The sequence below is a fragment of the Gordionus sp. m RMFG-2023 genome, chromosome 1 (genome assembly GCF_954871325.1).
Source record: "Gordionus sp. m RMFG-2023 chromosome 1, tfGorSpeb1-WG-v2, whole genome shotgun sequence".
Classification (NCBI taxonomy): Eukaryota; Metazoa; Nematomorpha; class Gordioida; order Chordodea; family Parachordodidae; genus Gordionus; species Gordionus sp. m RMFG-2023.
Window position 1 is genome coordinate 78310229 of NC_088775.1, and position 72089 is coordinate 78382317.

Consider the following 72089-nt stretch of genomic DNA (forward strand, 5'->3'; position numbering starts at 1 on the left):
TTCGATGCACAGTCGAATGCGTGATGAGTAAATAGTTAAAACTAGACTAAGAAATACAGGGTTTAATTTAAAAGTTGGTAGAGGGGAAGTCTCCTTATCAATAGATCAGGAGGACACTGGTAGAATTTTCTAATTTTAAAAAGAATTGGTACAATTAAAATCACGTTTAAATGAAATATTTTTATAACAAAATAATGGCAAAAACAATATATTTTATTGGGTAAGGATTTTAAAAATAAAATAGCCAAAAGAAAAAATTCCGTGCAGGGTTGAAATTTAAAACAAATTTAAATTACATGAACTTGTTGGAAAATTGCAGAATGGAACATTTATCATTTGCTTCTCATATTTTTAATTTTGATACACTTTACAAAATACTGCTTATAATTACTTCTATTCAAAATGACAATGTTCAAAATTCCCATTTTATAGCTAAATTCTATTAAATAAAATAGAAGAAAGAAAAAAGATTTGTGTATAAAAAAAATAATATTGTTTGGTACCGCGAGTTTATAAAAACAAATAGTTTGTATACATACAATTTTTGTTTAAATAATAAATAAATTAACAAAAGCTATTCGCTTTTTATTTTTATATCTATAATATTTTATTGAACTGTTATCGCCTTAATATTATTGAAAAAAAAATCCTACTTTTTATTTCATTTCGGCTATGTTTTTCTTGGAATACGAAACACCAAAGATAATAAAAATAAGAAATTGGCAACTTGCTTTAATCAATAAAACGATTCAGATTAGCATTCTGATTTATGTTATCGGATATGTTCTCTTATATAAGAAAGGTTATCAATCATTTGACCAATTACCCATGTGCGCCAATAGTATTAAAATTAAGGGAATAGGCTCATTAAGCTCTGCATATACAAAAACAAACGACTCCGAATCCATAGTTGACATGGTGGATTATCAATTTACTCCTCCAGTTGATAACAATGCCTTTTATATCCCAACTAGATTGATTATAACCGAAAATCAGATACAAAGTCAGTGTCCAGAGGATCCTAATATTCCCAGTGTTTTCTGTATTTTACATTCAAGGAATAATAGTATAATTTATTTTATTTTTTTTAACGATTATATTTATCAATCAGGTTGTCAAAATGGTCAGATAATAGAGGGAGGTAATGGAATTCAAACTGGCAGATGTGTAAAATTTATTTCCAAAGGTCAATATAGTAACATTAGTCTTATAATTAATATATTTATATCAATAAACGTGGCAATAAGTAAAATAGTATTTTTAAATGGCACGTTTATATTATATTCAAATTAGGTGGCATTTTTTAAAATTTATAAGATATTTTAATTTAAACCTTAGACTTAGAGAGAGATACGAATTACTCCGTCATTTCTTTCAGAAAAAAGAAGCAATTATATTCTAAAAGATCATTGTAATTTATTTTTAAAACATGTAAAAATTTTTGATAAAAAATACGATATTGAATGAAATCTTAAGATATATTTAAGTTAACATCATCTAACTACTATAATATTTATTAAAATATCGGTGTAGAGTAGTTTTAAATAGGGATGCAAATCCGAACCCTCATGTTTTTGCTGAACCGGAACCTGAATCCCTTTTAAAAGTGGAGGGTTTTAGGTATCAAAAAAAAAATTATATAAAAAAAATTCATAAAATATTTTCTTCGCATTTTAAAAATATCAGTTTTATTATGCATCTATTTTATAGGTAGAATTTGGTTATAAATGAAAATTTAATATGCTAATCCCCAACCCTTTTAAATATTTAACAGTAGCATCACTAGGGTGGTGGAGCACAGAGGGGCTTGAGCCCCCTGAAATGAGCAAAATTTTTTTTTACACCACTAAAAAAAAGAAGGTAATTTTGGATTATGTTAACTATAAAATAAAAAAAGATAATTTTGAAAATAATTAAAAAAATATTTTTTTGAGACTCATGTCATGAGATTGTAAATATAGTGAGCCCCTGATTTTTAAATCTGAATCCGGACCTTATTTTTTTGTCGAGGGGTTCACATCCTTGGGTGTAAATTCTTTAAGGAAGGAATAACTAACACCAGTTCCAATGGCAAAGGATTAATATCTTTCAAAGAAAAAATGGTCTGGAAGATAAATATTATAACATTCGGTTTCCACTAAAATGTCTCTTTCTAGGCCTATTTTTTAATTGGCCATTTCCAAAATATTTTTATAACCACTTAAATTTATTATCCTATTCCTAAGACTAAATTCAAGGTTGACTTTTCTCTTAAATGATGAATTAAGATCTGTCCAAAAAAAAAACTAAAGATAGTTTTAGTTGCATCTTAATATTGCGCACAAATTGAGCTTTTCAAACGCTGAGTTTAGAAGCTTATAATGCATTTCAGATGGTATCGTTTTAACTAGTTTTATTTATCAATATTTTTTTTATTCATTCATTTTGCACCTTGGTCTATGGCCATTTCTTTAAAAACTCGGTTTTTTTGCAAGAAAGTCGACATTTTTTTTACCCAGATAAAAATAATGAAGAGGTGGGGAGTACTAATGAGAATAAAAGGAAGGGATGGAGGCACTAAAAATACCTTCCTTGTTTTTTAATCATATGTAATTTATAATATGTAATAAAATAAATTGTCTTTTAAAATGGAATATTTAGAAATTAATAGCATTTATACGATACTAATACAAAGACAACCTCAATTTATTTACGGACTATAATGCATTATTTCTTACGAAACGTAAATAGACGCAGAGTTAAAAAAATAATGAATTTCTTTAAATTCAAATAAGTAAGCTTGAATGAGAAGTTGATTAATAACTCCGTTCTAGCCGATGTTCGCTAGCTTTTATTTTGAAAAATTTATTAGTCATCCAAGCTATAAGTTTTTTTAAAAATTACTTTTTATTCATAACTAAAAATGATCTCGGTTTTCCTATCAGTGTTGCGGGAGCTATCCAACAATTTATTTAATAAAACCTTTTATCTAGCCTCAAAAACTTTGAGGAACTCTCCCTTTTGACTTTTAAGGCTTATTTCTAAATTAAAAAACTTCTTCAATATCCATTCTCTATAAGATCCACTGCCATCTTCAAATTCACCGGAGAACTCAAAATATATGAGTTAAAAATAGAAGAAATAATAGGAAAGATTATCAATTTTTGTTTTAATTACTTCATTTCAACTACACTACCTACTTTCAATGAAAGAACCGAAATTTGGTCCCCTTCATCTCATTTAGGCTTGTGTTGGTACCCTAGCTGCTCATTTCTCTTTTCCAGACCATTTGATAGATGTGACTTTCTCTTTATGGCTCAACACAAGTAGATCTGGCAATTATCTTTTCACTTCAACCAAGCTGAAAGACTTGAATGGTATCATGAATTTAGGTGATATTGGTCACCTATACACCAATCTGTCGATCATTCTTCCTTTGCTCTTTGAACAGGGGTTTAAGACATTAATCTTTAGAGGCAATCCTATCTATGACTTGAAACTCAGACCAAGAATGTTTTAGCAGTGGCTATACTTTATGAACTAACTCAATTATGTCACATAAATGTGCAAATGTGACAAATAAACTGTTTCCATCTCGCTTATAAAGTGAGCTTAAACTCTGCTGAAATACCTTCAACAACGGAACCCACAAGAATATTCTCAGGTAATAGAAGACCTGGGAAGATGACAAGTTCCTGTCATGGAATTTATGCATCGATCTATTGGCTTCATCAAACTTAAATAAAGATCTAGCATAAAATTAAAATATGAAATATACATTGACATACGAGAACAGTATCCTTTCTCTATCCTGTCATTATGACCACTCACAATCTTTGGACGTCAAGCCAAAGACCTAATAAAATAATTGGATAGATTAATCTTGGTCAAACAGAGAACTTGAGGCTTCTGCTTTAGTCAAAGGCCAGCAATCAAGGTCTTCAAATCAAATTTTAATTAAATTGATAACTCACTCTCTGATTGGCTCACCCTTATTCTGATCTCTCCTCCCACTTTTACCTTCAAACTAAACATTTCACTTTTTTGTATAAATTTTTTTTCTTCTTTTAATATTTTTCTTTTTTTGAAAGTTATTTAAAATTCAGTTTTAGGTAGCAATAGGAAAATAATACATTAAATCATAACACACCTTCCTTATATATATTATATATAAATTTGTTTAATAAATATAAATACCGATTTTTTTTTTATAAATTTTTTTTTTTTAATATATATTTTTAATTATAATTTGTAAAAAAAATAATTAACGATTTATAAGTACAAAATACAAACAAAGATAACAATATATCAATATAAAATAAAATAAAACATTATTTTATAAAAACGGAGGTAGGACTACAAGTTCCCAAAAAACATGAATAGTTATATTTTAAAATAGTTATTTGTAGGTTTTGTTTTAAAAAATAGTATTCTTTTGGTTCTGATGTAAGGGCTCTTATTTTATCGCCTATATTTTTTAAGAATTTTTAAGTTCCGCTTGGCATATGTCCAAGGGAAGAGATAACGATTGGTGTAAAAATATAATTAGTGAATTTGGAATATTTCATTGTTTTTTTTTCTCGGCTATATCAACCGGATTAGAATTTAAATTTTTTGGGAAAGAAGATACGCATGTGAAGTCCCAAATTAAGGATTTCCCTAAAGACCAAGGCACGAAAGTTAGGCCATCTGATCTTAAGCCATCATCTAATGATAAATTTGTAGGCTTCAGGATGCGGCTAATAGTTAAATTAATTGCTGCATGCCTTGCATGCCTGCTTTGACTATATATACAATTTAGACCATGTCTCCCTTTGGAGTCAACTAATATTTTACATTTGATGTATGTATGTGGTTGAACAATGTTACATACTAGTCGATGGCCTATGGCAACTCTTAGTTGTTCATCTGATAAGAGGTTACCTAGGTTACGACTTGGTAATGCTTCCAACCATTCATAACCACTAGTACATCAGCACTCTGTAATAGTTGAATAGGGGTTTGATGAGATTATTTAAAAAATTTTTAATTAAAGGTTCGAAAATAGATTGGTGTGTTAAGATTGTGGGTAAAACAGCTTCAGGTGAAGCTAAAGATACCCAGGCTGTCAAGGCTGTGTTTAAAAGATCTTTAGGAGAGATAAAAGAAGATATCATGGCGTTATTCATCAAACGCGATGCCAAAAATGAGGAAAGAGATATAAGATTTAAAGGTTATAAATCTAAACCACCCATTTTCGAGGGTAATTGTGAGAAACCCCAATTAAAATCTTCCAATTTAATATTTAAAATATTTTCTAATAAGCTTCTAAAAAATTCCTGAGCACGATTAATAATTTCAATATTTAAAAAAAGGAAGAAGATCTAAAAATATGTAAAATCTTTGGTAAAAATAAATATTTTTTTAAAAGAAAAAAGCTCTGGTGTGTAGGAATTTCTTCTAAAATAGTTTCAAGTCCTAATAAGCCTTCGAAAAATTTTTTAAACCCTTGGACTTCGAGAGTATTTGAATTTAAAAAGCATATTTCAGATTTAGCTTTATTTAGAGTAAGGCCTATGTTTAGAGAATTCTTCTCTATATATTCTATCGCTTGGTAAATCAATACCATTTTAAATGTGCATACATTTTTATATTCTTAAGTAATTTTTTTTAAAAAAGGAATTAAATTGTATATACAAAAGAATATGAAAAGGTATAATTAAAAAACAATAACGAATTATTCGGGTATTTTTTGTTATAAGAAACGAGCAATATTACTAATTGTTTTGAGCGGTATTTAAAATTAATTGGGCAGTTTAAAAATAATTTGGTAGATATTTAAAATTTTTGACAAGTTATCAATTAAATTTTCTGACTTGGGTAGTAAGCAATCAAAATAGATGGACAGTTTAAAAAATATTTGGTAAGTTTTTAAAATTTTTGGCAAAATTATTAATTTTTTCAAGTTTTTATATTCACTTTTGAGAAGCTGTAAATTTTTTGATAGGTAAAGGCAGACCTGTATTTGCTTTAGGTTGCGCCGTCCCGCTAGAAAAATTTTTGTCCGCGGGACAAACGAAACTATATATTTAGTATATCTAATGTTTAAAAACTTAAAACCCCGCCATAAATTCCACAAAAATCCTAAAATTTTATAAGATGTCAATTTTAAGAAGTTTTAAATTTATTTTTATATATCATAAGATTAGCTGGAAATTTTATTTGCATTTTATTAAATCTCCGTTATTTTATTTTCCGCTATTTTTTCAAAGTAAAAAAATTTACTCTGTGAACTAAATATATTCCAAATATTCTATTTAATCCCAATCGGAGTAATGAATATTGCTGGCTAATGTGATAATACCATTATTAATTTTTGTAAAATTTAACACATAAAGACGGAATCTAAATAAATTGTCGAATTATTTCCTCCAACAGGCTGTGACTGCAGCTATAAAGTTTATAGAGTACATTTCTGTCAGCAGGCTGTAACTACATCTAAGAAGTACATAGAAATAACTATGAAACACTACAAATATATTCAACAGATTAAAGTATAGAGTAAAGAAATTGAATTATTTTTATTAAAGATATGTATGTTGTCGAATGGACAAATCGTGTAAAGAGCGTTATGAAATGGTTATCATTTGTTCCTGTAAATTTTCTAGTCTTTGAATACTTTTTCTATTATATTATCTGCCAATTTTAAAAATATAATAGGGAATAATAAGAGTGTGTAAATATATAGTTAATTTTACTGAAGGAAAATAAGAGAATTGGCTGCCTTATGGTTTTAAATTCTTACTTTGAATAGATATTTACACAGTGATAATTGTAGTGTTATAAAACAGCTCGGCTCGATTTTTAAAAACGGTTAACCCAATATTTCAGCCAAAAATATTACGTAAGCCTTGAGATTTCGCTCATAGATGGCAGAAAATCTCCAGGCCTGCATAACATTTTTTGGCTAAAATATTGGGTTTTAGCCGTTTAACAACACTAGATAATTGCATATTATGTATTGAATATATAAGTGGTAGTTATATTTTGATTATCTTATAGAGTAACTGCATAATTCTATTTGGTATTTAAAATAATTTAAATAGGTGAATTTTTTTGTACGCCAATGTGAATACGGATAATAAAAATTTTCCACTTCTCTGTGAGAGAAGTAAAATAGTTTTTGAATTTAATGTAATAATAAAGTAAAAGTTGGAGCAAATGTAAAGTTCGCTTTTAAATTAATTATGGACATGTGTGTAAAATGTAGAAATCTTATTATGTTGTTTCTTGGTTTGAATTTTATTAAAAAATGAGGAATAAAAAATTAAGTATATTAAAATAGAGAGAAGAATAAATGAGTATTTATATTATGTATATTTTATATTTTGATAATAGATTTTAAAACGTAAATTAAATATTTGATCTGAAAAACAAAAACCATTTTTGATTTAATAATTATCTAGAGTTGAAAATAATATAATTCAGGAATTAAGTTGGAGAATAAAATAGTATAATAATTGACAAATAAATATTCTAGAGAAAATTGAGAATTAAAATAATCAACAACTCAAATTAAGTAAAATTTAAATTGAAAAAAAAATACTAGATCCATTATAGGCATTTTACAAATATTATTCCTTGAATAAATAGTATATCTTATATATATTTTATATGCGAACCGAATTATAATTACAATATAAAAATAATATTAGATATAAATCTGAATGGCAAAGAAACCAATGGTGTTTGCGAGATAAAAGCTTGGTGCCCTGTACAATTAACTGGCTTACACGGTATTATTCATATTTATTTACATAATAATTTGAAAGTGATCCCTTCATCAAAGGAAAAGAGTATTGAAATAGCAGAAGGACTCTTTTTTATACCATAAGGATATAAAATCCATAATATTTTTATTTTAATATTTATCGAAATTATTTTAAACAAAAAATGTTATCTACGTTTTTCAAATTACAAGTTTGCCTTTGTTTTCGAATAGAAGCTCTTACTATGAGAGCACAAAATATGTAGAAATTTGCAAAAAATAAATTTTATATTAAACTTATAATTTATTCATTAAAAGTCAGCGGAATTATCTATAAAATTATTTTAAAAAATTCTAAATAAATTTATTTGCTTAAATAATTTTGTTCATCAATGGTTATTGATTGCATTAAAAAACATATAAAATAATCAAAAATATAATTTATAGAATAATTAATATTTAATACATTTTATCGTTGTTATAATGGTTGGAAGTAATGGCTAAGCAAGATTTATATATTCCTTCAATTTAATTGTTATTTTTCTTTTCTTATCACTCATTTAAAAAATTTTTTTTATAAAAAGTAAGTATTCAATAAAATATCTTCCTCAAGTTCCAACTAATCACACGTGATTTACATTTTTTAATTAATATTTTTATATCAATACAAATTTCCTTTTAGTTTTTTTTAAGATGACACATCTTTTTATAAAAAAAAATTACTTAATGCCATTCCTATAAACCGCCTTCATTAAATTCTTTTCAAATAATAATTTGTTTGAAAAAGCGGTAAAAATAGGCGACATGTTTTTATTATTTTTTATGATGTTCGAATTTAGTGTTGTTAAACAGTTCGTTTTTGCCGATAGCCAAAATAATATTAAGCAAGCCTCAGGATTTCATTAATAGATTCCCAAACTATTATGTCATCTATGAGCAAATCTAGGCTTGCTAAATATTTTATGGCTATAATATTGGGTTAGCCGTTTTGAAAAATCGAGCCCTTTACTTTAACAACACTATTCGAATTGAATGAGAACAAAATATAAAAACGTATTTTGTGCTCTCATAATAAGGGTCTCTGTTCGAAAACACGGCAAATCCTGTAAATATGCGATCAATAAAATAGGGTAAGTTATGTCTGAGAAATCTTTTTAAACTAAAAAAAATGGTCACAGTCGCTTGTTAATTGGAAAAATTCACTACATAACCAAAGGCCGGCAATAGGTTATCTTAAATATTTCAAAAATAATTTATAGGGGAACTATATATATTAGGCTGCATTCATAATGGGATTCGATTCATGCACGATCTCTGATACATTTTGAAAATTTGTTTATGAGATCAATTTTTTTTAAATATTAATTTTATCTTTAATTTCATTCATTCAACTCGGTGAAGATTTAAAGTTGAAGAAACATTAAATCCTTGTTCCAAAGAAAGGACCTAATATTATAAATTAATTGCGAGGAGAGAATTATACACTAAAAAAACTTGTGCAAATGTTTAGCATAGCCCGCCTTGAAAAGAATTATTTTCTGGTTGTTAGGTAAATTGATGTCCTTTTCCTTCATAAAAAACTACTCGATGGGCTAAAAAAAACCATTTCAAAAATCTTTAGTGGCCAGTTGCCAATTTCTAATATGTAGCACTTGATATAAAAGTAGATTACTGCTCTGACCTGTTAAAACAAAAATCATTTTAAAAAAAACTATACTAGATAAATAATAATCTCAATGTTTTTTATTTGCCCATAGGCTTTATAAATTATTCAGTTGTTCTTGATTTATAATTAATTCATTTTCTAAAATTTTATTAAAATAAAATAAAAGTATTTATTAAATCTTCACAACGATTAGAAAAACATACCTTAAATTTTTGGACAAAAAAAATCCTACCAGAGATTATTAACCAATCATAAGCGTTTTTAAAGGAAATAGTTTTTGTTAAAGCATTTTAATTGGTTTGAGATAAAGTTTTAAAATGTATAGACGATAACTTAAGCGGTTATAATATCATTAAATCCATTAGCTGTTTCGAGAAGTTTGTATAATTCCCCTTGAGGAATATATTCGAATATAATAAATAGTTTTCTTTCATCATGAAAATATCCAAAGTACTGAATAATATTTGGAGGACTAACAGTAACAAAAAATGATTATCAAATAATCTCATAATTTTATTTCAAGGCTCTCTTATAATCTGATGTCCGGTGCTATCTAAACCTTATTTTTTAAAGATCATCTATATATTAAAAAAAATGATATAAAACATATTTTATGTCTTTTATGGAATTTCATGTTTACTTTAAGACAGACTACTAATTTGATTTTTCGTTCTTTAACGAGAAATCCATTCCCACATTTCCCTCTACCAAGGGATCGCCCAATTTCTGATTTAGAAAAAAAATATATAATGGTATTTTAAAATTCGTGATTTCAGCGCTAAGCCCTCTAGTGTTGAAAAGCAACAGCTACGCTAAGTTTTTGCTCAAATCTATCAAACTGGATATTTGATCTATGGGAGGGGGAATGAGGAGCCCTTCACATATTTGTGTGCAAGCCACAAGTACTTGTACGTGTAACCCCTCATTCATAGTTATTACGAATTCGTAAGAAGTATACAAAATATCCTATTTGTATTTATGTATACTTCACTGCATATGTATTTATTTACCTTAAAAGTAAGAGAAGGGCCGATTTTATTTTAATTTTATATTACTATATATATCTATGTTAAATGATTAGATTCCGTTGGTTCCATGTTGATGAAGAATAAATCGAAAGTAATGAATGTAGAAGGTATCTAGAAAATACATATATTTGTATAATTTATAATCTTTGTTGAATCTTCCAAAATTCAAAATTTACTTTTTAGTTTCCAGTTCATTCATGGTAACTAAAATTATAATAAATGTCAATGCCATCTATGATAGATTCTTTTCTAGTTGTATATGTCATGGTTAGTCGCTATAAAATATCCATATATTTCATAATTTTCTATGAAAAACGTGATATAAATTTATTTTATTAGATAGTTTTTTATATGTATATAAAATGTAATTCTTTTTTATTTTTATTAATAAAATATGAAAAATTTGTCTACCTTTAAACAACGCGGGAGGGATTTTTAGTGCCCCTCCCCCCGCCTACTTATTATTAGAGCCATTTTTTGTTTATTAAAATGGTTTCTGCCAAAGGGTAATTTGACTGATACCATTTGAAATCTATTAATTTTTGCAACCCTTGAAAAGTTTAATTTGTGCGCGCTATAATAACAGACAAATAAATAAATTTTTTTTATTTTCAGACATTTAATTTTTTTTAATTACATTAAAAAATGTATAATAGCATCATAATAATTTAATTTCTACCTTATCTTTTATAAGTTATATAAAGTTTAACTTTTGTTAACTATCTATATAAATTATTCAGAAAATAAAAGTGGTGATTCTGAAAGCAGATTAATTATCGGAGCCGAAAATTTTACGATATTCATTAAAAACTCGATAACTTTTTCAAAATTCGGTGTTAAAAGGCGTAACATTATGGATAACTTTTCCTGGGAACCTGATAGACCCATTCCTCCTCCCAATCCACTTAAATATTTAAGAACATGCAAGTGTTTTCCCTTAATTGAAATTATTATTTATATAGTATTCTAAGTAGAAATTTATAAATTTTCTAAAAAAATTTAAATGGGTAGTTAGAAAAAATAAAATATATATACTTTTTTTAAATAATTAAATTACAAATATTAAATAAGACAACACAATCGTTAGCTTGCGATTGGCGAAAGACCAGATGTTAAAAATTGTAAAGAAATGCGTTTTTTATATATTTAAATCAGGGTTAGATATTTGGCCGGTCAAATTTAATTATTCGTTTTTATGTAAATGTACAAAATTTGTTTATAAACAAATGCATTTTGAAATAAATCGTTTGCTTTGGTGAGTCTCCCTATAGGATTTAACTAAGTTATTATTATTTTTTTTATGAACTCTTAAGTTATAACTAAGTAGCATATTAATAATTTTTTTAAACAAGTTTTTAATGTTTCTGCTTTTGGTGGAGAAGATATTGGAACAAATATAGATCTTATTTCTTGGGTCAAAGTACATTCTTTATTATTAACAATGAAACAATAAACGGATGAAATATTTTTATAAACTTAAATTTGTTTTATTCAACATTTAACATCCAAGATATTATCACTTATCTCTCCCGGGCATATATCACAGACAGTTTATTCAACCATAGATGCTTGCTTTTAGAGCTCTTTTGCAAATTTATAGGCGACAGGTTATAGATGAAGCTTATCTTGAGATCATAGTTAATAAGAAAATATACCTAAACCTCGAGATTTCGCATATGCATGGAAAAAAGATTTGGTTCTTCTTTTGACCAAATCGCAAGACTAAATAATATTTTTTGGACTAATATTATAATTTTTAGGCAACATTTTTCATAAAAATAACATTTTAAAGTATTTGGCCGGTCAAATATACGTTGTGTGAATTGACCGTGTTTGACTAATCAATTATTCGACTTGCACACCATGATTTAAATAGCTACTAAAGAGTTAGGATTAAGGAATTGTTTAAAGATTTATAAGGTTTTAAATACAATATAGAAAAACAAATCAATTTTCTCTAATTTTTAACATTATGACTTTTTAAATAAAAAAACCTAGTTAATTTATTGATTATTTTTCACAATCTTCTTAAATATGACTAAACTTGCCAAGAAAACTATAATTATATATATTTTAATAACAACCTTTTTTTGTTTATTAAATATAGTCAGCTTAGCCTATATTAAAATGTTTTTAACAAAAAAATATATTTGTAAAATTATAAGATATTCCCCGGAATCGCAAAATTGGTTTTGCCCAGTTTTTACATTGAACGATTTATTAAATTACTCAAATTCAACCTATCAACAAGTATATAGTCAAGGCGCAATAATCGCGGTTAAAATTGATTGGAAATGTAATTTGGACAGGGACTTAAATAAATGCATTCCTTCATATAGTTTCTCAAGAATCGATGATCCAAAGGTTAATTACTCCCCCGGGTGGAATTTCAAATATGCACAATATTTCAAAGTTATAAAGTATATTTCAATCATCAATTTTAACTCTCCACGATATATTTTTGTTATTAACTTAAGCATTTTGTGATTAGAATTTAATTTGGTCCAAAAGAATATTGTATATTAAAAAAGGATCTAAAAATTATTAGAGATTTGATCTCTCTTTTTTTACTGGTTTTGGTATTGGATCTTAATTTTTTTTAATTTGACTGATTATGATTATCCATACATTACATTTTATATGTTTTTATATATTCGATGCTTATCTTTAGAATTAAAACAGATATCTCTTATGTCCTGTGCCACTCTATATACATGTATTTTTTGAAATAGTTTGTATCGGGAATTAAGCACATAATAATTATATTCTTATTGGTAGAAAATAGTTTGCTTTATTACTTATTATTATACCACATCAAATATATATTATATTTATCAAGGAAAATACAACCATGAAAAGAACCTTAATCAAAGTATTTGGTATACGATTTATGATATTTTCTACTGGAAGTGCAGGAAAATTTAACTTTATACCATTAATGATCAATATGGGATCAGGCCTAGCTTTAATGGGTTTTACATCTGTTATTTGTGATATTTTAAGTATATCATTTTATTACACCTTATAATTTTATTATCTTTTTTAGTACTATACTTGATGAAAAATAAAGATATTTACAAGGCTAAAAAATATGAACAATTGGAAACACATTTGTCCGACTCCGAACTTATATCATGAACCTATTTAGATTATAGTCTTAAAATGTATTATGCACACATAGATTATTGTAAATATTATTATATAATAGATACTACATAATACAAAGTACAAATTTACAATAAAATTTTTATAAAAAGTTATAAAATACGTATAATGTAGTTGTTTTGAAATCTTAAAGAGAAGAAAAAGAATTTTTATTTTTAAAGTTGTTTAGCCTTTGTCAAGTTCAATAAAATTAAATTAGTAGCGAGCAAGCGACACAAGATGATTTCTTTTTCTATAATAAGAATCATATGATCGTATAATTTATTAACTTACACTTTACAATATAAGTACATACTTATCCTTATTTCTATTTATTGATTATATTTCTGATAGATTTTTTTTGAGGTTCGGTCTATCCGGTAGAAAAATTTCAAGTGATAAAATTATATTTTAATCATATTTATTTACAGATTCTATGAACATTATATCTCAATATTGATAGTAGATTCCTTCACATGGATTTACAAAAAGCAAAGTTGAGTTAGTAAACAAATTCAATATAGACCATAAACTTAAAATTTACCAATACCCCTCCCTATAATATACATCTTACTTAATCGGGTACGGGCTTTTCTCTCTCTTCTTATCTCCCGTAGGCGTTTAAGCAAGTGGTTTCGCCTCTTGCGCGCACAGGTAACTGCAGCCTGCCCAAAAATTGTGGATGGGCTCATCTCATAGGTTACCCCCAAATTTCTTAACCCAATTAGATGGGATGATATAGTCCAAGCGTAGCTCTGCTGTTTCATATAGCGATAAAGGGCAATTGCGCTTATTATGACGTATATTTCTGATAGCAATACTACTGGTAAAAATTTAATATAACTTATATAAACTAACGCTGTTTGTTGTATTATGGTTTTTAAATAGCTAGAAAATCTTCCTTTCGATCAAATGAGCTATCTACCATAATATTTATAGATTTATATTAAATATTAAACTATGATGACAAAAAATGAATATAAGAGATATGATTAATACTATCAGAAGAATAATTCACTCAAATCGGGGGAATTCATTTTAAACGTTGATTATGGCTCGTGTCTTTAATATATTTTTTAAAATATAAATAAGCAATATTACAAAATCCATCCAATCTTAAGGTGCACTTAATAATTCTAGGTTCAACCATTTTTTTGAAAAGTCTAGAGTCTGAGGTTCATTTGGTAAAATTGTTTCATTTGTTTATGGGAGTCGGTTATAACCGGTATGAGACTATTTAACAAATAAATTAATTGTATATTTCAAATTTATAAAGTCATAAAGGATAGTCATTCACTAGAAAAAAATTTAAATATGTATTTGCAGAAGGATAATTTATTCAAAGTGGACCAAAATAAACCTTTTAAAGATATGCCTTTAATTTTTTTATTTATAAATATAGCTTTCTATAATCTCTTAACCAATGAACAACTAAGAGTGTCTAAAGGATATAGACTCGGATGCGACCTAGTTCAATATCATAATTGCATGAACTGCAATCTTCTAGTAAATGCCAAGGGAAGGCATGACTTCAACCTCATTAAAAGGACATCACCAACGTTTCATCAATCAAATTATTAAGCCTCCTATTAAAAAAGGTTCGTATACCGAATATTCTAGAACACTGTCTCTCAACAGATGACGGCTTAAGACCTGACAGTCTGACCACTATCTCATGGACCATGGGCAAACCCCTTGAGATTATACATGTTTCTCATCCTTCCCCACTAATATTAATAGAAACCTGCTTACTCAATCATAGAATAAAACAATTAACAAATGCAAAAGCTTTAGGTATTTTATATTCTCACCAATAGCTGCCTCTACCAAAGGACAGTTCACTCCTTTGACTTTTAGCTTTAAAAAAAATTTAGCTTACGAAATCAAATTGCAAACATCTGAACCAAGGGAATTCCTATTCCTCAAAAAGAACATACATCAATATTTTCAAATTTAACTATTGTTCCTTTTTAGAAACTTAATTTTGTTTTTCTTAAAATTATATTATTTTTACATTATTATAGATATTATATATAATAGTTTTAATAAATAATTTCAAAATTAAAAAATAATTAATAAGAGTCAAAATTAGTGTTATAAATCCGGTTCAATAATTATACGCTGAAAAAACCTTAAATTCAGTTATTCTTTAGAAAGGTCAAGAGGCTAAGGTGGTTTTGGATAAAAACTTGTTTTATTCGTTTTTCGGAATCAGTTTATAACCGGCTTAAATGAACCAATTTTACATCACTAATTAAAATGTAATTTATTTAAATTATTTTATATAGCCACGAAGCGCGGTTATCATACGCTATGAAAATTTAAAATATTTTTCCTTTAAATCAAGGATACTCTCACGTTTATCATATAAATGGAGACAGTTTTTTAGCATTCAGTATTTCATTATAACATGCCATATTAAAAGTTAACTTGAGAAAAAAGTAACCCTACATTAACAATTATCGCGAAGTTGGGCGAAATATACAAAATATAATATAAATTAGAGATCTGCAAAGTTAGGCCCGGCCCGAAGCCCCTATTTAAAATAATCGGGTTCTGGCCGGGCCTAATATTTTAAAAAAAATTCGGATTGGGTCAGACTTTGGAAATTTTTTTAAAATATATCTAAATTTAAATTTTATATTGAATTTTTTATGTAAAATAAAAATATTTTATTTTATTTATTGAAACTAAACGACATATAACATGTCTTTTATTTTGAGTAATTATAAAAATTAATTTCTATATTTAAATAAATTCGGGCCGGGTCGGTAAATTCTTTTAAAAAAATATCGGGTTCGGGCCAGGCCGGCAAAACTTTTTTAAAAAAAATTTCGGGCCGGGCAGGGCTTGAAAAATTAGGCCCGATGCAGATCAATAATATAAATATAATAATTTTACATTAATTTTTGTATATTAAGCTGTGATACGTGCTAGGTAATGCTGATTGGTAATTATACGCCGTTTTCAAATAACAATTGTAGGATGAGTTAGCTAACGAGGAAAATATGACTCCCTTGAATTTAAACAATAACTTATTAATTTGTTACTACAAATGGAGAATTTTTTTTTTTACATTTTGTGGATTGAAATCTTTTTTAATTTTGAGCTATATACGAATATAAATATTTTGAAGTTTATTATTAAATATTTTATGATATGTAAATAAACTTATACAAAGTGAGTCTCTATTATTTTTTTCCCTGATATAACTTGAGATTGGGATTCTTTTGAACAAGCGGATCGTTATATATACAAAATAATTTTTTAAAAAAGAGGCTATTATAATAAAATTCTAATAAGAAAGGCGTAAATTTAGTCATTTGAACGTTTTCATATTTTTTTTAATTCTATGTTCTTTTGCGACACTGGCGAGGAAGGAAACGAGGAATCACAGTGTTTTAGGTCATTTCTATAAGGTAAATAGCAGATATCATCCGGAAGATTTTTCTGGGTTTCCTTGACCCTTTTATAACAAATATAGGTTATGGCCGATATCAAGCTGGACAATAAAATGGTTACAAATATTAGACTCGTGACTATTGTCATTTTGGTCATACAAAGATTACGAACAATTGGATAGGATTCAAAAGCATTTTCCTCCGAAATTTGTTTTTGTGATTTAACTACTGAATAGACTAAAAATAAATGTTATCTCTAAAAAAAATAATTATATACTTTTCTTCGTTTTGTTGATATTTTCGTCTACTTCTGGAATCTCAACTATGATTGTTTGAAATAAATTGTAAGTATTATTGTTTTTGTAAGTGAGGGTTGAAATATCTCCATTATTATATTGAGATCTTTTGCTTCTTTTTCTCCTGTTAACACCACCGTCACCAGTATATACTCCATATATACCACACTGAGGCTAATAAAAAAAATTTTTTTTAAATGGCATGATTAAAAAATATGACTATTCATAAATATCAATGCCTATTATAATTCTTATATATATTTTTTAAATTCATTATAAAAATCAATTAATCTCATTCATAAAAAAATCTTTAAATTAGTGATATTATAATATTTTCTTATCAAAAATATAATTCCAATAAATATAAATAGTCATCACTTGCTGACATCTATGGAAACAAAATTTAATGTTGCATTCGAAATACACATTTTCAACATCCGGAAACTTGAAGACCTTGAAGTGCGCATATATTAACATATCATGCCCGAATATTTCTCTCGTTTGAGGTCCAATAATTTTACTATGAACTGGACAGCCTTGACCATCTAAAAGTTCAATCTTTCCTATGTTCATACCGTCATGTGCAACACAATTAAGGATTGTTAGATCAAATATCCCTTCATTTTATTTTAAAATGAAAAAATAAAATAATATATATATATGCCATATGTTAATTTATCTTCTTATTATAAATTGAGTTTGGCACCAGGAGAAGCCCTCTAAACCACCAATGTAAGAAGTTAGAATCTACTTTTTAAGATTTTAGGAATCAAAACCGAAACACCTGTTTTAAAATATTCCGAACCAGAAAACCCTTTTAGTTTCAGGCTCCATAAAAAATATAATTATTTATTTAAAAATATATTTACCGACATTATCCTGAATGGTTATAACAATCGTTCCTATTTCTCCTAATCGTAATAGACTTGCTCGAGGAGCTGTGGGCACTTTTCCGGACACGATTTTCATAAATGCAGGAGGCATATTCATAGTTGTAGGGGCAACCTTAGATGTATCCAACATCCTATGGTAAATATATACAAGTTATTGCATATAAAGTTGTTTAAATTACGGGACAGTTATTTGAGATGATATCTTTGGCCCATTGTTTCCTCCCATAGCGCAAGATGCTTTATAAGCGCTATCCCAGGCGGACATTATTCCAAGGTCGTTGTCGAACATGATTATTATTTTATTTTGAAAAGACGTGATTCCGTTTGTTAGATCCCAAGACTTTTTTAATATAAAAAAAATTAGGATATGCATAATATTAAATATTAATTTTTACATCGCTGATCGTAGTACTACCGCAACCATCTAATGGTAATACCAAAGAAATGCTTAGTGATCCTTTACCAACTGTACGACAGTTTTCTATTTTGTAATACCCTTTGGCATATATAATTCCATTGAATTGTTTATTGAAATGAGTAGTAAATATCATCTGATTTTGTGGTAAATTGCAGACAACTTGTACGTCTAAAATATATTTTTTTGAATGAATTTACAATCATAAATTAAACGATAACTTGAGAATAATTTTAATAATCGTTTATATTGGTTTTCGTAGTTTCTCCTCTTTAACTCAATAAATTGATAAATATATTTAATTTGATGTATATTATTATATCATATGAAAGTTCTATGATTATATATAACTTTTAAAAACACTAAATTAATTGTATAAATTTTGAAAAGTATAGGCGGGGAGTGGGAAGAAAAGGTCGACTGCTAAATATTTTTTATAGGACATCTGTAGTTAAAATATGAATCAATATCAGACCCGTAGCCAGAATATTTTTTGGAAACTTTAAAAATTTATTAGAACTATTATCATATTTTTAAAATTTCTTAACATAAATAATAAAATATTGGATAATTCAAAATATTAATAGGAGCGAATATAAATTAAAAATATATTATTATATAAACCGCTAAGTTAATCATAATAAAATATAGAATTAAATATTATGATTGAAATAATCTTCTTTACGTTTAAGCCAATTTTCAATAAGTTGATTTGTAGAAGATCAAACTCTATTCAATCGATTTTTTGGTGATGTACTTCTGTGATTAGTTTTTTTTCTCCTTAATGATGAAAACGTTCTCTCATTTGTTCTTTGATTATTAGTATTGTTGTCAAAATATATAGTAATTTTAATAAAATATATTTTAACGTTTCCATGGTGTTTCTTGAAAGGTTATCTATTAGAATTAATATTTCATATTAAGATATAGATTCTGGAATCAGTTGGCCATCAGATACTTTAGAATCCTGTAAATAAATGAACTAGATATTCAAATTTTTTAATATCAAGAATCAATATATCTTCAGACGGATTGAAAGATAATAATATATATAAATTGGATATTGCTCATTGATTTCGGTTAATAATATATTTAAAAGTTATAAGGATATTCCAAATAATTTTCGATCGAAGCAAAGCTAATATTTGAAACGATGTGTTTGCCTCGTTGCAAATTGAGGCCTGAGCAACTTAAACATATTAGTTTGATTTCGTCTCAACAATCATATATATCTATTGAAATTCTTGGTCAATATTATTTTTTACATTTCAAAGTTGATTACAATAAACCAGCAATTTCTGTTATAATTTAAGATAGGATTTAATGTTTTTGAAACAGGAATACTTTTTCAATTCGTTTATATTTTTTTCAAGGCATTTAAGGGGGGGGGGATTATCACTATGTTGCTAACTGTTTACGCTCTAACCCAAATTTTTTTAGAATCATTATTTATGACAGAACAATGGGTGCTTTAGCACTATCTAAGCTTGTTTAATTTTGAGCAGCTCTAAGTTTATTTAAATTTTTTTATGAATTTAAAGTCTCTAAAACATTTTTATTGGCACTTATTAAATAAAACAAAAAATATTAATTCAAGCTTTAATATCATTTTTAGGACATTCCATAATTAATTATATTTTTAAAAGCCTTTATCCCAAGAAACCAGCAATTTATATGGTACTGATTAGTATATTTTTTAAGATACTATATAATATATTTGAAAATCATGAAGTAATTATTGCAATATAGCTATACTGTAAAAATTTTGTGAACATATTTACCAATTTTCTCATATAATTTTAAAACTTTCCTTTTTATTTAGAAATCATGAATTACAAATAGGTCTATCATTTACATTGCATATCATAATAATAGTAGGTTTTAAACGGATAATGAATTATTCAAAATCTACTCGTGAAGATTCAATCTCACAACTTAAAAATCATGGCGATTTAAACTGCGAAAAATCGGGGTTTTCCGTAAATGTATTAAGTATGTGTATATTACCTACGTTAAAAATCCGATTTAAGATTTTAAAAATAATTTATATAAGCTGCCTGCATCATAGATGGGAGAAAGGTTTGGCCCTCTATTTGCCAAATCTCAAGGCTTACATGATATTATTTTGGTCAAAATCTTAATCAGGTCGTTTTAAAAAATCGACCCAAATCGGACTTTACAACTATAGTATCTACCCTAGTAATTTCAGTAAATATCTTCCATAAACTTTCGCCTTAAGTTTACTGCAAAACGATTTGAAATTTATATACTTGTATACTTTTATGACAACCAAATTTTAAAAATCCTTTTTCGTAAATGATTTAAAATTGAGAAATTCTGAATTCTAATAAATTTGCTGAGACATATAATTTAATTCATAATACTAACCTATAATTTTATTCACATCAAAAGCAATATTTCTTCTTGTATAATATGATTGATCCGAATATTCGTGATGTTGTAAACCTCGATTTCTTTGAGGTATTCTATTAAATGCGAGTTTTTTTTTATTAAGAAGTGCTCCATTTCCCACATTTATTTTGAAATTTTTGAAAGTGAGTGCCCCTTATAATAATAAAATGTAAAGTGTATAGTAATAAACTATATACTATATTATATTCGATATAACTGTGTTCCTAAGAAAAGTTACTAGAGCCATTTTCAGACAGAACGTTTTTTAAGGCGGCTTTTGAGACATGTTTCCAGCAATTTTTTTTTAACTTCCAAACATAGGATAATAATTTGTCGAATTAATTTCTCTGGATAATATTATATTTAAAAAAATTTTTCTGGTTAGCAATCTCATTGATGCCATTTAATTGTTAATAAAAAAACAAAAATAAAATTTCTGGAAACGTGCCTCAAAAAGCACTTTGAAAAAATATTTTGCTTGAAAATGGCCTTGGATGTAATTTTTATTTTTTTACTTTTATGGGAAACATTTTCTTTTTTGTGACTAAAAGCCGTATATAACCTTGGACTATCCCTTATTTCTTGGGATGTAAGAGAAGAATTGGAGAAAATAATATGTTCAAATTTTTGTCTTTTCCCCCTATTATTTTTATTATTGTGTTCAATGGAGTCTTTCTTCGCTTCCATGGGATCTTTATTTTGATGCTTCGTCTTCGTGTCTATCCTTTGACCGCTATTCGTTTTTTTCGAAATAATATGCGTTTCGTTGTATACCGTAAAATCTTTTCTTACCGTCTCTATCTGAATAATAGATTTTTCAGGCAGTAAAGAAGCATTACTTATTGCCAAAAAATTCTCTAAAGTATCTGATTTATCTATTGCCTTTGACTGATTTGTAGGAGTATTATTTATTGCCAGCAACGAAGTGTCTAAAATGTCGGATTTCTTTATTGCCCTAGAGAGATTTGTAGGCGTATTATTTTGAATCATGTCTTTAGTATTATCTTTGGATAAATTAGTCCCGAATTCGTCATTTTTTATTTCAATTTTTGATAAATTTAAATTGCCCATAATATTCAAAAAATTTTTGACCGGTAATACGGCATCATTAGTCGTTTCATTTTGAACGACTGGTTTCGGGAGTGATATTTTAGGAGAAACGGGTAAACTATTTTTTTTTGAATTTAAATGATGACGGCTGGCAGATGTATTAGCGTTAATCTTTGCATTTAAATGATAAGGGCCGACAGATATATTAGTGTTTTTCTCTGTATTTAAATGATGATGGCTGCCAGATGCACTGATGTTTTTCTCTGCATTTAAATAAAGACGGCTGCCCGATGTTTTGCCGGTATGTTTGTCTTCGACAATATTTTTAATATTCGTTGAAGGAAATGAGTCCATTACTTTAGTATCATTATTTGTTTTCGTTGATCCATTTAGATTTAATAGCGATATTAATATCGAATTACTAAGTGAATGCGTGCCTCCATTCTGTTGGAAAGAAGAACCTTGCGCCAAATCTGAGAATTGTTGACTTGAAAACGGTCCCAAAACAGATGCTTGTCCACTTTGAACAGCTTTCAAAATATCCTGTAGATCTTTAATATTTCCTCCTTTATTAGCGGTGTTGGAAAAGATCAGAATCACCTGTTAAAGAACAAGTCAATATTTTATTTATTTATGCATGCTTTTTTAAGGAAACAAATTTTTAGTTGAGTGTTTTAGAATTTTGTTTAAAATTTCTTTAAGGGATAATTAATCCTAATGAAAACCATCAGTTATAGGGTTGATATTTTACACATGCTGGAATATATTTTTAGCAAAAATATTTTTCAAATTTAAAAAAAAACGCGTTAAATTTATGAATGAAAATGGAGTAAATGGCAAATTGAGTGCGCTTTTAAATTTGAACATCTGATTTTGTCAAAAATGTATATTAGTATGTGTAAAATATCTTTCTATAAATTCATGGAATTTCGTCATGCACTTTTTAGTTATTTTTCAATTTATATGCTAAAATTACGAGGATTGCCGGAAATAGTAATCTACGCATACTGCCGGAATTACTAGTGGGGGCTAAGGTTGCACACGAGTCATGCAAAACAAATATAAAAATTTCAACTTTTTTAGATAATTATACTTTATAAAACTCAAGTATAAATTAGTACTCTTTTGATATATTATTTATCATATTATAAACCTGCTCTAATGTTTTATAATATTTTCCTATTTTGCCAATTTACCCCAGGAATCTTAGAATTTTGGTTCTAATGTTCCCCGCTACTCTATCAATTTCAAACAATTTTGCTGCGAACTTTTGAGAATCTATTAATTTATGCATATATTATTTCATATAAATTTTAAAAAAATACCCAAATGTTTTTGGCTAAGTTGTCTGAAATCTCCCATACTAAAATAATGCATCTTCGGTAAAAAAAATTAAATTGAAAATCAAACCTAGTGGATGATTAAAATTTAAAGATTCCGAATTCTTATAAAATAATTCCGGAAAAATGTTATTCCCGAAAAAAAGATATATTTAATAATTTAAGAATATTTAAATTAATTTTGTATTTTTTTAAAAATGTATAAATTTATGTAGTTTAATATTTTGTAAATAGTGTTTAAAAAAATATGCAGTTCGTGCGGTTCTTTTCCAGCAATTCAAAAAAAAAGTTTAATTTTTATAGAAACTAAAACATTACTAGATAGGATCATTTAGCAATAGGAAAACAATTTATTTATTGGAAATAAAATTATAATTCTCTTATAAAAAATGATTAATTTGAAAATACACTACGTATTACCCTGCATTCACAGTTAGCGCGAAAACGCGGCTAAGTATACATAATATGATGTATTTTTGTATATGATTGAAATCTCCAGACTTATATAATATTATTTTAGTTATAATCTTAATCGGGCCAAAAATCGATTCGAATCGGGCTTTTTAACAACAATATGACAAATAATATATTCGATAATACATAAATATATATATTTTATAATTCTTACATTTTTTAGGAACCATAAAATTTCCAATATAATGTGATAACGCATGATATAATTTAATACTTTAAAAAATACTAAAAAAAACCTTAATTAAAATTAAATGATTAAATTTTAAATTATAAGGGATATATTTTTAAAAATTTTTTTAATCTTTTAAAGAAAAATAATTTTTTTCCCCCTATAGTTTATAGTTTATAGTTAATGGATACAATGAATTTTTATAAAGATCTATATGGCACTAATAATATTTAAAACCTAAAAAAATATAATAGTTTGCACTAATTCACAAAGTAACAGTGGAATAGGTCATTTATGATGTGAAATGCTATTGTATTATATTTTATTTTATTATGTTAATTTTAACCAGATCATAAAATATATTATTAAAGAAGATTTCTTTAACGATATATAGGATAAATAATAATATTAATATTTTTGCGATGACCTTTTTTTATAATAAATATAGTTTTTGTGACTTCTATCAATGGCTATTAAATTTTATAAAGGGCACAATAAGTATAGAATGAAATTAGAGTTGATATTTTATATATTATTAAATGTTAAATATGTTGGTGTAAGGAAGGCGGGAACATATAAATCGATGCTTATAACCTCCCTAAAATAAAAATCAACCCTCCATAATTCAAATTTTTTAAAAAATATTTTCAGCGTTCCCTAAATTTATTTAAATTTTTTTAAAATAAATTTATAGTTTCTAAAACATAAGGTCGTGCCCTGATTTGTCATATATTTAAAAAAAATATTTTTGTTTAAACTAGTCTATTCAAATTTTCAACTTGGACACAATTCTGTTTTGTTTAAAGAGTGTATACTAAATCTAAATAACTTTCTCTTTATTCTGTTTAAAGAAACTATTATAGACGCCTAAGCCAATTTCTGTATAGAAATAATCTCACCAGGACATGGTTTAAACATGTATTAGTACTTTAATTATAGTTTGGTAATCGACTAAATCAACAGTGGGCATGGAGGGAATTCCTTTCAGCATTGAAGAGCAAATTAAAAACATTATATCGCCTTTTCAAAAGGTTGAGCCCAAAAACCTTAATGGGTCTTAATTTTTTTTTGATCAAACCCGGCCGAGGTCTCCGTAAAAAATAACTAAAAATACCGATTTAAAATATTAGATTTTATTTTTGTTAAAAAAAATTATAGGCCGCCTTGATATTTTTTTAAAAAAAATTTCCCGACACGGTTATATTTAAAAAATTTTACTGGCCGGGCCTCCGGGTCTTTGATTTTTTAAAATCTAAACACTGCACTAAATCCTATAATTCTATTCAAAGAGAGTGGTTGTTCATATTTGTTTAGTTTTCTTTTTTTTTAAATATAAAAATAAAATATTATATTAAACATGAAATGCAAATTTCCTTAAAACTTTCCATAATCGAGGTTCTTTTTTTCAGTGATACCCGGTAACTTGTATTAAATTATAACTTATTTTTAAAAAATAAAGAAAATGTGGACACGTCACATTTTTTTCTTGAATATGAATATAGGTCGCATGTATTTTATGTAAAATTATTCTACGCTCTTCATTTTTTTTTAATCAGAGGCTTTTTAATGACCATAAGATTTATTAAAAAATTATAACAGCAATATATTATATGAATAATTATAAAATATAGTAATAAAAATGTAAATTAAATTCTTTATTTTAAATATTGAAGATGCCAGAAAAATATATTAAATATTTTTTAAGATGAGTTATTTTAATGTTTATAAATTTATTATTAATATTATATTATAGATATATAAAAAGGTTATATTTCATTTTTTAATTATTATGATATTATATAAAGGGGAGACTGGGCTATTGGAACCGATTTTTGAAAATCGGCTATAACTTGTGTTTTTTTAGATATTATAAAGAACAGAATAGATGCCTATAACTAACCGTACTCTATAAAGGTGTCTTATAAATATTTTTAATTATATATTCATATTTTTGAATATCTTTTGTAAAAGTTGAAATTTTGCCAACAAGCCACAATAGCGGGGTTGGGCAATCCTGCAAGGGCCTTCCTAAACCACTAGTTTTTTTGGGCCTATTAAAAATAATAATCTTAAGGTATGATTTTTTAGCATAATTCCTAAATATTAATGATACACACCCATGATATTTACTTTCCAAGATTTTGAAATAATTTTTTCATATTAACAACCACAATTGACGCGTATGGTTCAGTAAGCCCCGCTAGCTCTAAATTGACTTATCATGATTGAAATAATATCTAGACAAAATAAATACTTATAAAACTTTTTCAAATTATAAAAGAAGGTTAAAATTTTGCCATAAAATTTAATTTATATATAATTAATTAATATTCTGTCATATAAAAATCTTTTAAATTTTACATCAAAATTTTATTTCTTAAATAAAATTTTTAATAATTAATTATTTGAAAAGAATTTTTTACCTATTGCATACTAATAAAAGCTATACTAGGTTAAAATTTTTACCTTCTAGGCTATTTAATTTTAAAATGAGATTAAAAGGTTTGACAAGCCCCGGGGTTTACCTAACCTATGTCTCTCCTATTATATCAGTTTTATGTCTAGGTTATGCTAAATTCTGTTCCCAAAAGTTTAAAAGGATATATATAAAATAAATTTTATCATAAACACTTCAATTTAGGATCAGGCCCATAGAAGAATTTTTGCTTAAGGGGAGGGGGGGGGCAAGTACAATATATTTAAAAAAAAATATTTAATCTCTATATTTAGTTCAAAATCATACTTGTATGTAAAAGAGAATAATAGTAGGGGAGCCGGGGTTATATAATTAATGGAGTTAAATAGCCACTATCTTTAGAATTGAATTAATTTGTCTCAAAATTGATTTAAAATGTGTTAATGTATGCCTTGTCACTTATATATGTTCATTATTAGATTGGTCAGTCTAATAAAAAAAAAAAATTATTCTTAAATATACTTAATTTATAACTTTAAATTACATTTATTGTCTTAAATAAATTTTGTAAACTCCCCTCCCTTTAGCAAATATATAAAGCATTATTATTTTAGTAAACATTATAAAGTCAGGGATAAGGAACAAAGGCACATTTGTGTTTTATGTTCCGTTGCCTTTCCGATCAAGAAATATGTTTTATTTATTTCTATTATGAATATGCAAATTTTATTTATTAATCATTATAACATAAATTAATTATCATTACATCTTTAAATTAATACTTGCAAAATTTGCAGTTTCCAAGGTATTTGCAGTTTAATCAAACTTTCCCCATGTTTTAAATTCAAGAGATTCACAACTTAAAAAAAAAATTAACTTCCTAATTGTCAATGACTAAAACTAATTAATAACAAAAATTTTAATTAACTAAATAATTTTTTTTTTTTAAAGAAAATATTTATAACTTTATTTAGCTAATTATTTATATAATACAATATAATTAACATTTGTATATATATTTATATACATATAAAAAAAACATTTTAAAAAAATAAATAAATATAGTATTGGAGGATATGTTTGTGACGGTGTTAAAAAAATAATAAAAAAAAATATATTGAGGTTAGGAAGGATAATCTTGTGGGGAGAGACTGCTTATGAAGCTAATATAATTAGCCTTGTGTATTGCGATGGAGAGCCTTTGCCTTAAGAAGAAGCCCTCGCGGTAAATATTGCATAGAATCATTAATTTTATTGCTCATTTATTGTTAATAAATTGTAGGGCATATTTTTGTTTTTATATTGGTATTATAGTGTATCTTTTTAAAATAAGATATAATCTTAATTTTTTTCATTCATTTTATTTTTATAATGTTTAACCGGTTTTACCAAGTTTGTGAAAGGAAAATGAACTTACTAAAAAATGATTTATCACGCCACAAGGAATATATTATATTATTATATATAATTTGTTATTAAAATGAAAACCTATTTCTTTAATATCTATCTAAATTAAAGTAAACTGCATTCTATTTAGTGATAATTTTATTGGTTATAAAATTTTTTGAAAAATAAAGTGTTACTGCTAGTCTATTCTTCAAATTTAATGCTAATTTTCCAAAAGTGGGTATGGAGCGCTAAAATCACTCAGGTTAGTTACAATACTCCTGCCATCAGTTCAGTAAACATAGTCTGTACTTAATATTTGTAATAATGATATCAATTCGCACAAAGTATATATGGCCGCTCAACACCTTACCCCGATGACTGACCTGAGAATTAATTTTTATAAATGATAATCTAGCTCGAAATCTATTATAGATGAAAGAACTATGATTTCAACTATATTTTATAAGGAATATCATTAAATGATATTTTTTGATTAGATTCTTAGCAATTATATTTTCTAAAAATCTTAAACCATTTAACCCCAGTCTACTACTAATTTAATATCAGAGACCTCCGAAGGTACCATTTGCACAGCCCAGCCCTGATTTTTTTTAAAAAATTTTGGCCTTGCACGGGGTTTGTATTTCTAGGCTCGGCCCGAATTTTTTAAAATATTTAACATTTATTTTTAATTTTTATAGGTAATAATAGTATATATTCGGTTTTGAGATATATGGCCCGGCCAGGTCTCTGTCTGATATAAACTTTATATTATATCTGCTAATTCTTTAATGAACCGATTTTCAATAATTTTTGCAAACACTCCGTTTCAGAGGACCAGAAATTTATTTCGATAAGCTTGTACATAAATAAATTTTATAATTCTAATCAAATGAGTTAAGATTGAAAGGATTGTGACTGAAGTTGTTGCGGCCCGATCAGAAAACCATCGGCAAAAAAAGATTCATTCCGGAAAACTTGTGAAAAACAGCAGGGTCACAATTTTTTAAGGTTTACAATTAAGCATATTTAAAGCTTTTTCCTTCATAAAAAAATTAGAACAAGCCAGGTTAAAAAATTAAAATTTTTCTTGTCGTTGGTTCAGGAAGGCCCGTATCCATTTTTATTTACAATGACCATCCTTCCACGCACACAAATTATTACTAATGCATTTCCTAAAATTATAATTGTTTAATAAATTATAATTGGGTTTAGGTAGAATTAGCCTTAGCAAGCTTAATTCTGCTTATCAAATTGTTATCAAGTTAGGGAAATTATATATTTTATTTTACCACACACACATATAATTCGTCGAGAATTTTTGTAGGATAAAATCCAAAATCGACATGTTTAAATGGAGAGAATAAAAAGTAAAGAATCATGGGTAATTAATAGAATTTATAAATAAAAGGAATGTGTAAGAATTTTGCTAATTGTTAAAATCGACAATCACATCATTTATTTCTACATTTTTTTAACTTAGATATCGGTTCCCCTGTCCCTTAAATACGCTATGGGTTATTCTACTTTTGTAAAAATAATTTACCAAGTAAATTAATACGATATTATGTATATACACTTTAGTGATTATATATTATTATATATCGATCATAATTCAATTTTAACTTCTATTGATTTATTTATACATCAAACAATAAAAATATTAGCTGATGGCAATTTTTTTAAATCAATTTTAAATTTAAAAAATAGACTTTAAGATTTCCTAGCTTAACGAAGAGGCTATGGATTTTTTTTTACTAGACAAAATTTAGTATTTAGATATCTATATTGAATATATAATTTGTTAGATCAAGATTAAGTATTAATTTTGTATTAATTTTAAATATTTAGCAACCTTATAATATTTACCTTGTGATATTTAAATATTATAGCTAATCAATTTTAAACTTTTTCTACAAATAACCTTATATATAAACTTCTAGATAAAATTTTCTATTAAAATAATTTAATATTTTAGTTAACTATAAGAATATAGATTTATTTATATGAAATAAAATAATAATTTTTACAAATTTTTAGAATGTTCTATTATTTTATGAATAATATAATAACCACTAATTTATTACAATTTTATATTCTAATTAATTTATTGTATAATGAATATAAAGAATCAAAATTGTGATGAATTTAATTATAAAACCAAAATCATTAACTCTTCAAACTCTAAATAAAATAAATAAAATATTATTTAACAATAATATATATAATTAATTTAGTGAAAACACAAAGCAATAAATATTTTTTATCTTGTTATAGTATATTTTCTAGTGGATAAATACAATCACAGTTAAATTTCCTTTAATAATGGCTAATCGTGACCGTATAACTATTAAAAGAAAGGTAGTAAAATATAATTTATAGAATAAAAATTTTATTCTTCCATTTAAGATTGTTGCCGATGGAATTTTTAAAGCCGAATTAAATGAATTTTTAACCCGAGAATTGGCTGAAGATGGGTACAGTGGTATTGAAATAAGAAGTAGTCTCAAAAAAACCGAAATTATAATATCTGCCACCAGAACTCAAAATGTTTTAGGTGAGAAAGGCAAAAGAATCAGAGAACTAACTTCAGTTATACAAAAAAGATTTAATTTTCCTGAAGGTTCTATAGAAGTAATCCTTAATAACTGAAAGCTTAATTTATTATTTTATAGTTATATGCAGAAAAAGTTGCCTCTCGTGGTTTGTGTGCAATCGCCCAATGTGAATCATTGAGATATAAATTAATTGGGGGATTAGCTGTTAGGAGGTTCTTTTATTCATGACTAAACAATAATTCAAATATTATTAGAGCATGTTATGGAGTGTTGAGATTTATAATGGAAGCAGGAGCTCAAGGATGTGAAGTAGTTGTTTCTGGGAAGCTTAGAGGACAAAGAGCAAAGTCAATGAAATTTGTTGATGGCTTGATGATTCATAGTGGTGAACCAAAAAATGAATATGTTGATACAGCTGTAAGACATGTATTGTTAAGACAAGGTTATATGTGAAATATAATATATTAACACCAAATATTTATAGGTGTATTGGGAATTAAAGTTAAAATTATGTTGCCATATGACCCAAATGGAAAGATAGGGCCAAAAAATCCTTTACCAGATCATGTTACTATATTAGAACCCAAGGAAGAAGGAGAAATTAAAATACATAGTGAAATTAAAGAAAAGCCAGTTATGCAACAACCAATGCAGATGCAAAATTGATATTCCCATTTTATAATTATTTATATAATATAAAATAAATAAATTGTATCTAAAAAGTCTTTATTATCCTAAAAAAATAATTGAGATTAAGTAAATTTCATTTATTTTATGATTCCCCAAAGCCAACTTCATTTTTCATTGGCATAACTAGAAAGAGGGATGGGGTCCCCTTTTGGAAATTTGCCTGTTCTTGTAAATATCATTTTGTTAATATAAATTTTCTATTTCACTAAAAAAATATATAACTAAATAATCATTTTAAAAAATGTCAAAGATCTGCAATATACTTATGGACCTCCAAAAAAATTTATACCAACTAATAGTCTGTATGTGGTAATACTTCAATAATGTAATAAAGATAATAGTTGAACAAATAAAATAAAGGATTTAAATAGAATAAAGGCAATTTTTATATAAATGCCATTCCAAATATCTTTTATAATTCCCATAAAAAATTGTTTAAAGATTAGATAAAACAAAAACAAGTTTTGGTTAACTTTTTTATAATCTGAAATAATGCAAAGGTTCAAAAATTGGTAACCTCTTTTAAATATTTATTTTCAATTAAGCAGGTTTAAAATTAAAATCTCCACATATTTAGGTTTTATTTAAGATTAGCTTATATGAGCCCAAAGCTGGGTTTTGGCCTAGAAAATTTATTCGCATAATATTAGAATTTTTCTTGGATTAGGACAATTAATTAGTGATTTGTATATTTAACTTAAAAAATGCTTATTTATTTTTTAAATAAAATAATTTAAGGGTAAGATGAAAATTTGGGCTAAGCTCTGGAATATATATAAATTATTCCAGAACCTGCACTTATAAATTTATATAATTGGACCAAGCTTGGGTTAAAAAATTAACAAAGTTCTACTATTAGATTTATTATGATTTAAAATATTAACCCTTTTGTGTTAAGAAAATAATGGGGTCATATTTATTTGTTAGGCCATATATTTTTAAAGATGGAATATAATAACCAATATTTCATAAAGAATCTTTTTGAAGCTTAAGTAAAAAATATTTTTAAAAAAATACAAAAAGTTACCCCCAAAAGTGGGTTATATTTTATTTTAGTGTGAATGAAAGGGTTAAAAGGCTCAATTTAGAGTTGGAACTGTCTGTTAGGTCAATTTGTAACCATTAGTTTGATTAAAGGTGTCAAGAAATTTCATTTGTGAGGAATTTATTGCTAATCTCTAGATTCAAGAGTGGACTGGTCATGTGAACTAGTGTAACAGGTTACCAGAGTTGTTAAAGTAGCGCGCTATCTTTTTTGGTAGCTATAGCTAATAGAGGCTACTTTTTTAAAAGAAGTAGCTACTTTAAAAAAATATAATGAATGTAAGTATAAGCATGAAAATTTAAATATAATACCATAATTAATCATAATTTTTATGATTTATTATTTAATTTTGAAATTGAAATATATTTTCAATTTGTAATTAATATTTTCAATTTGTATTATAAACCTAAATCACCTGTTAATAATTTAAAATTGCATCGCATATGGATATCCAAATCGTTGAAAATGATTCAGAGTCAGTCAATGATATTAATGAAATGGAAGATACCAGGGAAGAAAATAATATTCATAGCAATACTTTCCCATTCCCTAGATTTCAAGATAAATATTAAAACAAAAACTGGCTTCAAATTTATATGTTTAAAATGTAAAAAAATATCTCCTCAAATCAATCCAGTAGCTGTAACCTCAAGAAACACCTAAAGGTAAATTATCATTTTTACATAAAATAATATTTATTTTATAAGACTGTTCATGCTAATAGTTTTAAGAAAATTGAACAACATTTAAATAAATTTGACATAGGTGAATCTACATCCAAAAAGACTAATTCCATTCAGACAAAATTAATTAATAATACAAATGCTAATATTTCTCAGAAATTAACTGATAAAGTTATTGTGGATTTTATAATTGATACATGTCCTTGGTTGATAATTCATCATTTACTATGATGATTAAAACTTTATCACCTGGTACAACTATTTTATGTCGCCAGACACTTGTGAATAAAATAGCAGATAAGTTTAAAGTGATGAAAGATGCTTTAATAGTAAATATATCAGAGATATCTCATATATGTAGCACGGCAGATAGTTGGACACATAACAGAAGGTAAACACTTATTTATATTTATAAATTGATCTGATTAAATATTTTTAGAGCTTATTTGAGAATCACAGGCCATTGGCTAGACCCTAGGACTTTAAAAAGAAGATCAATAGCATTAGCCCTCAAAAGGATACTAGGATGTCAGACATACGATGTACTTGCAAATAAAATTATTGACGTCCACAAGTCTTTTAGGATTCATAATAAAGTTTGCAAGATGGTGACCGATAATGGGTCCGATTAGCTGTAGGCCTTCCACATTATAAATTAATTTTTAAAATATTTATAGTAATAAAATTAAATCAAGTAATAGTTAAGTTATTAATTAAATTTTTCAGTATTTATTTAAAAGTTGTTTAATATTTCACATTATATATAGAATTTTTATTAACTAAATACATACATATTTTAGTAATATTATATCATAATTTATATCAAATTATAAAAAAATTAGTGAATTTAACTAATAAAATTTACAACAGAGATGGATTATTTCATTAGTTTTTATTGCACAGTGTCATTGAGCTTAACATTTAATATGATATAGTTATTGAATATTTCATGGATGATTAGATTTTTACTATATTTATTTCTTATTGATTAATATACATCAATTTAGATACAGTACAGGGAATTCAATGTATTCATTTGATAAAATATTTTTACTTAGTTACATCATTATTCCTGAGGTTTAAAATTTAGAATAGCATCCTAATGATTTTACCTCTCCATTTTTGATAAATATCACTACACATTTCTATTAAAAACGGGATGAATAATATATTCTATTTAATATGAATGTAGAATATTTGGTGAGGATAATGCTGAAGTTGAGACACAGAGAGATTATTTAGTAAGGCAAAACTGATACTTTCTGATCGTTGCTCTAGACTTGGGGATGATAATATTGAAATGATTTTATTATTAAAATTCAACAAAGAAGTTGAGACACAGAGAGATTATTTAGTAAGGCAAAACTGATACTTTCTGATCGTTGCTCTAGACTTGGGGATGATAATATTGAAATGATTTTATTATTAAAATTCAACAAATTACCATAAATATTTAAAATTTATTACATAAATTTTTTTATAATCAAAATTAACTAAATTTTAATATTTATAAATGTTGATTTTTATATATTATTTACTATAAAATTACATTATATGAAAATTTTTATAAAAAATAGCCTAAAAGTAGCTAAAGCTACTTTTTAAAAATAGTAACTAATAGCGAGCTACTTTTTTTTAACAATTAGCGTAGCTGTAGCGCGCTAATTTTTTTGACAAATAGCGATAGCGGTAGCGCGCTACTTTTAAAAGTAGCGATTAACAACTCTGCAAGTTACATGGGGTTCTTGTAAAATTCCGATTTTTGATCCCTATCAAAATTTCTTCTAATTGTGTAAAATTGCACCATTTGACATAATTTTTAAAATGGCTATCAATATTTTAACCAGAAAAATATTATCTAAGCCTCAAAATTTCACTAATAGATTTCTATACCTTTGTGTTATCTATGAGCAAAATCTTCAGGCTTGCATAAAATAATGAGTTAGCTGTTTATAAAAACCAGCTCTAGTGGAGCGATTTTGTATCACAATTTATGTTCTTTTTTAGGACCCTTTATCAGCGTCTACATGAGCGGGAGGGGTAGGAACAGTTTGCATCCTATTATTTTGAGGGGGTAGGGGGTAAGCTGCTTTAATGGGACTAGGATAAATTTTTTTTGGGGGTTATCTATTAAATTTTGAGATGAAATAGGACAAAATTTATTGCTGTAAAAATTAATACTTTTATTATATAATTATTATAATTACAATTATCGACCAAATCTATATATTGCAAACAATCATACTCATTGTTTTCCAAATAAAACTTTATGGTATCCTTTTAAATGTAATTTAAAAGTAATTTAAAAGGATTAGATATATCAGCAAGCTCATAATGCCATAATAATTAATTCATTGTAAATAATGGAGGTTTTGATTGAATTTATTATCTAAAAAAAAATTCTTTATAATCACAAAATTAGTTGGTAGAGATAGATTAATTTAAGTTATCTTTATAAATTCTCTGAAAAGAGTATCAATATAATTATAAAGGTCAAAATAAAAATAAAGAGACACCGCCGCCGAAGGGGCGGCGATTTTTAGGGGGTAGGCAAAAGTTTTTGAAGGGGGTTTGCATCCAATGAAAATCCTGTCATGTAGACGCTGCTTTAAATATATTGGAAGGCATAGATTTTACATTAAATTTTTTGACGAAATAATCATTTTTTGTTTTATGATATTTTCCAGTGGCTTCTTATAGGGGGAAACTTTTGGGTGTGGCCCCCAAACCTTCATTTGCTGGCCTTCGGCCAGCTTTTTCCCGACCTTTGGCTGGGTCATATCTTTAAGTTATTATTCTATTAAATTATTCATAATTCAATAATAATTATATTCATATTTTTAGCTCTTATTTACTAATTCACACCTATGGATATTTAAAGAAGAAATAAAGGTTATAACCCAATTTTTTATTTGAAGTTAGGTATATTATATTTAATTTTAAAAATTTTTAAATGTAAAATTGAAATAAAGTTTAGTGTCATTTTTTTTAATATAAAATTTGCTTTAAAAACTAGCCTCAGCTTAAATTCTCATACAATATAAGTAAAATAAATTTTTTTTATTGGAAATATTAATTATAGTTTGTATAAAATTTGACTAGAAAATAATTTAAAAATAAGTTTTAGTAACTTCTTATCAAATGCAATATTATACAAAAAATTTATTAAAAATTATAATGTGATTTTTAATTTTCATGGGAAATTTGCCAATTCATCAAGAATTTCGTTTGTTGTAACCAAATCTCTAGATATTTAACAGCTAACCCATTTAGCCGAGATTCGGAAGTAGTATTTCTTAAATAAGTTTTCACCTTCTCTAGTTGGAAAAGGTCCTATCATTCGTACATGTTGAAATAGGCACACATGCAAGAATATAAACAACTTCAAAATATTTGAAAATTGAGCCAAGGTTCCTTACATCGATTGCGCCTATCAATAGCATGCTCGGGTAAAACTACCAAACGTAGTAAATATTTATATCACAATTCGAATTTTCTAATAAAATTGATTTCAGTATCAATATCATAGGAATAAAATTTTGCTAAATATTTAATTTTACCAATAGTGGCATCAGAAAATGAAGAAGGGTCTTTAGGTAACAAAATTGAAGGTTGCTAAAAGACTTTTTTATCTAAAAACCGTACTTTTATTTGCAATAAAAAAGTATCTAAGAATGGAATGAAAATGAATATTATATAATATTTTTTTGAGTCAACATTTATAATATTACATCCCAATAATTCCCTAGGTGCTAGACGAGGTTTAATTAGTGTTATATCATAAGATTTAGCTTTCGATTCAACATCTTGATAAATATTATGAAAATATTCATCTTTCATTCTTATTTTATTTACCTGTTCATACATTTTCCTCCAAATCAATTGAACCGAATCTAAATTTGGTTTTTGTAAATTTCTACATAGTAGTGTGCTATAGGAAAATAATTTATTAATACAGCAAAGATAACTGGGGGGGGGGGGGAGTAAAATTAGCTTAAAATGATATTTATCATTGGTTACCTACCTGATATTTTATTTAAAAAATTTTTTTTTATGATTGTTAGCTAAAGATTATAGTTCCAGTCCCCTTTTACAGGGATCCAAACTAATAAACATTTTTTTAGGTTCAGATAAAAATTTTTCAGGTTTGGTTAATAAAATAATATCGAAAGCTTTAAAAACCTGTTCAAACTTTTTTGTATAGGAACTTATTAGGATTATGTAAAGGGAATATAATATTCAATGGGATGCAATTAAAATTCTCTGTCAAATTATATCTAGAAGATTAAATTTTATAAACGAACATTTATATACTAACTTGAGAAACTAGCACTTCAAATATCAATATACAAAAATGCCTCTAAATTAAAAAAGTTATGTTATTAAGAGGTTCGTAAACCTTTTATTTTTTGATAGTACAGTTCTGTAAATATAAAAATACTGGTTCAGATATGCCTGATTTTTTCCAACATTACAGGAAAAGGGAAAGCATTTTTAAATATTTACCTCCCTATTTAATAGCGAGAGTAGTAGAATTTATTTCTCCAATTACCCTTGAGAACATTCGTTATAAAAAATAAGAAGCATTGATGAATATGAAGTCAAAATTTTAAACTGTTACATCTCAATAATTAATTTATTTTTCTTCCTTGAATTTATAAAATGCATATAAAATATTCATCTACCTAATATGATAATTATTTTAAGATTTGATCCATTATATAATCACTATTTTGCATATTAAAATTTTTACCAGAAAATAAATAATCGTTAATTTTATGATTAATAACAAATTAAAATGATTTCGAGCATAGAATTCTCATTTATAGTGGAATATTATAACATTTTAAAAAATTGAACTGAATACAAATCCTTGATATCTCAAAAAGCAATCAGCAAAAGTCAGAGTTTTTAAAGGATCGACGATCCTGGATTATCCTAATTTCTGCAATTTACCCGGATTTATGATTTTCTTTTAAATTAAGGATCGTGATCGAGATCATTTTGTTAAATATTCTATCCTTTTATAAATTAATTTTTATACTTAAAAAGTATATAAATCAGAGACCTGCTGGCCCAGGTATACGGGCCGGGCCTTATTTATTTTTTTAAATATACGTGGGCTGGATCTAAAAAATTTTTAAAATAAAAACCCTGTCCCGACCGTATTTTAAATCGCCTTTATTTATAAAAATTAAAATATATTTTTAAAAAATCCAGATCGAACTTGCCGGGCTATGCAAATACAATCTCTGCAGGTCTCTGATATAAATTAAAAAATTTAAATTCATATTTTAACATCCTCCGCCATATTTTCTCATAAATTTTATCAAGATAACATCCACGAATTTGATTTAAAACATATTTTATTTATTCAATTATCTAGAAGAAAATACACATACCATTATTCATATAATAATGGAAATTATCATTTCTTAAAATATATATTTCCTTCACTGTGTGAGGACAGTAGCATATTAGCTGCAATAATTTACCCAAAATTTAAGCTTAATTGGCATTGTATTTGTCACATATTTTTTGATAAAAAAAAGTTAATTACCTATTTGGAAAACCTGCAAGATCAACCGCATGGAGCTATTTATTAAAATGATTGTATAGATAAAACTGATACTTTTGGGGAAAAATCTTCGTGAAATCTGAGCTTTCCCTTAATAATTTTTCTTATTCAAATTACAATTCTGTTAATATTTTGAATGCTGATTTAGATAGAAAAATATAATACCTTTGCCATCAAGCGCTCCTGTGGAGCTATTGTTTACTGCTAAATATATTAGAGAAGAAGTGGATGTTTGAATGATAATAATTTAGAAATTTTAATTATGGCTAATTTTTATTATAAATAAATATATTAATATTGTTATTTACGATGAATTTACACTATATTTAATTAATTTTTATATTAGTTAATTTTGCAACGAGCATAAATTTTCTTCAGAAATTTATAAAATAAAAAAGATCTATCCTGGATTTCATTCCCTTTTTTTTGAAAAGATCGTGATCAGGATTCGATCCTTTTAAAAGAATCGATTAACAAGCCTGTCTAAAAAAACAACTAAATTCTGCTATATGTTTACTCATGATCATTAAGCTAATAAAAAATTAGATCTTAATACTTAATGAATTTAAGGAATATCGTTTTTTAAAGTTCATGTGAACCCAATGTTTTTTGTGGGGGTTAGCTGTTATATTATAGCATTCTTATAAAATTTGATTTTACACCTTTAAATTAAATACCTTAATTTTTCTATTTCAATCATTTTAATATTTAAATCAATATAGACTGGATATAAATCTTGAATATGTAATTTTATAAAAAACAAATTAGGGTTAGTTAACCCAAACCTCATGGAAACCATTCACTTATCCCTATCTGATGGAAAAAGACCAGATGAGCTAACAAACATTCCTTGGTTTAAAGGAAAACCCTAATTTGGGATTTCACTGTGTCTCCCAATTTTCATCTAACCCAAACATTGAGCAGATTATTTAATCCCGAAAGGTCAAATATTAGAAAGTACCACGACTTTTTAGAGTTTTACTTTATCGCAATATTTATTTCTACCAATGGGTTCCTAGGCCCCATTGGCCATTTTTTTAAGACACCATTGACTATCATTTTTTTAAGAAATTATTATATATATATACAGTAGTTAGGAAAATAATTTTAATCTCACCATAATAAATATAATATTATTTCCTTCATCTGATAATAATATTAAAATATTTGATATCAGAGATTAATAACAGATATAGAACTCAAAATGTTTCATTTTTTTTATTACTCTTGATTTTATGGAAGAAATAAGCAAATTTATATTTAGTTTCTTTATTTCAATGAAAAATTACTTAAAATTCATCTTTGTTAAAAACAATAGTCATATTTTTTATCTTAATAAATATAAAACCGTCCACTTCGCTACCCTTTCTCTTTAACTCTCTGTCACTGAAAATATAACTTGTTAATATAGCTCTTTTGATCAATATCTAGTAGTTAGTATTCCCACGAAAAAAATAAATTTTAATATAAATTGGGTGTTATTTAGTATACACTCCTCCTTCATACCACTGGAGGAAGGATTAAGCTTGTTCAAATTTATATACACAATAGAAATTTTAGCAGTTGGCAAAATAATGCAAAATAAGCAAGCTAGGAAAAATGAAAGTAAAATAATATGGTAAATTTTTAGATACAAGAAAAACCCTAGCTAAATGATCTTTGTGGTTGACTAACTTTCCTCTACCTTCTTATCCATTGATTTATTTTTCATAAAAATTTCACCAAATATATTGTTATGCCATGTACATGTACATTATCTTTATAGAAAAAAACGTTTTTTAATACTATTTTGAACCAAAATTGCTTTATTTTTGGTTTAGCGAATAATAAACACGTTAAAATTTAACTCTTTATTACTTCAGTGAAAGAAATGATTTAAATTCTCTATTAGGGTCTTAAAAAACCTTCCATATATTTTGATTAAGATAGAGCTAAGAAAAAATTTTCCATCATGATTGAGTCTCCTATTAACTCCCCCTTTTAAGCTATCTAAAATATTAACAGCTCCTAAAAAATATTATCCACTATAGCATATCTAGGTCCAACTAACCACATATATGAAAAATATAGAAGTTTATGTAACATTAATTGAGTTGTTTGTCTCACAATAACTTAGCAATTACTGGGCCCTCTAATGCGATATGTCTACGAATCATGCTCTCTGTAAAACAGAGTAAAAGAGAGAGGGAAGCAATCATCTTATCAAAATTTTTATTTTACTTAATTTTTAATATGTTTAAAATTATAATGTAATTTTTTTAAAATATTGTAACAGTTAAAATGTGCGTTGCTGCATAAATGACCTCTATCATAAATATACTTCTATAAAAATGAAGGAAATTGCAGAAGTGTAGATTAGCATGAAATGGGAGACTACTGAAAAAACGAGGTCAAAATATAAATATCTCTGGAGTGTGGCATTATGAGATTTGATCCTTTTTTATGGAATTTAAATAAAGTTGTAATTAAATATTTTGTTTTTTTATGCTAATATGTCTGGCAAAAGTAGTTTTTTGGGGTAATTTAATTTTAATGGTTCGATTTTTCATATTTATATTATGCAAATATTTCATTCATTACCACGCCAGAAATTGCACGAAGTGCAATTTCATCACCCACCAGGAGTTGAAGCGTGCATCATGTATTTTCACTAGTATATAGATCCCATACATGATGTCTACCCGTTTTATTATAGTGGACGGTACCACTATGTAGCCAGTTAGCAAAGTGAAGAAGGAAGAAGTACAATAATGGTGATGTATTCGTTCCGTTACCGGCAGAATAGTGTTAAGGAAAAAAAATAATGTCATATAAAAAATGTACCTGCATTCTTAAGTGGTATTTAGTGAGGCAACAAAAAATAATAACCCTTATATCTTGGTAAGTATTGAGAGTTTATGTTAAGTTTGCATGAAGAGTCTCTTCCTTGTTTGTTGTTCGGTGTGCCAAATATCGTATGTCCTGTAGATCTTGTATGTGTGTCAATGATATTTGGGTTCGTCCGAGTTATTGCGTTATTATTATAGCCAGTTTATCTTCTCATTGTCCATTATACTATTAATAGTTTCGTAATTGTTATCGTTATCGTCGCCGATATCGTGTGTCCAGAAAAGAAGGTCGTGGGTTAATAAAAGGAAGTTAAGTTATGTTGTTGTTGTTCAGGTTATTATCATTATCAAATATACTTATTCCATTTATTGCAAGAACGTAAAGGAGAAGAACGGTTTCAATATTAATTTAGGCCATATTTTAACATGTATTGTAAATGTTCCTTTATGTGTTTCTTGTTCTTGCTGAGCGCCATGAAATCTGCAAACGAGAGGTTAATCAGGTCCATATCTTTCAAACATTTCGCCAACCAATAGTATTTAAGAGTTTTCTTCCTACCGTCAGGGCACCATTTCAAGGACGAGAATATCATATTTTAAGCGAGTGTCTTAAGCTATGGCCTAGTAATTCTAGTCTCCTCAAGGGTATGAGACGATTGATTGGTAGGATGTCGCATCTATTCCAGAGCGTTGTATTTGATGTGTTGTATGGGTAATACGTTTTGGTGATTCTTCTAAGGCATTTGTTTATAAATGTCTGAATTGTGTTGATGTTACTTTTTGAGTCCTGCCAAGTCTCCAGGCCGTAGGTAAAAATGGGTACAATTAGGGACTTGAAGAGTTTTATTTTTAAATTAGTTGTTGGTTGGATGACCATAATTTCGACAGTTGATGATAGCGGAGTCTAGCATTATTCGTTCTCGATTTCGTATCTAAAAAAGTGAGGCCTAATAATGTTATCCTGGTTCATAGGTATTTAAAATCTGACACTAATTCTATCGTATTACCCTCAAAGTTAAAGGGGTTTAAGTTACTCGCATATGTAATTGAGTTGATAAGCTTGGTTTTTGTGTAGTTAACTCTTAATCCATATTCATAACAGTTGTTGACAAATAATGATAAGATATTTCTTATCTTGTATTCTGAGTTAGCTAATATACACACGTCGTTGGCATAACATAGAAAATTCATGCATGTCATTGTGGTGCTGTTGATCCCTGTAATGTGGGTTGAGTGCATATTCTTGTTTAAAGGATTTATTTAGGATATCATTCATTATTACATTATAAATAATAGGCGAGAGAACGCATCCTTGTTTAAGGCCTCTATTTGCTTTAAAAGGTTGTGATTTTATATTTTATTTTGGATAAATTATTAATTATTGTTGCATGTGCGCATGTGCGCTATTGTACGCTATTATTTTATTACTTACTAAAATAATTTATATTTAAAATGTCAGTTAAACTATTATTTACTTAAATAATTTATATTTAAAAGTTCAGTTATATATCTTAAGGCAACAGAATATATATATAAACAAATATATATTTTTATTTTAATCACTTGTTTTTCTTATATGATAATAACTTGTATTTTCTTTCTTTTTAAATTATATAAATAAAATACCAATTTACTCAAGCCTTATAAATTCTCTTTCATTATGGTGGAGTAATACTTTTAAATAAAGACGATATATTTAAATTATTCTAAATTGAACTTTTCCACCATTGCTCAATAATATATTTAAATTATTCTAAATTGAACTTTTCTCCTTGTTCAATAATTATAAATTGTAAATCATCTGTTCTACCATATTCAAATTTTTATATGAAAAATATTTGGTTTGTATAAAAAGGAATAAAAATTATAATCTCAGCAATAAGTTTTTATGTTTTGTGAATTTAAATTCTTATAATATATTAGTTCACTTTCAAAAGCTTTGTCTCATTACACTTCTTGAGAATTAATAAATTTTTATTTTAACCTTAATAAAAAACTATTTTTAAACTTGGAGTCTAAAAGGCATGCTAGTTTTTTTCCCAAAATAAACTCCCTTAGACTAAACAAACTTTTTATAGGAGAGTTAATGTAATTAGTGAGATAATATTTAATAAACTGTAATTTTAAATTTCTTAAATCACCATATAGATAATGAATGAGTTCTATATCAATATTTAACATTATTTTAAAAAGTGATTTTACTTTTAAAAAAATATTACAGTTGCTAGTTGCATTATTTCAAATTATTTTGCAAAAATTTAACTACCAACACAAGGAATTCTATTATTTTTTTTATTAATTTTTAATTTCTAACTGTACATCTTATCAAAAAACTTCATTCATTTAAATACGAAAAAAAAGCCTTTAGTTAACAAAGATAATATAGAATGACATAAAAGATGGAAAACAACAACACAAACCGTAGACTTATCCATGACACAAACAGATCTAAAAATAACGTATATTCAGCTAATTATTACCAAGTTTTATTTGGCACATTAATATTTTCACTTAGGGGTTTAACTATGAGAGTGTCAGCTTCAACAAAGAAAAGTTAAATACGTTTTCAAAAATAATTATTTTTATTATATGGAGCAAAAAGTAATACTTTCCACACAAAAAAACTAAACCCCAAATATATCTAGTTCAATTTTTCCTATTAAATTAATACTATTTTATAAAATCTGTTATTTTAGGTAGAATAAAATAAATTATAAATCCTATTTCGTTTCTATATATTACATTTACTTTTTAAAAATAATTATAAATGCAATTTTACAATGTATAAATTTGTGACACTTTGAAAATATCAAGGCAAAATGGAAGAGGATATCCATTAAAATGTCAAAACGAGCACCATGAGAGGATAATATGATATTTGGTTTGGTTATTTATATTATAATGATAAATATTTAATGACATTAAATTAAATAATTTCCTTCAATATTTCATAATATAGTAATATTTTGTTAAATAAGTTTTAAAAGCAAAATTATTTATAATAAATATAAAATACAAAAAAAAAGTAAATATATTGCTGAAGAAGCACCTTAGAACATTTATACTATATTTGATATTTCAGATATAGATTCCGGCATTGATTTTTTATTTGTTATGGGTTGTGCCACGTCTTATCCAACAAACTTTTTCCCTTTAATAACTAAAAAAAATAATCATTCTTCGGTCTATATCGGTAAAGATGGCAAAGATGGCAGAGATACGACATATCAACAAAAAAAATATACTCCAAATAATTACCCAGTTTGTCCAAAGATTTTTCCAACGTGCCTGACAATCTCTAGGTACATTTATTCTCCTCAAGGTAGGTACAATTATTAAAATAATGATGAATCAAATAAATTAATTTAGGATATAATAGGAGATATAAAGGCTACCCCAACAATTTTCAAATTTTAATAAATAAAATTTTGAGCGGAGGCTATAACAATTCTGTTAAAATTCCCCAGTTAGAGTTTAACGAGGATAAAAAATTTGCCAATGAATTCAGATTGTCGTTAAATAGGAAGCAAATATTTTCGCTCAATAAATCCTGGAAAAAAATTTCGAGGAATATTGATACCATTGGTGTAATTATGTTTGTTAAGTAATCTTCTTTTTTTTAAAGTATATTTGAAATAAATATAATGTTAAAATGTATAATTTATTAAAAATTTATAAATTATATTTACCCTTGAATGGTATATTGGGGCACAGTTACACACCAGAAATTTTTAAATTATTGAAAAAAAAATTCGCCCATATTTTTCTTCGGTTTATTCAGCATTCTTCTATTTAAAAATTATTTTTTTTTTTAAAATACATTATTATTTGCAAAAGTTTACAATTAATATTTAAATATTAATTTTAAAAAAATTTAATTATAGCGTGGATAGATTTTTTATAATAAAAATATGAAATATATTATATAAAATTTTTTTTATCTTCGACACTTTTCACAAAATCTTTTATTAAATTTTAAGTTAACATTAAATTTTCAAAATTTTAATTAATACTAAATCTTCCTAATTTTTATATTTTATAAATTAAATTAAGGTTTACTTAATAAATATCAAAAATATTTAAGCTTATCGTAAGAATTTTAGTGAAATATAACAGCTTTAAAATGGGGGTAAAATTATGTTTCACTTAATCACTCGCCTTATTTTATCCCTCTCCCTCAAGAGTTAAGTATTATACCCTTTGGCAAAAAAAAAGATTATTTTCTTCGAATTCCAAGTTGCTACCTTTGTTCCGATATATATTGGTTGATAAACACATAAACAACAGCATAAAGTTAGAAACGCAGGCAGAAATAGTAATAAATATTAAGGATGAAGCCATTAGTAATTTTGGTGACTTTGACAAATTTAATTGAATTTTCTCTAGCATAAATATTACCATTTCGGACTTAAAGATTATAAAGTGGAGTATTTTTGGGTAAGGTATAGTAAACAAATATATTATTTTGCACATGAATATTAATTATAATTTTATATTTATATTTATAAGTAAATTAAATTATATTTTTTATAATAATTTATAATTTACAAATTTAAAAACCTGGATTTAGTTGACAGAAGAACCATTTATAGAGTCTATAAAGAAAACGCTAGGGGACAAATTAAACAATACAATAGAAACCATTTACAAGATAACGATAAAATTTATATTGACAACCTTAGTTAAAAAATATTTCATGGCCAAAGATTCCATTCGATAAAATAAACCAAAAATTACAATGAAAAATATTTAAAAGACTTTTTTTTAAACCTTTCATTCGTTGATAAAATTAAAAAAATATCATTTTAATTAATATATATAAATATATTATTTCTATGCCATTTTTGTTGATCCCGACTCTGAAATTATTAACTATTATATATTCAATTCATTCAGAAGTTTTTCCCCAACATGGTTTCTATTATTTATTACAAAGGTAACTAATAGGGCCTCCTGGGCCGTGCTAAGGGGGAGGCATGCGATACCTCCGCACCAGACGCCTATTTTGGAGGCCTCCAAATTTTACACCAACTAAGGTCAAATTATTTTAGAATCTTTTTACAAATTCTCTGATCCCTCCTTCCAGCATTTCAGATCATTACATTATCTTTAACATTAAAAATTTATAATTGTAACGAAAAAAATACTTTCATTTAATGTGTTTTTTGTCTAAATTTAATAAGAATAACATAATACCAATGGATATAATCGACATTGATATCTCTAGATCGCGTAGATATTAATTAACGCTTTGTAAACAAAAATATTTAAATTTATGGTATATTTTATTAATTACTCATATTTGTAAAGCAAACATTTATAGCGGTAATTCATTAAAGATCTTAATAAGTATCTATGCTTCCTGTATTTTTTGCAAACAAAATATCGGAAAAATTTCGATATGAGATATCAATTTTGAAAATATTTTTTATAGAAAATATCGTTAAGTATAAATGAATGTATAAAAATAAAATTATCAATCCTTTTCATAGGCATAGCCAGGATTATAGTGGTAGTTGGGGGGGGGGCTTTTAGGTAGAGGTTTTCCCATATATTTTATTAGAGGTCTTTAACATTTAATGTAGATCTATGGCTAAATTAGATTTTTATAAAAATAATTTTTGGTTTTCACTTTAAAATATAAAAATGTTATTTTCCTAAGAAGTTTGATTTATAATCTATTTTAAACTTATAGAATTTTTTTAAATTTTTCTCTATTGTGATATAATATCTAAATGTGTTCAGGGAGAAGGGGCGGGGATGTGTAGGGAGAATATTTTTATGAGTTTAAAATGATATTTAGGAGAATAGAAAAATTTACGAAGGGGCATTTTTCCTTGCCTCCCTCCTAAATACACTTATAATCCTCTTATGCTTACATGATCCTAGATGGGAGGAAGGGGGGTGACTAGCCCTCATAGACATACTCTTTGTTTCAAGAAAAATTATAATCTACTTAATGATGAGCAAAATGATGCCCAAAAATTAAATATTTTATAGTATTCTAAATCTTACAAAGCCCAATGATGAATTCTCATGTTTCAACACTACCATCATTTTAGAGAGCCCAAATACGATCTGCTGAAACATTTGATGAACTGTGTTAAATGATTATATAGAATAATCAAAGTACCTTCCTACCCTCTAAGATTTGTAACTTCAGACCTCAAAAGAGCATCGAAAATGAATATAGGAATATATTTCAAATATTCGAATTGAATAATATTATTTTGAGTAATTTTAAATTCATCTTAAACAATTGAATATTGTATTATTAAATTATATTTTATACTTATTTATATTTTTTAAAAAAATAGATGAATTTTTTAAGTAAGATTCCCTAAATATAATATATATACCATATTTAATTGTAAACAAAAATGATATCAAAGAATCTTGTGGATTATATTTTAAAAATGATAAGTTGATGAATATGAAATTGCCTACAAAGTACAGACAATCCAATCATGAATCTACAAAATGGGAAGTTATTTTTATTTAATAATCATCCATTTTCTATCCTTTAATTTTTTTACTCCCATAAAATATTTTAACGAGAACAATATTGCTTTTTTATATTAATAATAATAAATTATCAGAATTTAAAGTTATCATTATTGATTATAAAACAAATTGATCTTATAAAATATAATATACACTCCTTTTAAAGCTGTTTATTTCTCTTACTTTCATTAGCTCTACTTGACTTCTAGTAACAGCCCGTCTTTGCATAATTATTTTTAGCTCAGGACTGTTGTACAAAGGTTAAAGAAAGCTGATGAGAGATAACAAAAAAATTTTTGAACTTATCAATAGCTAAATTCAAATGCATTTTAAAATTTCGTTTCGTTTTATTTTATTTTTTATCTATTTTTAGATTTGTCCCAATATTCCCTCAGTGATTTCTATGCCACTAAGCCAATGGCGACATTACCTCTCTAAAAAAATTAACACCCTTCCACCAAATATTTTACCCCTATTTGCCTCTAAATTTTATTTCCATACTCACATCCTACCGAATTAAAATTAGAAAAAAAGGAGATGCAAATCAAAATTGTCCTCGACAACTCTCTTATTATATATAAACGATGAAAGCATCTCAATAACTACCGAAATATATCCAATTTTAATGATGTTCTTACATCATACTCCCCCCCTCTCCGTCTCACCAGAGTATAAGTCCATGGATGTCTTATCTCCTCTAATTTTGTTTGTACTGGGGCGGTAGGCAGGGAGTTGTATAATATAAGAATTTTATTTAATTTATAATTTTTCCAATCCTCTAATAAATTTAAAATATCTCTATATATATATTTTTAAATTAATTGTTAATAATTTAATATATTAATAGAAAATCATGTTATAGAATACAATGTAAGAATGAAATAAATTGCAATTTATATACAATACCTTAGCATAAATTAAATAATTTTATATATAAATCCATATTTAACAGTTTGTACGACAATATAAAATAAAAAAATCATATGCATAATAATAAAGTTCTCATTCTTTAGGATAAGCTAAACAATATATAGAACCATATCTAATAGAAAATTTCATTGAGGTCTAGAAAATAAATTTTAAGGAATCGATATGGGTAAATTTCAGTTTTTTAAAAACACTTCTTCGTCATTATTTTATTTCGAGTGTAATTATATGAGAGTTGACAGGTAGACTGAGAATTGGCAGGTAAACTGAGAATTGACATGTCAACTAAGAATAGTTATCATTAACTAATAATGATGGAAACCTCAATTTTTTTATTTTATGTTTACAAGTTATACAAAATGAGTCATAAAAAAAAATATATTTTAAAGCCCAAAAATATCAAAAGAAATGACTAAACTAAACTGAGAGTGAACATTATAACTCCAAAAATAATGATTCAAACTTAACTTTTTTTATTTTATGATTAGGTTAGCTTACACAAAATGATTTATAAAATTGACTAAACTAAGAATGAATATTATAACTCCTAAAATAATGATGTAAACTTCCAATTTTTTATTTTATGATTATATGAAGTAACAAATAAATTGATCCTGTGCAAAAATTATGTTCCTTTAATTCTATTTATTTTAGCTAAATTTTTTATTACACTATCTAACGAAATTTATTTTATCATTTTAAAATACTATTATGAGCTCTGATATATAATATATCTGTCTTAATTATAAATTTATGGACTACTTTTTATTCCATATTTTATTTTAAAAATTTTGATTTTAGATAAATTTTATTTATATAACCATTTTATGTAAATATTTAAAATATAATTGATCGCCTATATAAGTTAAAAATAAATTTACCTGTCCATTCTTAGTTTACCTGTCAATTCTCTCTTTACTCACACCGTAATTTTGTGTTTTTTTTTAAATATAAAAAAATTTCTTCTACTCTAGGACTTCTTTTATAATTTTAAAATATTATAATCACATTGTAATTTGACGACAATATGGAGATGGAGACTCTTACCCCATTCACATATTGGGCTCAAAATGATACTTTTATATTTTTAAAAATTGAATTGACTGATGTTAAGGTAATCTTTTATTTTATTGCTCACAATAACTATTTTTTAGAAATCAAAAGTTAATATTACAGATAAAATTTTAAAATTTGACGCTATAGGGACAGGGGTATTGGGTGAAAATAGATATAATTTTACGCTAGAATTCTATGGTTTAATTATACCAGAAGTAAATAAAAAAGAATGTGTAAGAATATCATTGATATTTAGGAATATGAATTATATCCAAAAAAAATGTACTTAAATTTTAAAATTAAAAAATTGCAATCTAAATGGTGGCCCAGATTGTTGAATGTCAATAAAAAACCCACATGGTTAAAAATTGATTTTGAAAAGTGGCGTGAAGAAGAAGATTTAGATAATATTGCAGATGATTTAGTAAATATATGTGATATTCTTTATTATATTATATACATAGGAAGATGAGTTTATAAATCAAGATATGATAAATAAATCCTTTAATGATTTTAAGAATCCAGACCATATAAGTAGAATTATTAGTTTTAAATTATTTTATTGATTATTTTAGATGCTTTTTTCAAACCAAATTTGGTATTCTTTTATGATAGCTTGATTTTTGTAAATTTGTTGATCTTTTTAGTTGGATTATTAATTCATAATTTTAATCATAAAGGTAATAATTTATTTTATTAGTTATATTTATTTGTTTAAGAGTATAATATATATCAAGTATTTGGTGTTAGAATGTTTTTAATTCAATGTTTGCAAGGATGTGAAATTATATTTGTCATCATGAAAAAAATAAACAAAAGTTGGGTTTATTCATTAGCTAATGTAATTAACTTTTATATACACCAATTTTATACCAATTTAGGTTTTTAGTCATATAATTATGATTCATATATTATGTTTTTATTTTATTCCAAAAATGCAAACTAAACCACTCGTTTTTCACCTATTTTTAACTTGGAGTCTGGAAGGAATTTTAAGGTATAATATTGTATAGGTTTTATCCACATTTTTAATTCATTTTATTTAGATATCCTTACTATATTATATCAAGTCTTGTCAAAAACAATGATACAAATACAATACAGCCAATTAATGGAATTTTAATATGGTTACGTTACACTGTATGGTTAATTGTGTGTCCTCTTCAATATTTTATTGAATGTTTATTTAATTTATTAATGAAAAAAAAACTTGCTATTTTTAGGTTTAACTCTTTTAAGAGCTAGTAAATATTATCATGGTGCAAATTATAGCTTGCCTTTCAATCCTTCATCTTTGATAAACATATACATAATACTTCATATTCTAGGTTTTATTATAAATATAATTAATAGTGTTGTTAATTACTGTATCAAGCCATAATGCCTGACTATATTTTAACAATTCCTCATAGTTTTATTTGTAGCCATTTATGCCCTTGAAATATTATTTTATGTTTAAAAATTAATTATAGAAAAGCTGGCAAGTAAAATGAGTGGTGCTACCAGGCTCACCACAGATTTTTTTGGTGGCAGAGGTGGGGTGAAAAAATTTTTAAGATGCTATTTAATTATATTTATGTATTATATTATTATTTTAACAATTAATTTTGGTTTATTATTTGGTAGGGATATAGAAATCAATTAATCTGTTAGCTCAGATATCATTATTTGTCTAATTTTTAGGGATGTACCGATATTTTTCATCGGATCGGGCGGATATCTCACCCATTTTAAAATATCAGTTATTGGCCAATATTATAAACTTTTCCTATCCGATCCAATATAAAATGGCGTCTTTAACAAAAATAAAATTTAAAAAAAAGTTACATCCCAAAATCATTTATTTTTATAAAAAATCCATTTTTAGGTATATTTTTTTAATAATAATAATTAATTAATAAACATTCTGCTATATTGTTATTATTTTTGTGCATTCTGTTTATAAAAGTGTGCGATAATCTTCAGAATCTGTTTTTAGTGAAGCTGGTGATATTGACAGTTACCATCGCTGAAGGCTGACCTCTTATAAATTGGAAATATTGATATTTCTAAAAAGAAATCTTCAATACATTAATGTTAAATATTATTTTAAATATTTATTTCAAATTTCATAATATAATTACTTATTATATAAAAGTGATTTAACAATAAAAATATTTTATATACTTTTACAATTGCAATTGAATTGAATATAAACTATAACTAATCATTTAAATGACATATGTTATGGTATAGGTAAATTATAGATGTTATACTAATAAAAAGTATATTAAAAATTAAAACCATTGGCATCTTTACAGAATACAAATTAGATATGATATCGGATCGGTAATATGTCGATATCAATTTAATATCAGGAATATCGGATCGGCCTCCAATAAGTAGTATCGGTACACCCCTACTAATTTTATATAGTAATTTATTTAATATTTTCTTTAATAAACATTTATTTAACTATTGAGCATATTAGATATTAGCTAAACTGTGCCAAGATTTCAAGATTATAAATTGTTTGAAAATATTTAATGTGAATTTTACAAAATCATTGCGATTTTAAAGAAAACTAAAACTTATAACCCTGAATTTACAGTTGGCGATAATTTGCTGCAAAGTATACAAAAATACAAGCATAATAGAAATGCAGAGAATGGGATTCAAGTGAAATGGGCTTACATCCAATTTATATATATAACGAAAATAGCAAACAAATATTTCCAAGAAACGACATTTAGTGCAAAAATGCCACAATTTATTCGGCGTAACTTGGGCTTTATAGACATGCTAATTTAGCTAGGAATGTACATTATATACATGCAACCAATGCACCTGGCGAAATGACCGATTCCATTGTTGGATTAATACTCAATGCAAAAAGTACCTCTTTATGCCCCACCAATCTGTAGAAAACAATATTTACATGACAATTATAATTTAAGTAAATTTAATTTCTAATTTATTTCTATTTCTTACTTTATTTGTGTGCATTCCACATTTATATGTGAATATCTATCGATAAGACTTTATACGTGACCCTGAGTTAAAAGGCAATTTCTGAATCTATTTCGAAGTAAGAGATACATAAATTTATTTAAAAGTGGGGCAGGAAATTATTAAGAACTATACTATATTAACCTTGGAACTAAGAATGCCCAAATAAATTTAAAAATTTGGGAATATATATAAAATTGTAGTTTCATAGTAAGATTCTGTGGCCTAGTTGATGAATATGAATCTCGCTCATTATATATATTTGGGTTCGAATTCAGCAAGGATTAGTTTTCTGAAGCTAACTAGGTGATTTTATGCTAGGTGTATGCTATATAGTTATCGGAATTGATTTCAAGATTATCTATTAATTTCTATTAAAAATGGGTTTTAATATTTTAAAAAGAAATTTGGTCGTTGTTCAGCAAATTGCTATGTTTTGATGTGTCATTGTTTGGCATTAGCCAAAATAATATTTTAAATGCACCAATATATACAAAAAAGCTACGGGGGATTGATAAAATAGAGACTCGGTAATAATTTAATCCATTATTCGAGTTAAGTATGATAGCTGAATTTTTAATCAAATCTTCAAAATGAATGATATCATTTGGCTCTAGAGTTAAAAAAAATTTCATATAATAATGAGTTAACAAACTTAAAGAAAGATAAAGGTTTACATCAGTTTGAACTAGTGCAGTAAAGTGACGTCAAAAAGTAACGTAGTTACTAACGGCGTTACATTTTTTGAAGAAAAGGAATTCCATTCGTTACCTTCTTCTAGAGGTAACGGTAAAGCTTTTCTTTTTTGATTAATGGAAACGCAAAACCTTACTCGTTACTTAAAATTTTTTATTAAAAAATATAATTATAAAATTATTTTATTACTTCATTTTTATTTTAAATTTTCAGTCAAGATTGTTAATCTAATTTATATAGAACCAAAGATATATTAATTTATATTTTTATTCCATAATATTATAATTTATTTTATATAGAATATTATGTGAATTGTACTTCTTCAGATTATGATGATTTAATCTGCCCTGTCCCCAATATGAAACATTTTTTATACCAATAAAAAAATTAAGGGTACAAAGTCTACACTTTGTAAAATAGTGTCCCAACTCAAATATTTCCTCAATTTGCTATAAACATGGACAGCCTCAAACTTCGAAGCCACGAAGATATCTGTTTAAACCGGTTATAACTGAACTTTTTTTATAACACCATGAAATCAATAGTCTTATTAAGGAGGATAACCAATTTAACAAATCTTGTGATAAATCCGAATTGCAGAGATTTTCAGATAATGACAAGTAGTTCATATATATCAGCGGCAATGTTTATTTTTTCACTTTTAAATCATTTTTTGAGTGCGTCAGATAATGACAAGTCGTTCATATATATCAGCGGCAATGTTTATTTTTTCACTTTTAAATCATTTTTTGAGTGCGTTAAATTTAAAAATATGATTTTACCGGAAATGTATTCCAGCAGTTTAGAATACCTATCTTATGTGTCGATAATTTTGCCTTTAATTTTTGAATCATTTATAATTTATATAAAAATCTACGGAAAAACGAATATAAATTATATTATGTAAAAAGTTATGAAAAATTTACCTAAAATCATAGGGTAGGTATTCCAAACATGATAGAATAAATTTCCGATAAAATTAGATTTTAAATTTAAAAAAATGCGCTCAAAAAATTATTTATAGTTGAAAAATAACACATTGCCGCCAACATATATTGTATGGCAAATGTTAATTAAAAAATATGATATGTATATGTATACGATTTTATATGTTATGGAACCTGTTTATACGGTTCTTTCTTTTTTTGGAATATCTCACTCCTACGATAACTATTTAAATATTAAAAACTTGCTTTAAATAATTTCAAGTAAGCCATCTATTAAGGCAAACTTGCAAGACATTGATAAAAGGTATACAGTTGAAATATTGTTTGCAATTTATTTTTTTATATTTTCAATAGATTCGGAATCTATTAAATTAGATTAGTGGATGAAATCATAGGTCAGCCAAGGTAGAAAGCTTGAACTTAATTTTAGTTTGAAAATATATTGAAAAAGAAAAGGCTGACTTCGATTCCTTTAAAAACAACACTTATACCAGATTATTAATATTTTTGATGAGGTTCTGAATGATTCTTTTGAAGATGATCTATTAATTTTTTTTTAAAATAAAGATTATTCTTTAATTTTTAATAAATTTACCCAATTAAAATTTGTATTTATTTAATATAATACAACCCTCCTCTTTGCGCCACTGAACGTGTGTTTAGCACCGCGAAAGATGTGTTAAGCACTCTTCTTTATCTTATCAAAATTTTGAAAAACAATTGTTGAAAGTTAAAAAGTTATTATAAAAATATTTTATCTTATAATATATTATTTTTGTATAATTTTATTATATTATAGGAAATTTTTGTATATAATACTTAATTTTTCAAGTAACAGAGTAACGGTAACGCGTTATTTAGTAACAGTTTGAACAGATAATGCTAAAATTCTTTTTTGTCAATTTTTTTTTGAGATTCCTCAATTATAAATAGAGTAGTGCGCCGTCATACCTATCCATTTTATCAAGCATACATCATCACCAAAAAAGTGTTGGCACTTGACATACTGCTAAATTTGGTGGCATGATGTGTGACACATAATTTTATTAATAATAATAAATAAAATATTTACTATTTTAAGTTATTTTATCTATATTTCATATTGATAATAGTTTAAAAATCTTGTGATAAGACAATATAAAACTTTAAAATATAATGTGCCTACACGTTGACATATCATTTTAATAATGCTAAACAAAAATCCAGTAAATATTCTATTAAATAGAATATAGAAACAGGATCTGAAATTAATGATTGATACTCAATGAATGGACCTTTAAATTTTCTTAAAACTATCAAAAATGCATTAAAATTTTTATCCGCCCAAAAAGAGTTTACCATAAACCTTTACTTATTATTTTATACATTTTTTTTGTTTTTTATATTAAGAGCGACAAAAACCTTCAATCGATTTTCATAGTGAATGAATATCTAATAGAAAAAAGATAAAACACCTAGACATTTTATATACCAACATGCAGCGTCTCTGCAGCTAGCTATACAGGGATACATTAACAGATATCTAGATTTTAGCCACTAAAAATTCATCAATTTATCCCCTGAATTTGGAGCTTCATTGATAAAAATGGACTTTCCATTTATGCTAGAAAGATTCCGTGTGTTTCAACTACAAACACGCCTAGTAAACATATTTTTTTAATATCTGAACCTTAAATTCTAAAAGATTTTCATTATGCCTAGTTTTGTTAAATCAAAAAGATTTAAGCAGCAAGCAGGTTTAAGTAGTTGCAAAATTAACCTGAACACTAGTAAAATTAACCCAGACCTGAGCATAAAAAAAATTGACTATAACCTAAGCAGACCATGTGAGTGACACCATTGTGCATACCCAGAATTCTGGGCTGGGTTTAATATACTAAGAATTTTGTAGTAGGGTTAAATCGTTGAGTTTTTGTAAAGGATTTGGGTCAATATTTTTCAAATCATGCTCAGGTCTGGGTCAATTTTTTCTACTGCTCGATGTCAGGTTGATTTCTCTTACCTTTACTCAAGCTGCAGACGCAGGTTTTGGGAATTCTAACAACACTAACCTTTCAAATCGAAATTAATTATCTTAATACATGTTAATTATAACCTAATAAAATCGTTAATATGATATTATAATTTGATTATTATAAATATAAATTTAAATCTGTATAACTTATTTCTAAAATCTGTTCACATAAAATTTAATTTATAAAATATTTGATGTCGCCACGCCGCCGCCTATTTTTATGGAAATATTCAATAGGCCGCTACCAGCCGATTATTTAAAAACTCCCCCGATGAAGTTGTCGGCGCACTGATCTAATTATGTGCAATTTTTATCTTAAGTTTGGATTTGACTTCTATCAAATGTTGAAATATCGCCTTATTATATTCAAAACGTTTATTATGTATATTATATTAAATAAAATTATTTCATATCCAGCTTCCATATATGTGATTAAGATCAATTTTCAAAAAAGTCAATTTTCAAAGAGAATAAATAAATTTCCTAAATTGTTATCCTGAATTTAAAAAAATATTATATTGTTTGTTTTTATAATAGAATATATAAAAGAATCAAGAATATTTAGTAAAGTTTTATATAATAATGACATATATTTTGTAATTCAATCATGTATTTACTTTTTAAAATAAAAGTTTACAAAATAACTATTCATTCATGTAATTGTTTTTGCTTGGAAATATAAAAAGTTGGTTATTTTTTTGCCAATCTGCATCCAAATTTAATAAAATGAGAAGGAAAAAATTATGTAATTTTTTATCCTTATATTTATCAAGTAATATTTAATTAATTTCTCTTAATTCTAGCGCTTTTTTATATCCTTATTTTTTAAACATAATTATTACAATAATCTTGATTTGATAAAAATACAATTGACATGGACAAAAACAAATTATCATCAAATTCAGTAAATAGTAATGATTACACAATTTTTTTTGAACATGAAATATTCTCGTTATAACATAACATAACAGCGCAACATATTTAAAAATTATTATCATATTTATGAGGACATACAAATGGTTTATCATTTAAAAAAAAATACAACAATAAAGCAAAACACGACTTAGAGTATATTGTTATTAAAAAATTTAGTTTTTACAACGGAATTAGAATTGGAGTGGTAAAATACACCTTAAATTGAGCCTCAATAAACCCCATGAGTTGGCTCGATAAGTCGGCTTTAGAGTTTCAAAACCTTTAATTCAGTTTAAACAAGAATAGTGAAAAAATTTTGATTATTCTTGGAAAGTAGATAATATAATAATAGAATGAGCTTCTTCTTACTACAACACATAAGTCCTAGAATTTTGAATTTAAATGTATTTAATTTTCAAAACAAAGTGGCTGAAATTATCATCGTGGGATAAAATAATTGGCCGAATCAAATTAATTTGAGCCAACTCTGAAGCTGACTCACGCGAGTCGATTTAACTTAGCCTTATAACAACACTGTTAGAGTAAGACCTAATTGTAGCATATTAGCTTTTTAATTTTGGATTGTAGGGCTGTTATTGCATGGTCATCTCCATGAATCTTCAATTCGCACAAAATTACCCTTTGCAATTTTTACCTCAATCATTTTTTCACTGACTATTCCCAAGTTAATTTATTTATTATTTTCATTTCTCTAACGTCTAGAAGGGAAGAGGGATAATAGCCATTTGTCCTCAAATGGTTTTAGGGGATGGAGAGGGGGGGGGTAGGTAAGGTATTTATAGATTAAAGACAAAAATAACTGTGTCTAATTTATTAATAGATATTTATTAAAATTTATTGGCTAATTAAATTTTGAATCATTCACATAGATAGAATTTTAGTAGTTTGAATTTATACACGTTCATGGCTGATATTTGGATTACGGTTTAGTTGACTATCAACAAATAATTTTTTATTCCTAGCCTAAATTATTGGGTCTGACGTTATAATTAATATTTTGTTGGGAGGTTAATGGCAGATCATTATGAATTTTTTTAATTATTACTCACAATATTTGGTAATCAGGGGTATGGTGTGAGGGGGGGGGGAAATGAAGTCTTCCTGATAATTTCTATTTTTATTCCCATTTCTAAATTTTGAGTTGGGGAGGAGGGATTATTCTTCGCCAAAACATTTTAAGTGTTAAATTTAAATTCCTTTTTTCTTTTAATAATTTTTATAAAGACAAAAATAAAATTTCATTTACTTTTTATAAAATTTTTTATGGTCAGGTGGCACCTTTATAGCACAAAAGATAGAGAAAAAGGTTTATTTTCATTATTTTTTCATTTTATCATCAACTAAAATTTTAAACACTTTCATTTTTACAATTTTAATGAATATTATAAAATTGAAGGTAAAAAAAATATCAAATCTAAAATAAAAGCTAATAAAAACGGTACTAGAGAATATACCTACAAAAGTACGAATTGAATCAAATATTTACCGTATTTAATTCCTTATTTGTATTTATACTAATAATATAAACATTATTCGATTTGATTCGTCGTATTCGATTCGAAAATTAAATTCTTTAAAAATACTTTCAAGAAAAAATCTTAAAATTTTTTTTGAATGAATCTTTGAATATATTTTTTAAAAAATTTGTGATTTTATCTTGAAATATTTCTTGTACATGAAAATGACAACTTGTATATAATAGATTTTTTACTAAATATATTTGGAATTTTATGTTTAAAGAATTTTGCTCAAAAGATTTTTTTAGACATTTAAAAAGTGACTTAAAGATGTAGAAATAAAGTTTTAAAATAATGTTCCGTAATGAACTTGTAAATAATCAAACTATACGAATAATTCGATCGAATAATAGATAAAAAAAAATTATTCGACTTAATATATTTTCTATATTCGTATTCGATTTTAATAATTTTGTTATTATTATACGATTAGAATAATTTTGTTATTCGTATTCGCAAAATACAAATCAAATTGATTAAAAAGAATCGAATAGCGAATAATTCGTTTTAGGTATACCGGAGAAGAAAATGTCGAAAGTAACAGGTTTTATTATTTTTTACTCTATTTCAGTGGCTCCGACTCCACGGAAGCGGAGTGGTTCTCAACCCTTTGAAATATTTTATAAAGTAGATATTATTGACCTAATATTATTTTAACGTTAAATTTTAAAAAAATTTAAAACCTCATTATATATATTGATGTTCACCAACAGAAAATAGTGGTGATAAATCGCTTTATTTTTATCACGTTTTGAGCAGACAAAAAAGCTTAACAGAATTTTTAAGTGAAAAATGTCATCTCAGCCTCAAATTGAATTTAAACTTAAAGGATAACTTAATCTTGGAAAATAATCACTCGTAAACTTAAAATAATCAACTCGTGCTTGAAGGCTTAGAATTCGATTGCTATGTCTGTGTCGATTTTACAACACTAGGCAAAAAAGAGTTCAATTTTAATAAAATCTTATAAAGCTTAAATATGAATTTAAATTTTTTAAATAAGGTGGGTTATTACATATTTGGAAATCCTTTTAAAGAAATACAAAAATTGTGATATTTTTTTTAGGTTTTTCGTCGTCCCATTTGCCCTGGACTATTTTTTATTGATTGACTGATTTTTTTTTAACTGTGCTTTATCCTGCAATACTGCCAAGTATGAAAGAGCTCAGAGCCGGGCAGACAGAGGGCAAGCGGGGTAGCCGCCCGTTAGCACTTGAAAATAAGAATTTTTTTGCACATACTTACAAGCTAGGCATTATTCTTTTTTTTGTAAAAACCCATGTATGAATTTTGTAAAAAGGTATGACATGTGCTATATGAAAGGTTTCGAACCGTTAAGCATAACGGTTCGGTTCTTTCCGGTTTTTAGTTTAATATTTTATAAAGGTTTTGTTCCATTTCAGTTTTTTTTTAAAAAATTCATATAGGTCCGGTTTATAATTTATAACGGTTCTTTTCGGTTTGTTCCGGTTTTTATAAATTTGATTTTAAAAAAAATTAATCATTAACCATGTATATATTAATTATAGAGAAAAATCTTTTTAATTTATAATTTCTTATTTAATTTAACCATGATAATCTAATAGATATTTTTATTAAACTTAGTAAATATAAATCAGACAAATTAATTTTTTTTATTTCATAAATAAATAAGATAAAAACAAACATGCGTAAATACAATGGTGAATAGAATAACGCATAAATATAATAAAATATATACCCTTTATGTTTAAAAAGAGAATTAGAACAGATAACTAAAATTTTCTAATATTTCAGGATTTAATTTAGTTCTCTGCTCAGAGACTATAAACTTAAAGCTAGAAAATGCTCTTTCTACGGAAACCTGCGTAGCTGGAACTGCTAGCACAATTACAGCTAACTTATAAAGTTCTGGCATACTATTCTTTACATTTTCCCAATAATTCAAAAGATTAGTCTCTTTTTTTAATCTCTCTATATTATAAAATGACCGAATTATATATTCTATTTCTATACATTTATTATAATTTTCTATGCCCTAAGTATTATTCTTATTAAGACCTTCATGCGACTTTAATAAATCTTCAAAATCATCATCTAAATTATCTTTCTGCGATAGGCATAGTATTTAGTCAATAATAGATTATTTAGACTTTGTATCTAGTTCCAAGTTTTACAAAGATGTTTTCTCGCGATCTCTCTTTCTTCAAATGTTAAAAATACATTATATCTTGGGTCGAGATAAATAGCTGAGCCAAAAACGTCATTTTTGAAATTTATTTCTTGTACTTTCATCGTAGAAACTAAAAGTCTGGCAAATGGAGTGTCTACTTTACTCGTTTATATGAATTGCATTAAATTATTTTTATTTATTTATGGGTTTTATATTAAATAGACTTACATTGAGTTAAAAATAGGAATTACATTTTGATGTTAAACTAAATATAAATACTATAGTTTAACTTAAATTACCCATTCTGTCATATTCTATTAACATAGAAATAAAACTGACCATTTTAATAAAATATTGTTTTATAACAATTTCTTATTAATTAATATATTCAAAAAAAATTTATCTTAAATATTTAATTTGAAAAGAAATCACCAATTTAAAAGCCCCTAAGGAAAATTAAAATTTCAAATTTAGGTTAATGATTTAAAATTAATTATTTTTTACAACTGTTTTGTACCGATTTAAACCAATTCAAAATATTTTTAACGGTTCGGTTCGCTCTTTTTATATTTTTTTATAACGGTTCGGTTAAGGTTACGGTTCAGAAAATCATAACGGTTCATTCCGGTTTGGCGGTTCGGTTCGAAACCCTGGCTATGTGTATTTTAACATAAAATTTGATTTAAAAAAAATTAGTTAAGAAATTGCATTTTTTTTATCGAAATTTGATATAATATTTTTCAACCACAATCGTCAAATTAAGATTAGTGAGGTTCATAATCATTACCTTGGAAATCGAATTCAAAATGAAATTATTAACTTGATAGGATATAAAATCCTAGAAAAAAATAATTGTAGATGCTATTAAAAACGCAATATATTTTTTTATAATATTAGACTGCACACCAAACATAAGCCAACAGAGACAATTAGCAGAAGTTATACGATACGTAGAACTTAACTCCGTTAAAACAAATAAGCGATTTGCTGGCTTACTAAATATTGATTCCAGTACTGGTCGGCATGGTAGAAGCATTTTTAATTATCTAAAGAGAGGATGTTATAAAGGGGTTCAAGCTCAAATATTACAAATAAATTGGAGATCATTTTTATGCCTTGTGATTGCTACAGCTTAAATCTGCTATTTGTTGAAATGTCACATTCATCATTAAACGCAAAGTCGTTTTTGGCGTTGTCTAACGAACATATATTCTCTTTTTTGTTTTGACCAATGACAAATATTAAAGATCATATCAATAATTTTACTTTAAACATTACCTGAAACACGATGGGAATGCAAAGGCCATTAGAAATCAGGTTGGTGATACTTACACGCGATGGGAATGCAAAGGCCATTAGAAATCAGGTTGGTGATGTCACAACGACAAGTTTGTCATTGTGCATCAAAACCTAAATATAAAATAGAAAACAAATATATATATATATAAAGGAAATTAATAATAATTAGGAATCACGAAATCATAAAATCAACTTTAAGTCTTTATTCAAAATTATAATAATAAAAATCATAAAAAAAAAGAAAATAAAATAAAAAAAAATATAATTAAAAAGGTTAATAATTTTAAAAAAATCAAAGATTCTTTGTATCGTAAAAATTTTCCTTTTTATACTCTTTTCAATCTTCTTATAACTAATCATAACTATTCAAATATAATCTTTTTATCACGCGTTATAACAATAAATCCACAAGAATTCTTTATGCAAATTACATGTAAAGTACAACAAAATCCAAAAGAAATCTTTATGCAAATTAATTCTAACATTCACAACACCTCCCTACTTAAATTAGACCCAACATTCTGCGAATGATCAATCTTCTTTCGATCTCGACTTATTCTTCTTAATTTTTGCTGTCTTCTAAGTTCTAACGAAGGCTTTGTCGCTTGAAATTTTTGAATTCTATCTGTCGCTTGTCACCTTGGGAAATGATCAGCTTTTTATCTCTGTAGGCCACTGACGAACTTGATAAACGCTTGTTTTCCACGATCCACTCTTGATGAACGATTATCGATGCCATCCAGTTTCATCGTAGCTTGTTTTCTATCATTCTCTTGTAATCCACGATTAGCTTTTTATCTCGATAAACGATGGTTTTCACGAATTCTTGTTCCTATGATTGTCGATTTCCGTATCTTAGACTCAAGTCTCGATAAAAATTGGCTATTATTGATCCGCGATTAACGATTGTAGCATAACGTCTTGACCCTCTTTTCTATCAATTTGCTTGTTTTCCCCCTTTCTCTTGTAATTGATTGGTTGTTGCCTCTAATTCTTGTAATCGTATCTATCTTTCAGACTTCCGGGTCTTCTACGGCAGTTTGCCCTTGCTGAGATATCGGGTAATCACATCTAATCTACTTCTACCTAAAATAATCTATTTAAATAACTTCTGAAATATTTTATCACTTTCTTATATTTATTCTCAAATATAAACTACCTAATACAAATATACTAATAAAATATATAATTATACCAACCTTATCCTAATGTCTACATTTATCTCCTCTAAACTAATTCTGCCTTTAATAAATGGCGTAAATTATACTAAATCTTAAATTTATAATACGTAGCAAAATATAATAAATTATATAAATATATCAAATTCTATCACCCCTCTCCCCTTAATGAAGCCTAGACCCATATTTTCATTGAAAAATTTACTTGTACTCATCCTTTAGCTATTGATATCTAAAAATCCTATTCTAAAATATATATCAAAACCTATCTTTTAACAAAAATTATCATTGTGTATTTATTTCCTCATGTACTCTTTGACACTCAAATAAAAAAAAACTGCTGAAATATATAAATCTCTTTTCATACATACGTTGTCGAGAAATCCATGACATCTAATCATAAAAGTTTTCATACTAACGTTTATGAACAACCTATTAACTCTAATCACTATGGTTTTCACCCCACTTCTTTGAATAACTTATGAACTCTAATCATTATAATTTTTCGCACAACCGTTGTTGAAAACTGATATGTATATTTCTAACGCATGTTTTTCTTTCTGTTATTATTAGAATAATGTTGCATAATTGATCTCAAATCTTATTTATGATTCAAAAAAAATAAAAATCCGATCTCTAATTGAGCTCGATTGCGGCATAAATTTTATAATGACGAAAAGCCGTTTCTCTTTATGAAGATTTTTGGTTAATCTACAACCTAATATTACATTCACATTAATCCTTGAGGCTGTTTTATCTCTCGCAGCCCTTAAAATAAAAGTTAAACGTAAATCTTCAATAAGAATTTAATCAACTCTTTCCTAACAATAAAGTTATATTCTAATCTTATTCACCGAATTTTTTAATTATTATATCTTAGCAAATTATTAGTTTAATATTAACTTTCGCAATTTATGTTAAATTCTAAAATATCATAGTCTTTATTAGTTTCAAAATTCCAATGGTTTTTAGTTTACCAGTAACTTCTAAATATAAAATTCCTAATATCACCTTTAAATAACTAAACACAATTATATCTTATCTACTATGAATGTTACCTTTGTCTTTAATTTTAGATTTTATATTCCTACATAAACATAATCTTAACAACATAATTTTTCCTTTTAACCTTTATTTACATATTTTTCTTACGTTCTTCTGGAATTTTTTTTTTTTTGTATTAGAATACAGTTTGACACCTCTCATTGTTTTCCCACCGGTCACAATGCGTGATTTGTATAAGACTGAAGGTTATAAAGGGCCGGTCTCCTCCGCTCTCCAACACCATTGTCACAATGACAAGTTTGTCATTGTGCATCAAAACCTAAATATAAAATAGAAAACAAATATATATATATATAAAGGAAATTAATAATAATTAGGAATCACGAAATCATAAAATCAACTTTAAGTCTTTATTCAAAATTAAAATAATAAAAATCATAAAAAAAAAGAAAATAAAATAAAAAAAAATATAATTAAAAAGGTTAATAATTTTAAAAAAATCAAAGATTCTTTGTATCGTAAAAATTTTCCTTTTTATACTCTTTTCAATCTTCTTATAACTAATCATAACTATTCAAATATAATCTTTTTATCACGCGTTATAACAATAAATCCACAAGAATTCTTTATGCAAATTACATATAAAGTACAACAAAATCCAAAAGAAATCTTTATGCAAATTAATTCTAACATTCACAACAGGTGATACTTACAATGCAATGCACTAATATACGTATCCAAAGAAAATAATGACCCATATGCTGCACAGAAGTCATTTCATTGTGATAAAGAATTAAAACAATTTACATTTTGGAAACTCTTATCAACTGAGCTGATATATTAACCCAGGTGAATTTAATAAGGTCATGCGAAGCACAATATTGAATTGGAAGCCATTGCACTTTTATACTCAAGATATTACAGATCGCTTTAAAGAAAATTGCTTTCAAAATTCCCTTGACTCAGTGAAAGAACTTGCGCAGGAATGGAAAATAAGTTTAGAAAAACAGTGTTGTCCTTTCCTTCATTAATAAATTCGTAGATGGAAAGTTCATTTTTACGAAGGAGATTATATGCCTATACATGTTTCTTAAAAAGAATACGAGATTGAATTTTTCAGTGCAATTCTATATCAAGCGAGAAATTCTTTGGAAGAACGTTTCCAGCGCTTTTTTACAATTTGGATTCGAATATACCAGAATTGATAAATGTGCCTTGAAAGAGAGCTATAGTAAATATGTTGTCAATTAAATATTTTATTCACAGATTAGGATACTTTAGAAAGCGATATTAATCTGCAAGATCTACTACTTGAACTAAATTTTTTAGTGAATATATTAAGCATGCATCCCATAGAAACTTTATTGAAAATACTAATAGGCTAAATGAAGCCATACCAAATATATCCATTATATTAAGGATTATATTAACAATTCCAACTGCCATGATATCCGCTAAACCCAGCTTCTCGCTCAAATTAATTATAACATACCTACAATCAGGGATGCGAACCCGACAAAATTTTTGCCCGGGTTCGGTTCGGGGTATAAAAAAAGGTGGGTTCGGTTCAGGGAAATATTTTTGAACCCGGGTTTGGTTCGGTTCGGGTTCAAGAATTTTTGAGTTGATAAAAAAATTATATATTTAAATCCTAATAAAAAACTAGACATAAATTTGATATAAAAAATAAATTTTTTATTTTATTTATAGGCAAATATAGTTAAAAATACAAAGCATATAGTCATGTATCAATTTTAAAAATTTTATTTAGACGTATTAGCATAATATCTTCCAAGAGTTGTTCACTCATCCTCGATCTATTTGGTGAAAGAATGAATTTCAAATGTGAAAAAGATCTTTCAACGCTAACCTATGTTAAATGTATTTATATGTGAAAATATGAAAAATTAACTTGGGTTGCAAGAACAGCAAATAAGATTTTAGATAAAATATATAATTCAGGGTGTTCCAGCTTAGCAGACTCCCAAAAATGCAAAATATTTTCCTTCTTATCTAATCTTTTATAATCGCTAAATCCAGTAATTATTGTTCCAATAATTTTCTCAGCAATCGTTGGCCCTCTTTTAAGTATTTTCTCCTGCCTTTCTTTAAGTTGTATCAATTTCTCTAAATCATCTTCTTGTTCAATAACTTCATCGGAACTAATATCATCAGATAAAATCGGCGTTGTTAAGCTTTTAATTCGTCTCCATAAATTGACAAGATGTTTTTTCGCACAAATCTTATCATCAATTTAAGGATTTATATTGTTTATATTTAAATATTTTATAAAATAACAATTTTAATATAAATCTAAAATAATTAATTTACTAAGCTTTTAATTAACCTTGTATCTTGGGTCCAGGTATATGGCAGCTAAGAGAATTTCTCTTTATAAACCTTTCTTCTCTGTTCTTAAGACAAGAATATAGTAATAGAGCAAAATGGTTTATATTTTTTTCCAGTTCGATGCAGCATCTTAACCATGCTGCATAAAAATCTATCAGTGTTAACTGTTCAGATTGGAATTGTTTGGTTGCGATTTTTAGCGGTTTTAAAATTTCAACAATCGTTATTATCTCTTTCCAATCTTCAGTCAATAAATAATCAGATTGCTCTGTAAAAAAATCTTCCATATTGGGTTTTAGTAAAATCAGCCTTTCTAACATATCATGGGTTGAATGCCATCTGTGGCAATCTAACACAGGCTTAGGGAGTTTCATATTTTTTAATAACTTTTGGTAAGTGGGATGTCTTAATTTTAAATTTAGGCTCCTAGCTTTTGCAATGGTTTCCACAATAGGTGATAATTTTATAGCATCTTGAAGTGCCAGCTGAAGTGTATGAGCTGCACACCGTACACTATAAATCGGATAGGATATAATAGTTGATAAAAAAGTATTTTGTATATCATCAATATCATATTTATATATATTTACATCCATATTTTCCTCATCTGCTGATTCACTCCTTATATCATAATCAGTTTCAGGTTGCAGGAGCTTTATAGCTCTTAAAAAATTACAACCATTATCAGAAGTAATTGTATATATTTGTTGAATATTAATTTTAAATTTTAGTACAGTTTTTAATATATTCTCCTGTACATCTCTCTTTCAGCTCTACAATTCCAAGAGTCCTCAAATTTATAATGGACTTTGATATAAATTGAATATTTACACCAAGAATTGACCTATCTAGTCGTTGAACTGCATCAACTTTTAAACACTTATTAATTTTCCTTCTACCTCTCTCGATATTTTGTCTCTAATTGATTGGGCTGTTTTATTAATAGTTCTGGATAAATTTTCTTTGTTTATAACTAAATTGAGCCCAGATAGGAGTGGATTTATAATTCTTTGAAATCCCGAATCTTCAATAATTGATAAAGGCCGGCCATTTACAGTAACAAGTTCTAGTATAGAACTCATCAAATCATTAGATGATATATTTATACTTATATGCTTTTTTGGAAAAAAGGTTTCTAAAATAATTTTAGGTTTTTTTGCCAATAACAATTCCTGATATTTGGTTTTTTCATTTAAATATTCATTGTTGTGATTTTTTTCCAGGTGTCTTTCTAAATTTGACAAGTGATTACCAGACATTTTTACTTTGCAATATGAACATATTGATTTTTTTTCTATTGTATTAAGAGTAAAATGCTTGTCAAATATGACTTTATCTTTAATCTTAAATCTATAAAAAGAGAACAATTTTTTTAAATAGCAATGATTTCAGAATTAAAAAAGAGATATTTATACATTTATAATATGCACTTCATTAATATCTTGTAAAAATTAAACTGAACAAAAATAAATAATTAGCATATATAAATTTTAAAATCATTTTAATAAGTTCACAAAAACTGCCCTACATTTAACAATTTTTAAGTTAGATGTTTAGAATTTTTTAAATTAACAATATAATAATTTTTACTTTGATTTGTTAACCATTTTGTTCTAATTAATAATCTTTAAGAATAATAAGATAAAAATTTAAAAATAAATGGCGTAAATTAATTCAATTGTTTAAAATTTTTTAACACTCCAATAGGAATCGAGAATGAATTTAAAAATGGCATAAATGAATTAAGTTGTTTAAAATTTACTAACACTTCATTTAATTGGAAATTTGAAAATATAATATTTGTATTTACATATATTAATATATGATTTTAAATAATATACTGAACCCGGTTGAACCCGGGTTCAAATAAAATTCTTGGGTTCGGTTCGGGGTTTTGAAAATTTTATAAATGGGGTTCAGGTTCGGTTCGGGTTCAAAGTTTTTTTCTAAAAACCCGGGTTCACTTCTCCGGGTTCGGGTTCGGTTCGAATCCCTGCCTACAATCTTGTATGCAGGATCGACTTGCTAATCTCTCTTTAATTTCAATAGAAAATGATATCAACTCATCGTTAAATTATACTTACATTATATCCTCTTTTGCTTATAAAAAGCATAGGAGGATAAATAAAATTGCAATATTTTTTAACTTAGAAATCATAAATTTAGCGGATTTTTTCTAAATTCAAGTATAAGGTATTAATTTTTTAACGTTATATTTTAAAATATAAATAAGCAAAAAATTTATTAATATTAGCTAAAAATTTGATGTTCTATATGTAATATATCACATTTTTGTTAATATATATTGTTATGTTATTGCTTTTGATAATATTATTCAGTAACTTTATGTAATAATATTAAATCATCTGTCGTATAAATATGTACAATACCGCTACCAATATAATAATAATGATAATAATTGATTGATTGACAAGCTTCATATCAACTACAACATATATAACAAATTATGGCCGCCTCCTCACCACCAAATTATTATGTAATACACTACTAAAACTGATTGTGATATTTTAAAAGAATTGTGAGTTTTTACTAGTTTAAATGAACAGTGAGTATTTCTATAACTTATATCAATAGCATCAATGGTATGGGAAGATGGAGGAAGCTTAAGCTCATTGAAACATTTAAATAGCTTACCTAAAATATTTATATATAAAGATCCATATTATTTAGGAATAATTAAATTAGTTTTTTAAATATGTGTAGGTATAATTTTAGAGAAAAATAAAATTTTAGGAAGGTATTTATTAAATTTGTTAAGGTAATTACCAGAGTTGTTAAAGTATATAGATATAAAAATGTAGTATCTGTATCTAGATAGATTTGTTAGAAAGGTATCTGTATCTGTATCTAGATATTTTTTAGAGGTATCTGTATCGGTTTTTAGATACTTTTTAAGATACATTTTATATACCCCTTTTTTTATTATAAATAAAAATATTTGACTGTAAATTTTATTTTATTTCATATGAGCTTATGAAATAAATATATATTATATATTAATATTTATTAATACTATAATAAAGAATTATATATACATAAAATATTAAAACTTATATATAAAAAATATATATAAATAAAATATTCATTAATTTAAATATTATGTCCTAGTTTATCAATAAACCATTCAAATTTTAATATTACAATATGGAAATGGTAAATTTTATTTTTTAACTAAATTTTTAAGTTTATATATTTATTTAGATCTATATCGATGAAGAAGAGGAATCAACAACAAGTTCTATTGCTTTACCATGGCCAATTTATAGAGCATATTTTAAAATAGTATCTCAAAACAAAGAAAACAATTCTCTGATGGTAAAATGTTTGCCGTGTCTACCTAAAAATACAAAAATATCCGTCAGTATGACTTCAACGTGCAATATCGTGAGGCACATAAGGGTATAGATATTATATATTTAAAATTCTAATTTAAATTTTAAGAGAAAACATCCAACCTTGTTAACAAAAATAAAAAAGGGGAAGGAAAATAAAACTACCAAAGAAAATATTGGACAAGGCTCATCCTCCAATAATATTTTTGCTAAAAGACCTTTGACTTTAACTCAAGGAACTTTAGATGATTTAATTATTGCTTTTATTATAGATGGCATGCAGCCATTTTCAATTGTTGAAAATTCTTCTTTTAAAAAAATGATCAACACTTTGGCTCCACACAAAAATATAATTTGCCGACACACAGTTGTTGGTAGAATTTCCCAAAGATGGGAAAATGAAAAGAAAAAAATAATTAAAAGTCTTATAGAACCATCATTAATATGCACAACAGCAGATTGTTGGAGTGCCTATCGCCGGTATAGCTAACATTTAAATTTGTATAATAATTAATTAAGAATAAATTATTTCAGCAATTTTAAGAAATTTTAATTTTTAGTTCATACATAGGAGTAACCGCTCACTATATAAATCCAATAAGTTTGGAAAGAAAAATATAGAGTTTGCTTGTAAAAGAATGACTGGTAGTCAAACATATGATAAAATAGCAAGAAATTTACAAGATATAGCTAAGGATTATTGCATTCAAAATAAAATTTCAAAGACCATTACAGATAATGCCAAAAATTTCATAAAATGTTTTAGGTTTATTTTATTATAAATAAATATAAACATAATATATGATTGATTACTTAATTTATTAAAGAGTTATCAATCTAATTGAAAATAATACAAGTGAATCAATTGATGATCTGGAAGATGAAGCAGTTGTGCCAATTTCTATATCAAATCTTTATAATACTGCACAGGATTCTGAATTATCAGAATCATTTAGTTTACCTCATCACCAATGTTGTGCCAGTCACACATTGAATCTTATAGCCACTGTGGATGCCAATAGAGCCATGCAGTGTAAACAACATCAGAGGGTAAAACTAATTTTAATTAAATAAGTAATATTTTCTTCATTAGATATATGGCACAACACTACATAAATGCCAAAATATATGGAATAGGCAAAATAAGTCTCCTATTTCATCTGAGATTATTAAGGAATATATTGGTCGTTATTTTATATGTCCTAATATAACTAGGTTTAACTCCACCTATAATACCTACAATTAATGTCAGAAATTATAAAAGCTAAATCTGACAAAGTAGACAAGATATGTGATGGAAATAAACTACCTAGGTTTTTACCTAGTGAATGTGATTTTTTTCATGAATATTGTTTAATAAGTTATAAATAATATTTATATATATAGCATAATTAGCTAATGAAGCCATTAGCTAATTTCCTTGATATTTTGCAGGGAGATAAGTATATGTACACAGCTTATTACTGTGCAACTATTTCACAACTTATTATCAAATTAAAGAATTTTAAAGAAATGAACCTGCGATTCTGTTTACCACTCTTAGATGCCTTACTTAAAGGGATTGAGGATAGGTAAATTAATATATAAAATTAAAAATATTTAATAATTCTAGGTTTATTGTGACCTTATTTGAAGATGATAATATTATAGAAACCATGCTCCACCCTTTTTTTAAACTTGATTGGACATGGTTGCAAATGGAAGAAAATATTAATAAAAGAAAACAATTGATACAAAGATTAGCTGGTGAATTATCAAAGTCATCAACTGACTGCAAGCAAATAACCTGCCAAAAAAAACAAATAATTTAATTTCAGGTTTTTTTCAGTACCCTACAGCAGATATAATTTCTAATAATGATTTAAATTTTGATAATCAACAAATTTTAAATAATTTTTCCAAAAATGAATGTAGAGATTTTAGCATTTTTAAAGAATACCCTGATATAAAATTGTTATTTATTAAAT

General features: G+C 26.2%; 3 protein-coding genes across 3 annotated transcripts; all 3 read left to right on the forward strand.

Moving 5' to 3' along the window:
• Positions 1 to 663: 663 nt before the first annotated feature.
• On the forward strand, positions 664 to 13595 carry LOC135930709 (P2X purinoceptor 4-like; the record flags this gene model as incomplete). Its single annotated transcript, XM_065467514.1, has 8 exons — positions 664 to 1066; positions 1112 to 1186; positions 7674 to 7754; positions 10474 to 10527; positions 11161 to 11347; positions 12586 to 12832; positions 13260 to 13422; positions 13467 to 13595. Coding segments are annotated over 8 exons (1302 nt in total), but the record flags the coding sequence as incomplete, so codon positions are not given.
• A 16467-nt stretch (positions 13596 to 30062) lies between these two features.
• On the forward strand, positions 30063 to 31063 carry LOC135922985 (small ribosomal subunit protein uS3A-like). The gene is made up of 5 exons (XM_065457558.1): positions 30063 to 30180; positions 30229 to 30453; positions 30495 to 30589; positions 30632 to 30819; positions 30862 to 31063. Exons 1-5 carry the CDS (start codon positions 30145 to 30147, stop codon positions 31041 to 31043), a joined length of 726 nt encoding a protein of 241 aa, XP_065313630.1. The 5' UTR covers positions 30063 to 30144; the 3' UTR covers positions 31044 to 31063.
• An 18376-nt stretch (positions 31064 to 49439) lies between these two features.
• LOC135930719 (very-long-chain (3R)-3-hydroxyacyl-CoA dehydratase 3-like) lies at positions 49440 to 56833 on the forward strand. Its single transcript, XM_065467519.1, has 11 exons — positions 49440 to 49558; positions 49607 to 49746; positions 49787 to 49903; positions 49945 to 50112; positions 50153 to 50222; positions 50264 to 50368; positions 50408 to 50529; positions 50570 to 50685; positions 50735 to 50868; positions 50912 to 51016; positions 56751 to 56833. The coding sequence occupies exons 2-11, from the start codon at positions 49660 to 49662 to the stop codon at positions 56831 to 56833; spliced, it is 1107 nt and encodes a 368-aa protein (XP_065323591.1). The 5' UTR covers positions 49440 to 49558; positions 49607 to 49659.
• The last annotated feature ends 15256 nt before the right edge of the window (positions 56834 to 72089 follow it).

Excerpts from the sequence above, each read along its gene's own strand:
- LOC135922985 (XM_065457558.1), top strand. The coding sequence starts at position 30,145 with ATGGCTAATCGTGACCGTATAACTATTAAAAGAAAG. Across the intron at positions 30,454-30,494 it reads TTCCTGAAGGTTCTATAGAA|TTATATGCAGAAAAAGTTGC; the intron begins GTAATCCTTAAT and ends ATTATTTTATAG. Across the intron at positions 30,590-30,631 it reads GGGGGATTAGCTGTTAGGAG|AGCATGTTATGGAGTGTTGA; the intron begins GTTCTTTTATTC and ends AAATATTATTAG.
- LOC135930719 (XM_065467519.1), top strand. The coding sequence starts at position 49,660 with ATGGAGATGGAGACTCTTACCCCATTCACATATTGGGCTCAAAATGAT. Across the intron at positions 49,904-49,944 it reads ATGGTTTAATTATACCAGAA|GAATATGAATTATATCCAAA; the intron begins GTAAATAAAAAA and ends ATTGATATTTAG. Across the intron at positions 50,869-50,911 it reads TCTTCAATATTTTATTGAAT|GTTTAACTCTTTTAAGAGCT; the intron begins GTTTATTTAATT and ends TGCTATTTTTAG.